Raw genomic sequence first — 65,622 nt, forward strand, 5'->3', positions numbered from 1 at the left:
GGAGAGAGTCTGGTGCCATTGCCTTCATCTTAGGTATGAGGAAACCAAGCTAGAGAAAGTTGAGATGACTTTTCCAAGGTTATATGAATAGATTGGTGTGGCCAAGATGAGATTCTGTTCATTCTCTCCTTAATTTGATTGCTTAATCCAAATCAATTCAATATATATGTATATATATATTTAAATTAAGCACCTCATGTAGGCAGAGGTCTTAGGAGACTTACAAGGAGGTACTTGTAACACATGGTCTCTGCCCAGTAGGAGACATATAACAAGTCAAAAATAATTATAATACCAGGCAGAATGTGGTAAGTGCTATATGAGTAGTGCCAATAAAAACTCAGTAGAAAGAATTTTTGGAAGAGATAATTTTCTGTAAGAAGGGTAAATATTCTCCAAAATGTTATTTAAGTTATTTTTTAACAACTCTCCCACCAACACCAACCTGTAACCATTTTAAAAAATAAAGGAAGTAAATGATAGCCCAGGCCCTTTCTGAAATGTCAGAAATTTAAAAACAGTACAATCTAATGGGAAGTTTTATGATATATAGAAAGATACTTTTCTTGGTCCATTGAAGCTTACAGCCTTGATTATTATACTTAGATTGACTTCTCTCCTTGGGGTTAACAAGCACCATTCAGTAACTTTGACCATCCATTTCTTGCCTTACAGTTTGGACCAAAGTATCACCTTCTGCCGAAACCTCTGAAGAACCCCTGGCATGGTCAGGCGAATTTTTCTATTCTGCTTATGCAGAACGTGAAGAAGATAGATCCCTGATGGTTAGTAATGACATGGTAAAATTAAAGCCCTTGAGACAGTTTTACTGATGAAATAGGGGGCATTTAAGAACTAACTTCTCCGTATCCTTGAGGTCATCAGATACATTTCACGGCCAAAGAATTTGAAACAAGTCTCATTAGGAACATTCTGTAAGGACTTCTCTTTTTAAGTAGAACTTGTTTGCATTATCCATGAAGCCCATACTGAAGCTGATGTGATAATGAATCATTCCAAGTCTATGAGTTGACAAGTTTTATCCTGTGCTGAGTTTTCCCCACCGTTTTCTCATGTAGGCATGTGAGATAGAATCTGAGAGCAAAGAAGCTGCAACTATACTTTAAAAAAATCAGTTTAGATTCCAGATTGGAAAACGTAGGGAATAAACATTACACATTAAAAGCTAATAACATCTAAAAAAAAAAAAATGCATTGCCGTTGAGTCGATTCCGACTCATAGCGATCGTATAGGACAGAGTAGAACTGCCCTATAGGGTTTCGAAGGAGCGCCTGGTGGATTCAAACTGCCAGCCTTTCTGTTAGCAGCCGTAGCTCTTAACCACTAAGCCACCAGGGTTTACAAATAAAGTCTACAGGAATATATTTTAGTGAGCTCTCAAAAAGATTGTACTAATGATACCACATCTCAGCATATTCGAGCAAGGAGGTTCCCTGTAAAACTTAAAGGACGTTGCTTTAGGATAAAAGGAAGTGTTTTTTGAAAGAAATGGTTAGAACTCCAGTGAGTTATCAAAGGGGAGTTAGGACTGATTAGGATAAATCCCCCATGAAGCCATCAGCTTAGAGCGTGGGAATGGTCCTTTCCAGTGGTCCCCTCCAGAGGAGCTGATTCAATTTGGCGCTTCTAACGTTGGCAGAAGGGAGTAATGGCATGGATAATCACAAAGCTGGATAGCATGGACTCTGGAATGCTTTCTTTAAAAAGTAATAAAATATGCTTTCTTCTAGTAATACAGTGATAATAGTGCACATTTCTATGGTGGTTTACGGTTTACCAAATGATTTCACATTTAATCTTCACAGTATTAGTGTGAGAAAGGGCAGGCTTTATAACCTCCAATTTACAGAGGAGGAAACTGAGGCTCAGAGCTGGTAAAATATTTGCCCAGAGTTAACTGTCTAGGCCAGCAGTTCTCAAACTTTTTAATCCCAGGAATCCTTCACATTCTTAAAATTATTGAGAACCCCCAAATCTAACGAATGTCATTGAACAACTTGTGTAGAAATTGTTAAATGGGAACCTAATTTGCTGTGTAAACTTTCACTAAAAACACAGTAAAATATTATTAAACAATTTATTGAGAACCCCAAAGAGCTTTTGTTCATATGGTTTACATCTATTGATATTTACCGTATTATATATTAAAGCAGAGAAATATAAAATTATTCTATACTTTATTTTAAAATGACATTAGTAAACTCATTGTACATGTACAAAAATAATTTTTATTAAAAAGCTGCCTTTTTCAAAACAAAAAGCATTAATGAGAAGAGTGGCATTTTACTTTTCTTTCGCAACTCTTTTTAACATCTGGCTTAGTAGATGACAGCTGGATTCTTATATCTGCTTTTGCATTTAATCTGTTGTGATATCATGTCATGTAGCCTCTAGAAAATTCCACTGTACACTTGTCAGAAGATATGCGTGAAAAAGGCAAATGACGTCTTGATCTTGAAGACTTTTGAAAGAATCTCAGGGATGCTTAAGGCTCTGCCTCCCACACTTTGAGAGCCACTGGTTTAGACTAATTAAGGAAAAAAAAAAAAAAAGACAAACTTGCATCTCCTGAATTACTATTATCTGAAGATGGGAGGACTGAGGGTAGTTGTTCAGACGTGAGCCAAAATCTGGGGAAGCCAGTTTGGGATTAAACATTTGCTGTTAATGTCCTACTAAAGGATTGTCAAGAACTCACTAAGTTTTTTTTTTTTAATTGTTGTACTTTAAGTGAAAGTTTACAATTCAAGTTAGTCTCTCATCCAAAAATTCACACACACATTGTTATGTGACCCTAATTGCTCTCCCTATACTATGACAGCACACTCCTCCCTTTCCACCCCTGATACCCCATGTCCAGTCAACCAGCTCCTAACCCTCTCTGCCTTCCCATCTCACCTCCGGACAGAAGCTGCCCGTTTAGTCTCTTGTATCTACCTGAGCTAAGAGACACACTCCTCACGAGTATCACTTTATGTCCAATCCCTGTCTGAAGAGTTGGCCTTGGAAATTGTTTTAGTTCTGGGCTGATAGAGAATCCAGGGGCCATGCTTTCCGGGGTACCTCCAGTCTCGGTCAGACCATTAAGTCTGGTCTTCTTACTAGAATTTGAGTTCTGCACCCCATCTTTCTGCTAGTCCATCCGGGACTCTCTGTTGTGTTTCCTGTCAGGGGGGTCATTGGTGGTAGCCGGGCACCCTCTAGTTCTGGTCTCAGGCTGATGCAGTCTCTGGTTTATGAGAACTCTCTAAGTTTTAAGTAAGATTTTTCCAGCTATAGTTTCAGAAAGTGAAGTAAATATGCAAAATTGGTTAATGCTTTAATCCCAGGTGATGGGAGTATTTAAAAAAAAAAATTAGTTATCCTCTCTTCTCCCAATAATTCCCTGAGTTGTGCTACTTAGGAGAACCTACGAAAGAACCATACAATGCATTCCAAACCAAAAAAAGTTGGAAAGATCTGCCTTTTTGGCCTCACTTTATCAAGTGAAGAACTGAGAAACGAAGGGTGCTCCTTCCCTTTGTAGAGGCCTGTGTCAGAGACAGCTCTCCTATCTTGATGAAGCTACTGTGTTAAATGACAAGTCGCTCTTTACTGCCTACTTCTCAGCGTCTTTGAAAACAAGTACTGCTCAAAAGATGGGCACTCGAAATGATGCGGATGTTTTCATGCTCGTTCCTTTGGACATGCAAAGAATTGACAGTACATGGTTATTTCTTTTTCAGTATTTTTGGATTTTAATCATGGTACTCTTTTAACAATTGTTTATTCAATATGTAAGATATTCTGCTGGAAAAATTCTCATTTCAGAATACTTTTGGATTTGAAAATGATTAACTATGTCCTCTCCATCTACTTTGTAACCAAATGCAATGTGTGCCTTGGATTATTTTGCTTATTATTGGTGTAAGTTAAAGTTATAGCTGCCAAACTATTAAGCACAAGTAAAGCACAATATTATGATTTAATATGCGATTATTGGACCTAGAGCTTTTGTGCCCATTATTTTAACCTGTGCAAAATTATGCAAAGCACAGAAATCCTTTTGGAGGTATTAGTAAATCTTTGCTCAGGGCCATTGTCTTCTGTCTGTGCCAAGAATAATTGTTCATGAGAATAGTTTAAAAATAACAGTATTTTCAAAGTTAATATTTCTGTGCTTATTTTTCTGGATTTGTGCTTATAAGTCATGTAACTTAATTAGTTGTGCTCTATTGTTTTCTGGATACTTCATGCTGTAATTCTGTTTTCAAATAAAAGTTAATTCTGTAGGTGGAATGAATACATGTTCTGCTTTTTTTTTTTCCCATCACACACTGCTCCATGTTGTTTGTTCTTGCAAAACTGCTGCAGCAACCACATTTACCGTTAAAGAGCAAATTCTTTATGTCACAAAGCATGAAACTCTGCAAGTTGTTTCACAACCAAGTTTGTAATGTAATTTCTCAAAGCAACTTTACAGTCTCCAGGAAAATATAAAGCCCTAGCCGACTGCAGGAAGAGAGGCTCAGAAGACTTCCTGGTTAGAAATGGAGATATCATTCAGCTTCTCCATGAGAATGCTAAGGGTCAATGGTAGGTGCATTCCCAATGCCTATGACGTTCTCTAGAAACCCTGCTGGCATAGTGATTAAGAGCTCAGGCTGCTAACCAAAAGGTTGGCAGTTTGAGTCCACCAGCTGCTCCTTGGAAACTCTATGGGGCAGTTCTACTCTGTCCTATAGGGTCGCTAAGAGTCAGAATTGATTCAGTGGTTTTGGTTTTTTTTTTTTTTGGTATGATGACTTCTGCGTGGGACACATGGATAGCGAATGAAGCTTTCTGCTTTACCTTTGTTTCTCAAGAAGCAGAAATATCACATTTCTTTTCAGTGATGGCTCTCATTTTCGATGCCTGAGCCATGCCTATATAGCTCACTTAAAGGCATGTTCACCTCCAGCGAGTCAAAGATGCTTTCAAAGAATGAAATGCTATGAGTCTTCATATTCTTTTGTGGTTTACCTTTGGCTCAGATGTTTTAGCTGATACATCTGGGCTTCATAATGGCTACAGATCACATTTCATTTGGTCATTTAAGTTATTCATTAATTCATCAAATATTGAATGAATGCCTACTATGTGCCAGGCACCATGTTTTGCTACTTTACAGCATAGCCACACTTCTATTTTATCAGTTCAAATATTGACGTTTTAGTCTTGTCCTTCTATCCTTATGCATTTGACTTTATATAGCACCTATTACAAAGATGGAGCCCTGGTGGCACAGTGGTTAAGAGCTTGGCTGCTAACCAAAAGGTCAGCAGTTTGAATCCACCAACCGCTCCTTGGAAACACTATGGGCAGTTCTACTCTGTCCTATAGGATCGCTATGAGTCGGAATTGACTCGATGGCAATGGGTCTGAGTTTGGTTTTATATTACAAAGATGGTTCTGCCAAACATACTGTTTAAGTATGAAAGAACCCAAAGGAGGAAGGAAATACTGTTTGGAAGAGGACTAAATGAAGCCTTTCTCTAGAAATTTAAATTAAAATACTTCTGTCTTCTTTGAGTCAATAACTTGAACAGAAATGCTACATGGACTGTGTACTCTAACCCTAAATATGGAGGAGTGTACATACTAGGGTAAAAATTAATGATGGATCATTAAAGTAATAACCATTTTTACTAGTGACCTAAGTCCTTTGTAGGTCAAAGAATTCAAGCACAGTGTCACGAAGGTCTTTGAACACATGTAAACGCTTTGTCAAAATTTGAGCTGCAATCTGTTTGCTTTTGATTACCTTAGTATTACCATTGTTGTCTACTAATTCATGTATTAGTTAGGTTGGTGAAAAATCTAAACAGAAAAAAAGAAATACTGATTCCAGGAAACAGTTTACAGATTTTAATTGGTGACTATAGGTTTCGGAGTGTGGAAGTTACAGGTGTAATATGAACAAACTGCATATTATTTGTTTAAAGGCTAAGAAATTGAAAGCTTTACCAAATACTAAATCAACGTGGGTTAAGAACCTCTCTTCTGCACTTAGAAATAACCTGCAAATGTATTATGTTAACTATGATTTTTTTCTTTAATGGTAGTAAATTGATGAATAATGATTTTTAAAACGTGAAACTTTTCACGGAAAAGTTCATAGACTTGAAAGTGTTTCAGATACCATGGTGTCTTATAAGAGATCCTTCAGAATTAAATACTGAATGTAAAAACAGCGTGGGGGCAGTGTCTGACCTCTTCTAACTTAATGAGGGGCACGGAGAATCAAGATCAACAGCCCAAAGCTGATTCCTATGCGGCGGAGGTTAGATATGCCTCCTCTCTCTGCCATCTTTACCAACTCTGACACTACCAACCATCCCTCTCATAGGACTCTGTGCTTCTCTGCTGGGTTTGATAATCCATTGCAATGGCCACACAAAACTCACAGACCATACTCATAATTAATGGGGTTTATTAGGTAAGTAACAGGTTACAATTCAGGCTCAGAAACACTCAAGGATACCGTTCTTCCACCAGAAAAGCCTCTTCCCAGCTGTGCTCGCAGGCACGCCTCTCCCTGGCCCTAGGCCTCTGCCCAAAGGCACTCAGCTTTCTCTCTTCGTGGGCCAGGAAGCCCGCCGTGCCATCTCCTGCCGCAAGGGCTCTTCTTGCCACCACTTCTCACTGTCTTCAGGGTTACAGCTCGCTTTCTCTCTCAGTCTCCTGCTTCCAGGAGCTTCTTAGCACAGGGATCCTGGGTCTAAAGGATGTGCTGGCTTCTGGCTGTTCTTCCTTGGTGGTGGTGGGATTCTTTCTCTCTTTCCCACCTCTGCCCAGCGGGATGGCGAAACTGACCAATCCCTTTGGTGGGCCACAATTACCATATCTGCACAGTCCTGCCCAATCACTTGGGTGGAAGTTATAAGACTATGGGTACAAAGGCCACACAAAAGTGATCCATGGCACCTCACTGAAGTTGTACCTTTAAGGTACCAGCATTCCTGTTCAAGAATGCTTTAACGGAGTGTTTTTACTCAGTCCTAGGAGCATGTTATTTCCTTATGGCAGGGTTCTGCTATACACACACACACACACACACAAATGTGTTTGTGCCCAAGACTTCCGTATGAAGGCAGTATGGAGTGACCAGAGTTTACCTAATGTTTGTTTCTATTGACCCAACCCTTACTACATAATATTTCTGTATATATACAAGTGTTCTTGTAGATTTTTCCCCTAAGTGACACTTAGCTCCATGTAAGGGCAACACAGAAGACATACAGACTTGTTTATAAATAAGACTATTATTGTATGCACATAATTCCTCTGACTTCCTAGTTTTGGCCTTGTTTTTGAATTCTAGGTAAAGGTATATTGGGTTCAAATGAGTCTAGTAGATCAGGAATGACTAATTTGGTTCCAAGTTTCATTTATAACCTGAAACCGAATCTAAGCATGAAAGGGATAAATAAAAATATTGAGTCACATGGGAGCCACTTTTTGTTTGTTGGTTTGGGTGCTCTACATTTAGGTCAACTTTCAAAAGTTTTCTGCACGAATTGTGTAAAAAACTATTTGAATTGTTTAGATAATTAAAAATCAGAAGAATATAATATCCCAATAACTTGACTTAATTAACATTTATTAAAAAAAACTATACCCAAACCTGTAGAATAAATATTATTTTTAAAGTATACTTGGAACATTCACAAAGATAGACCATATACTGGGGCATAAAACGTGTTAGTAAATTTCAGAAGATTGGAAGCATATAAAGTCTCAAAGATATCATATTAGAAATCAATAATCTCCAAATATTTAGCTATTAAGCAAGACGATTCTAAACAACATATGGGACAAAAAAGAAAGCACAAGAGATTATAAAATATTTCAAATCTAATGAAAATTAAAACACAGCATATCAAAATATGTGGATATATCTAAAGAGTTCCTTGGAGAGAAAAATTATACCTTTAAATGCCAGTATTAGAAAATAACACATTTTAAATATCAACGTTTAAGCTTCTACCTTTAGAATCTAGGACAATAATACCAAGTTAAACCCTGAAGAAGTTAAAGGAAATAATAAATTAATGGAGCACAAAAGCATACATTAGAAATCCAGCAATCAATAAAGAAAATCAAGAAAATCAAATGTTCTTGAAGAATTATAAAATTGATAAATTCTTTCAAGGTTTATCAAGAAAAAGGAGAAAACAAAAATTACCAAAATCAGGAATGAAATAGGGAGACATCACTACAGATCCTCTAAAACCAAACCAAACCAAACCTGTTGCAGTCAAATCTATTCCCACTCATAGGGATCCCATAGGACAGAGTAGAACTGCCCCATACAGTTTCCAAGGAGTGGCTTCTTGTTGTTGGGTGCTGTTGAGTTGGTTCTGACTTAATAGGAACCCTATGTACTGCAGAACGAAACATTGCCGGATCCTTCACCATGCTCACAATCATTGTTATGCTTGAGCCCATTGTTGCAGCCACTGTGTCAATCCATCTCGTTGAGGGTCTTCCTCTGTTTCGCTGACCCTCCACTTTACCAAGCATGACGTCCTTCTCCAGGGACTGATCCCTACTGACAACATGTCCAAAGTATGTAAGACGTAGTCTCACCATCCTTGCTTCTAAGGAGCATTCTGGTTGTACTCCTTCCAAGAAAGATTTGTTCATTCTTTTGGCAGTCCATGGTGTATTCAATATTCTTCACCAACACCACAATTCAAAGGCGTCAATTCTTATTTTGTGTTCCTTATTCATTATCCAGCTTTCACATGTATATGATGCGATTGAAAATACCATGGCTTGGGGTCAGGCGCACCTTAGTCTTCAAGGTGACATCTTTGCTTTTCAACACTTTAAAGAGGCCTTTTGCAGCAGATTTGCCCAATGCAATGCGTCTTTGGATTTCCTGACTGCTGCTTCCATGGGTGTTGATTGTGGATCCAAGTAAAATGAAATCCTTGACAATTTCAATATTTTCTCCATTTATCGTGATGTTGCTTATTGGTCCAGTTGTGAGGATTTTTGTTTTCTTTATGTTGGGATGTAATCCATACTGAAGGCTATGGTCTTTGATCTTCATCAGTAAGTGCTTCAAGTCCTCTTCACTTTCAACAAGCAAGGTTGTGTCATCTGCATATCGCAGGTTGTTAATGAGTCTTCCTCCAATCCTCATACCCCATTCTTCTTCATATAGTCCAGCTTCTCAGATTATTTGCTCAGCATACAGATTGAATAGGTACGGCAAAAGGATACAACCCTGACACACACCTTTCCTGACTTTAAACCACACAATATCCCCTTGTTCTGTCCGAACAACTGCCCCGTGATCTATGTACAGGTTCCTCATCAGCACAATTGCGTTCTGGAATTCCCAATCTTCGCAATGTTATCCATAATTTGTTATGATCCCACAATCACAAGCCTTTGCATAGTTAATAAAACTCAGGTAAACATCTTTCTGGTATTCTCTGCTTTCAGCCAGGATTCATCTGACATCAGCAATGATATTCCTGGTTCCACCTCCTCTTCTGAATCTGGCCTGAATTTCTGGCGGTTCCCTGTCGATATACTGTTGGAGCCGCTTTTGAATGATCTTCAGCAAAATTTTACTTGCATGTGATATTAATGATATTGTTCAATAATTTCCACTTTTGGTAGGAAACTTTTCTTGGGAATAGGCAGAAATACGGATCTCTTCCAGTTAGTTGGCCAGGTAGCTGTCTTCCAAATTTCTTGGCATAGACGAGTGAGCCCTTCCAACGCTGCATCTGTTTGTTGAAACATCTCAATTGATATTCCGTCAATTCCTGGAGCCTTGTTTTTCGCCAGTGCCTTCAGTGCAGCTTGGACTTCTTTCTTCAGTACCATCGGTTCCTGATCATATGCTACCTCTTGAAATGGTTGAACATTGACCAATTCTTTTTGGTATAATGACTCTGTGTATTCCTTCCATCTTCTTTTGATACTTCCTGCCTTGTTTAATATTTTCCCCATAGAATCCTTCACTATTGCAATTCGAGGCTTGAATTTTTTCTTCAGTTCTTTCAACTTGAGAAATGCTAAGCGTCTTCTTCCCTTTGGGTTTTCTGTCTCCAGCTCTTTGCACATGTCATTATAATACTTTACTTTGTCTTCTCGAGCCGCCCTTTGAAATCTTCTGTTCAGTTCTTTTACTTCATCATTTCTTCCTTCAGCTTTAGCTACTCGATGTTCAAGGGCAAGTTTCAGAGTCTCTTCTGACATCCATGTTAGTCTTTTCTTTCTTTCCTGTCTTTTTGATGACCACTTGCTTTCTTCATGTATGATGACCTTGATGTCATTCCACAACTCTTCTGGTCTTCAGTCATTAGTGTTCAATGTGTCAAATCTGTTCTTCAGATGGTCTCTAAATTCAGGTGGGATATGCTCGAGGTCATACTTTAGCTCTTGTGGACTTGTTCTAATTTTCTTCAGTTTTAACTTGAACTTGCATATGAGCAATTGGTGATCTCTTCTGCAGTTGGCCCCTGGCCTTGTTCTGACTGATGATATTGAGCTTTTCCGTCATCTCTTTCCACAGATATAGTCGATTTGATTCCATCTGGTGAGGTCCATGTATATAGTCGCCATTTACGTTGGTGAGAAAAAGTATTTGCAATGAAGAAGTCGTTGGTCTTGCAAAATTCTATCACGCATCATTTCTGTCACCAACGCCATATTTTCCAACTACCAATCCTTCATCTTTGTTTCCAACTTTCACTTTCCAATCACCAGTAATCCTCAATGCATCGTGATTGCCTGTTTGATCACTTTCAGACTGCAGAAGCTGGTAAAAATCTTAATCTCTTCAAAATCTTCAAACTTAGATGTTTTCCGTGGTGAAATCTAACTAACATTTAAGGAAGATTTCAGAAGATAAAGGAAGAAGAAAACACTTCCTAACTCATTTTAGGAGGCCAGCATAACACTGATTGATACCAAAACTTGATATCAATATTACAAGAAAAAAATGTGGACAATTATATCTCATGAAAATAGAGCCCAAATACCTTAGCAAAATATTGGCAGATAGAATTCAGCAATATATAAAATTAATAACAAATTATGACCTAGTGGGGTTTATATCAGGAATACAGTGTTTAACACTTAAAAATCAATGTAATTTACCACATCAGCATAATAAATGGGAAAATTATATAATTGTTTAATAGATTCAGAAAATCATTTAACAGAAACCCATACTCATTCATGATAAAAATCCTCAGTAAACTAGGAATAAAAGGGAATTACCTCATTCTGATAAAGTACGCTTAAGAGAAACCACAGCTAGTATCATACTAGGAGACCTGGTTGCCCAGTGATTAAGCATTTGGCTGCTAAACAGAAGACTGGCACTTTGAATCTACCAGACACTCCTTGGAAACCCTATGGGGCAGGTCTACTGTATCCTATAGGGTTGCTATGAGTCAGAATCGACTCGATGGCAACAGGTATAATATCATACTTAATGGTGAAATATTGGAAGCTTTCTCCCAAGATTGGAAACAAGCCAAGGATATTCACTCTCACCATTTCTATTCAACAACATAGTGGAAGTTCTAGCTGGTGTCATAATTCAAGAAAAATAAAAGGCGTAAATATTTGAAAGGCAGAGGTAGCACCATCATGATTAGCAGATGACATTGTGTATGTACAAAACCATACAGAATCTTCACACAAAGACTCTACTAGAACTAATAAGTAGTATGTCCTGACAACAAAGAATTGGAAAAAATGAAATTTCAAAAAACAGTGTTTACAATAGCAATAGAAAACATAAGATACACAGGAATATACCTAACAACAGAAGTGCAAGTCCTCAATACTGAAAACTAAAATCATTGCTGGAGACAAAGAATATCTAAATAAAAGGGGAGATACACTATGTTCATGGATTGACAATCTCAATATTGTTAAGAAGGCCATTATCCCCAAATTAACCTAAATTCAATGCAATCAGAATAAAACTCTCACCAGTCATTTTTTGTAAAAAATGACAAGCTTATTCTAAAATTTATATGGACAGACAAAGGATCTACAACCAATAGAAGAATCTTGAAAATTTGGAGGACTTATATACCTGATTTCCAGACCTACTATATGGCTACAGTAATCAATACAGTGTGGTATTGGTGTAAGTATAGACAAACAGAGTTTTCAGAAATAGATCCACATATACATCTACTCCTTACTTATCGACTGTCTTGGTATTCGACATTTCATGTTTATGACAATAGTAAAATATCTACTATCTGACTATTTTGTGCATTAACGAGGAAAATCTGGCAATAACGAATGCCGAGGTTCGAGGCGAGAGTAATGCTGGCTATGGTGGTTAAGGTCATGTGTCAATTTGACTGGGCCATGATTCTCAGTGGTTTGGCAGTTATGATGTAATTTGGCAATTATGTAATGATGTAATTTGGCAGTTATATAAAGATGTAGTCATCTTCCATTTTGTGATTTGATATGGTCATCCTCCATTTTCATATAATGCCAATTTTTGCATAACGACCTGGTCTTTGGAACCTAACCATGTTAATAAGTGAGGATTGGGTGTATATGATCAATTAATTTTCAACCAAGGTGCCAACTCAATTGAATGGGGAAAAGAATGGTGCTTTAAGAAACAACAAGATAAACATAACTAATGCCACTGAATCGTACACATAAAGAATGTTGGAATGGCAAATGGTTTGTTACATATATGTACCACAAAAAAAAAAAAAGAGAAAGAAAGAAAATGATATTGTAACAACTGGGTACCTATATGGGGGTAAAAAAATGAACCTCCGTCTCAACACCTCGCTGTACACACACAAATTAATTTGAGTTGGATCTTGACCTAAACATAAAACTTATAAAAGTAAACACAAGATAATATCTTCATGACTTTGGTTAGTTCACACTTTCTTATATAGGACACAAAAGGGACTACCCATAAAAGAAAAGTAGCAGACAAATACAAAGAAATATTACACACGCTGAACTGAGCATTTTAAACTTTACTGAATAGAATAAAATAATGCCTAAGTAACATTTAGACATTTTCAAAAGCCAGACAGTTTTAAAGAATCACATATTTCCCCAGCTGAACTGATTCCATGTTACACATTGGAGAGTTAAGTTTGAAAATCAATATGGCCAACTTTCTGCCAACTGCTTTATGCTTATTTAAGTACCTCCCCCGTGAGGTATTTTCATAAGCGCCGCTATGCCAATTTTTTTACATGTTGCTGTAAAAAAAAAAAAATTAGCACAGCAGTCTTACGAAAATGCCTTTAGAGGGGTGGGCGCAGTGGGCAAACAAATGTAGAAGGCGCATGTTACTTGTGTAAAAATACAGTACTTGAGAGAGAGAAGAAAGATGAATCGCTCAAAATGTGCCCAAATTGCTGTTTAAATTAATACATGATATAAATCAGTTTTTATGCAGCATTAAAAAAACAAAATGAAACAATAAAGGCATGAAATACCAGTGCAATGTATGTAGTAGAAAATAATAGCCTTTCTTGTCACCAAGATTAAAAAGTGAAAACACCATCTAACTTTCACATGGTCTTGAAATTTGTGTTCAACATTAAGAAGATCCAGAGTAGATTTTCCATAACTTTTATCATCATCATTTTAAATATAAAGCCAGATGTTCTGATACTTAACTCAGGACAAAGGTAGTTATATTAATTTCTAGCGAACTGTGATACAGAACATATAAAACTACATACTTGATTAGTTTTAATTTGAAATACTTCTATTACTGTAATCAGTAAATTTAGGACATATGAGCATCTTTTGAAAAGTGCATGGCAAAATGACAACAACGACAACAATTTAAATCTACGCTTATTTTTCAGGCAACAAAGGGCTTACTATACATTTGTTAACATGCATACACTTTATTTGGAAAAAAGAAGTCACATTATTCCTTTCTAGTCACTTTCGTTTTCTACTGTCAGTGCACTTTTTCTATATATATATATATATATATATATACATATTTGCAATGCCATTGGGAGAGTTGAAGTATACTGTATTGCTATATCAGTGTTTTAGGCATTTACTACTCTCTTGTCGGTGTGCAAGAAGCCCTGGTGGCGCAATAGTTAAGCGCTTGGCTGCTAATCGAAAGGTTGGCGGCTCGAACCCTCCAGCCACTCCATGGAAGAGAAGACCTGGCAATCTGCTTCTGTAAAGATTACAGCCTTGGAAACCCTAAGGGGCAGTTCTACTCTGTCCTACAGGGTCGCTATGAGTCGACGGCAATGGGTTTGGTCTGGTTTGGATTATCAGTGTGGCATGTTACTACATAAGAGGACAAGGTCCTGGTGGTCCCTGCTCTCTAGAAGCTTTTGACTTAGGACATTATTAACATATATGTTACTTTCAAACGCTGTGCACTTATGACTTATGTTGAAATGACAAATACTCTGTGGTAAATTTTTGTTTAATGCTGTAATTTGATGTGGCTTTAATTGAGATCTACCCTCACATTACATTGCATAGAGAAAAGCACTATATTGTGACCTATAATATACATTGTAATACGTGTAAATCAGTGGATAGGAAATCCCAATTGACCATATATGCAACTGTCAATAGCATTTAGACTTTTTCCTTCTTTTTAATAGAGTATCTCATTTGTAATCTGGCAAATAGAATGTACATGTCTCTCTGATATTTATGCACTTTAACATGTTTAGTATTATCGACATGCACACAGCATAATTCGTACAGTATTTATGAAAACTGGTCACAAGGAACGTGAATTCTGTTTATTTTATTTTGCTTCCAGTGAAGCTATGCCTTTCATAAAATAGATGCCTTTAATTAATAAGTATGAAACAGAATAATAACTTTCATAATAAAATAAACAACAAGAAGACATCAACTAGAATTTATGGTGAACCTTGTGAATCCTCACACTTAGTGTGAGAAGTCAGCACAGACAACACTTTTGGCCTTAAACCTTATGTGGGTATTAACATCATCTTTCATTATTTTGTAGACGCTGCTCTGAGTTAACACAAGAAAACTAAAGTTCCCCTTGAATTAAAGGAGAACAAATAGGTGTGACCTAGATTTCATTTCTTAAAGGTGTCAGAGATAGCACAATAGTCAGAATTCTCCTATGCTGTCCATGACATTCCCCCAGGGGAAAATGCAGCATTATTCTCGTTCCAGTTAAAACTTGTTCTTGACATCTACTCAGATTCCACTGAAAAACTTCAAATCAGTCCATTCGAACATTTGGAAGTAAACAGCTTTACCTGTAATTTTTTTTGTTATTTTTCAGTAACGAAAAAATTCAAAGAGAGAAGAGAGATAATCAGAGATTTTGAACTCCTTTGTGAACCGATGCCCATTGCCATCTAGTTGATTCCTACTCGGCATTAATTGATAGTTTGTTTTATTATTTACTTCTGCGTCATCCATGTGCCTATAAGGTACCAAAGGGATATATTCTTTACTGTTTAATTTAGTGGTGCAATAATGCTGAAGGACCCCTTTTGTACTTTGACTAGCAATTTAGGATTGTCAGAATGGTCTTATTATTTTAAGAAGTTCCAAAGCTAAAAGTCCTATGGTTAGTATGAGTTCAAGTTTACATTTTATACGTTGAAACTTAGATACAAGTGCCATAGCTAAATGTTCATATTTGCACTAGAGACTTCCTGTGTTTACTTGCTTTTGAATTTTCTAGAAAAATCGAGTTCATATTGTGTTTCTTCCTTGAGTTTTTCTTTGCTAATAAATACAAAGATGGCTTTATTTTCAATATGTAAACAACGTAATCACTTGTTTTGAAGCACAGGGCTAGTTGCTTGCAAGCAGTGTTGAACTGACGTTTGGAGTATTTTACATTACGGACCACTGTTTATCTGTGATTGGTTTTACAAAGAAGTTACTGAACACAATAACTATATAGTATACAAATATTTATCTTTTAAATAGACTTGTGTATTATACCAAGATCATAGATTATGCAAGTGGTATCTATTTGTATGATACAGTGATTATATTTTATTCAAAGTTACCTGCAAAGTATGTGCATTTTTTTATATATCCCTTAACTAATGCTTCTGTAACAACAACAACAAAATGAAATTAAAATACATTTCTTCTGTGTACCGATCCTGTGGTTAGAAGACAGAATTAAGAGAGAAAATTTTTTAAATAATAATGTCCCTCTGTACAAAATATTTTAATTTCATAGTAATTAAACTAGGCATTTTAATCTTTTAAGACAAACGAGGTTCAGTAGATTCAAATGTACAGTTATAGTCTTTTAATGTTTTAATCATTGTACAATGAATGCTGTTTGTATACGCTTACAAGTGTAACTGCGTGGAATTAATTTTATTAGGCTATAAATGTGTTACAAGAAAACATAGCAGCAATTTCCTTTTAAGTCTTCAAATTTTAATTACATAGTAAATGTACTTATAATGTAAATGTATTTGTGTTAATTCTGTATTAAAAATGTCAAACCTTAAATTCATTCATATTTGTTTTCAGTTAAGTATAGTTATCAATTATACATTGAAAACTTCTCTCCTCTTACTTATTGGTGATACCATAAAGGCAGCATAAGTATTTTGAACTTAAGTTTACCCTTTAGCCTTGCTTCCAGATTCTGTCTCTTGATAGGTAGATGATAGATAGATAGATAGACAGACAGACAGATAGATAGATATAATCAAAGCTAGGGTAAAATGTTTTGCTCAAAAAGTTTCCTTATGCAAAAGAATAATGCTGGACTCATACCTCACACCATATATAAAAATTAACTCAAAATGGATCAATGAGATATACATACAACCATTATACTCTTAGGAAAAAACAGGAGTAAAACTTCAAGACCTTGTTTTTTACATTGGATTCTTAGATATGACACCAAAAGCATGAACAACAACAACGACAAAAAGAGAGAAACTGTACTTCATGAAAATTTAAAACTTTTTTTTGCATCAAAAGATTTTATCAACAAAGTGAAGAAGTAATCTACAAAATGGGAGAAAATATTTGGGGGCCATATATGTGATAAGGATTTAATATTCAGAATATATAAAGAACTCCTACAAGTCAAAAACAAAAAGACAACTCATTTTAAAATGGACAAAGGACTTAAATAGATATTTCTTCAAAGAAGATACACAAATGGCCAATAAGCACACTAAAAGTTGTTCGATGTTATTAATCATTACAAAAGAGTAAATCAAAACCACAATGAAATACCACTTTACACCCACTAGGATGGCTATTATCAGAAAAATGGAAAATAACAAGTGTTGGTGACGATGTGGATAAATTGGTACCCTCATTTATTGTTGGAGGGAATGTAAAATGGTGCAGCTGCTGTAGAAAATAGTTTGGTGGTTTCTAAACATAGAACTACCATGTTGTTGTTGCCCTCGAGTTGATTCTGACTCATGGCAACCCCATGTGTTACAGAGCAGAACTGCTCCACAGGGTTTCAAAGCTATAAACTTTCGGAAGCAGATTTCCAGGCCTGTCTTCTGAGGCTCCTCTGGGTGGGTTCAAATTGCCATTCTTTCAGTTAGTAGTGGAACACTTAACCGTTTGCGCCAGCCAGGGACTCCTAGAACTGCCATGTGACCCAGCAATTCCACTCTTAGGTATACACCCAAAAAACTTGAAAGCAAGGATGCAAACAGATACTTGTACACCAGTGTTCATTGCAGCATTATTCACAACAGCCAAAAGGTGGAAACAACCCAAGTGTCCAACAACGGGTGATGTATATACATACAACAAAATATATATACATACAATGGAATATTATTCAGCCACAAAGAGAAACGAAGTTCTGATGCATGCTACAAAATGGATGAACCTTGAAAACATTATGCTGAGTGAAATAAGACAGACACAAAAGGACAAATATTGTCTGATCCCACTTAGATGAAATATTGAGAATAGGCAAACGCATAGGGACAAGGACAAGGATGAATAAGGGGTTGTTGCTTGAGGGGTACTGAGTTTCTGTTTGGAGTGATGAGAGACTTTTGGAGATGGATAGTGATGATGGTTGTACAACACGGTAAGTGTAATGAATGTCACTGAACTATTAAAAATGGTTAAAATGGCAACATTTTGGTTATATAGATTTTACCACAATATGTATTTTCTAAAGTTTCTTTATTCAGATCGCTAAGATGGCAACAAATGATGTTTCAGAGGTTAGAAAGCCATGTTTATGAGTGAATATTTCCACACACTGAAAACACGTGCTTCCACATAATGGAAAGTACTAGGACAAGGAAACCTGGAAAGCATCTAGACACCTCCAGTTGTTTCTGAACCACCACTGGCTTTGGCAAAGAGCTGCTTAGCTGGGTTTGCCAGACCTATTGGTCTCCTCTAGATCATCAGGGAACTAGAACTGGCATTTTAATATGGAGGGGACACAAACCTATCAAATTGATTTGATTGAATCTTCCATTTTTAAAAACCTGAGATTGTTTTGGATGTGTTAATAAGCATCCTATCACTGGATCAACTATTTCTTTCGCCTTTAAATTTCTTTTGAGTTCTTTTGAGGAAGCGCCATCAGGAAACTAGTTAATCAATAAATTAATCCATCTCCAAAGAACTCCCTGGAAAATAAAATGTGTATTCACGTATTTATTCTTATGTTGGCTGGGAAGTAAATATTATTGTTGACATTTGCAAAAATACATACGAATCTCACAATATAGAATACACCATTGTCATAAAAGCTACCCAGACATCTGTACTACAATTTTCTTCTTCAGAAGAGAGAAAAATTTCAGATACAGTTTTGAAAGCGTAAACAAGTATAAGAAGTACTCCTCTTGAAGAGAAATTAAGTCAGTGGTTTTGTTTGTGTTTAGTCAGAAATCAATCCAATTTCACCCAACAGACTTTCTCTGAGAAAAATGCTTATTAGTAGTAGATACTAGAACACAGGAAACTTCTTCCCACAGGAGCAATAGACTTTAGAGTGCTTAACGAGTCAAGTCTCAAGCAATTAAATGTCAAAACAAGTCATTTATATTACATTTCAGTACACTTCTCTACGCTGATTTGGAATGGTCGATTTGCGAGAACAGCAAAACGTTTAGGGAACAACCAGTGTTAAAAAACAAAACCTAAACCATTTATATTGTTCGAAAGGAAATAAATAAAAGTCCCGACAAGATTTTTTTCTCTCTAATGTAACTCCTTTTTTAACTTTAAATGCATTTTCTTTCTTTATTCAAATTTATGGCATATTCAAGCCTTAAGTTTTCTCCTGCACTGGTTGAGGGCCAACCTGCAATTCTTGTTGCATGTAGTTTCTGCAAGTAATAACATGCACGTTAAATTCTGAGGAGGTATTTTCAGCATATGTTCACCAAATAGGACTAATAATGTATATTGAAAACAGCCAACGAAGCTGGACTTTGTGAAGATATATTCCTTAAGTTAAATGGAACTTCCCTTAAATCCAAACCTAAACGAAATGCTAACCATTTCAAAGATACGTTTCATCTACGTATTTGTGAGATAGGCTGTATAAGTTGATTATTACCAAAAAATAAATCAACAACAAAAACCAGGCTGGAGAGAACACAGTAAAATCATAAGGTCTCTGGCTGGTTCAAGCAGTTTGCACTAGACCTAAAGGTTGACGGTGGGAACCCACACCACAGCACCATGGAAGAAAGGCCTGGAGATCTGCTTCGGTAAGGATTACAGCCAAGAAAAAAAAAAAAATCACAATGGAGCAGAAGACAGAGATTTGAAGTATGAGAAAAACTCAACGTGCCAAGAATTATCTTAGTTCACTGTATAGCAGTTTGATAGTGGATGCACTGTTTTACATAGCAAGCTATGAGAAATCAGATAGATATAAATAAAAACCTTAAGTAACTCTGCAATCCTAATAAAAATGCTTTAAAAGGAAAGAAATCATAATAGACATTTTGGAATCTAATACTAAAGACTGAATGATCCGTCCTGATCCCAGTGAGGACACATTTACAAGTTTCATAGTACATGAATTCAGTGCAACACAAGCGTTTTACACACAACATCAGTAACTTTAAAATCTACCCATATTTCTAAAAATACCAACATTGGGCAGGTCACAAACACTCTCTGACACAGCTGTTGGAAGTGTAGATTGGTGCAAGCCCTTTGGTAAGCAATTTGCTAATGCCAAGGAACGAGGAAATAACTACTCTATGGCTTAGCATTGGATCCACAATCAACATCCATGGAAGCAGCAGTCAAGAAATCAAAAGACACATTGCATTGGGCAAATCTGCTGCAAAAGACCTCTTAAAAGTGTTCAAAATCAAAGATGTCACTTTGAGGACTAAGGTGCGCCTGACCCAAGCTATGGTGGTTTCAATCGCCTCATATGAATGCAAAAGCTGGACAACGAATAAAGAAGACAGAAGAGGAATTGATGCCTTTGAATTGTGGTGTTGGGGAAGAATATTGAATATACCATGGACTGCCAGAAGAATGAACAAATCTGTCCTGGAAGAAGTACAACCAGAATGCTCCTTACAAGGAAGGATGTCGAGACTACGTCTCACATACTTTGGATATATTACCAGGAGAGATCAGTTCCTGGAGAAAGACATCATGCTTGGTGAAGTAGAGGGTCGGTGGAGGAGAGGAAGACCCTTAAGGAAATGGATTGACACAGTGGCTGCAACAATGGGCTCAAGCATAACAACGATTGTGAGGATGGCGCAGGACCGGGCAGTGTTTCGTTCTGTGGTGCATAGGGTCACTATGAGTCAGAACCAACTTGATGGTGTTACCATCGAGGGCACGGAGGCCCTCCGGACTCAGTGGGTCCTTGTCTTTCTCTTGTAAGAATACTTAGAGGAGATAATTTTTGGGTTCAGCTGTTAACGGGTTTCTTTTACTTGTGACAAGTAAAAGGAGTCAGTCAGGGGCTGACTCGTAAGGAGAAGCAAGGCTAGGGCTTATATGGGTTCGGTGGGGACAATAGAGCAATGAATATTCAGTGAGTTTCTTCGAAGGGGCGGGTACTCCTTGGAATGGTAGTGCATACTAATTAGGTTGCCGCGCATCTAGAATCCAACATGGAAACTGCTGATATTCAAGAGGGGTCCCCTTGGCAGTTCTCAACATCACTTATTATGGGATATGGGATATGGTGCAGGTGGGCTCATCTTCTGTATTACCTCGCCCCCTTCAGTGGACCAAAACAGCGGCCACACTTTGTTCTTCTGCGCATGCCGAGCCTGTAAGAAGGGGAAAGGGACTAGAAAAACACTAAGGAGGAAGTAGCAATTCATGGGTTGTTCTAACCTTATTTTATGTTGACGGGATATGGTTCCTGTTTACCCAACTTCTAGGTGGTAGTCTTTAAGAGCTCTTTTATTCCGCCAGCACAGTTAACCATATCTGTCTCAACGGCACCTAACAACAACAACATGGCTTAGCAATTCTATCAAGTATATACCCCAGAGAAACACTCACCCTGTGCTAAAGGAGGCAAGTGCCAGAATGTTTACAGTAGCATTGTTTGCAAGAGCGAAAAATCTGGAGACAACATTAATGACTACGAACAGAAGAATCGTGACTAGATTGTGGAATACCATACAATAAAATACTCTATAGAAATTAAAATGAACGACACGTGGCAACATCAATGAATGTCACAAAAAACAATTGCAGAATAGATGCAATACAGCAGCATTTATATAGTTTTAAAAGCTGAAAACCAAAATATGTACTTTTAATGAATAATTTAGAGTAAAAGTATAGGGATATGCGATGTGAAAATAGTGACAACTCCTTTTTTTTTAAAAAAAAAATTTTTATCGTGTTTTTTGTGAAAGTTCACATAAAAAGTTCACATTTAACAATTACTACATATATTGTTCAGAGACATTTGTTACATTTTTCACAATGTTTTAACATTCTCATTAATTCTCTTCTGGATGTTTCACTTCCAGTAATCTGGTTTACCTGTCCCCTTACCCCTTAATTTTTGTTCTGGAGTAACTGTTGACCGTTTGGTCTCACATAGATGATTTTTTAAAGGTGTGCGGTACTCACTGGTAATATTCTTTATTTTATGAGCCAATCTGTTATTTAGCTAAAAGGTGCTCTCAGGGTAGTTTCAGTTCAAGGTTAATGGAGTATCTCAGGGCAATAGTCTCGGGGAGCCCTCGAATCTCAACTAGTCCACTAAGTTTGGACTTTTTTAAGAATTTGAGCTCTGTTCCACGTTTTTCTCCCATTCTATCGGGGTCCGTCTATTGTAGCTCTGATCAGAACAGTCAGTAGTGGTAGCTGGGTACCTTCTAGTTCTTCTGGTGTCAGGATAGATGAGGCTGTGGTTTGTGTAGACTGTTAGTCCTGTAGACTAGTTTCTTCTCTGAATCTTTGGTTTCCTTCTTTTTCTTTTGCTCTGGACGAGTAGAGACCAATCGTTGTATCTAAGATGGCCACTCACAAGCTTTTAAGACACCAGATACTACTCACCAGACTAGGATGTAGAACATAAACTTTGTGAATTTATATTATGCCAACTGACAGAGTTGTCCCATGAGACTATGGTCCTAAGGCTTCAAACCCAAAAAACCAATCTCCCAAGGTGTTTATGTCTAAGAAGTATCTGTAACTGTGCCCCCATGTGCTTTGTTATGTATACGAAAACATACGTGCACACACGCACACATGTATATGCATATACATAGAGCTGCATACATACATGCACACATACATACACACATATACATACCTATGCACATATATGCAGACACAGGTACATATGTCACCACACATAAATTTTTTGGTTGTTGTTGCTGTTGTTGCAACCCCTTAAGCCTTTGGAAGGAAATGAATGTAGGAGGCTTGGGCTTGTCTTTTTGTATTTCTTTGTTTCCCTTTCTATGGCATAATCCTTTACGTGTTCTGGACGAGTATCTCATTCTTACCTGAGATGACTATGAGTTTCACATGGTGTTGTGGTTAGTAATAGTAGTGGTTAGCTTTTTTCTTTCCTTTGCATTCATAAATTGGTTCATTCATTCAAAAAGCATACATTGAGTTTCTCAGTGACTTGCTGAATTCAGGAGTCCGTGGGTAGCGCAAACTGCTAACCAAAAGGATGGCAGTTTGAGTCCACCCAGAAGCACCTCGGAAGAAAGTCCTGATGATCTACTTCTGAAAAATAGCCTTCGAAAACCCCATAGAGCACAGTTCTACTCTGACACACATGGGATCGCCATGAGTTGGAATCCACTCCACAGCAACTGGTTTTGTTTTGTTTGCTGCATTCTTAATTGGGCTCCTTATTTTTAGAACTGAGTTTTAATATCATGAAAATGCATGCTTATTTTTGTAATGTAATCCAAGAGGAAAACAGACTTTTATCTATAGATCTTCACTAAAGCATATAAAGTATAAATCATGGGACCTCTTTATCTTTATGGGGTTAGCGCTTAAGCCACATCATGGCTATCGATCTAAAGAAGCTATATATTACAACATTTCTAAAAAGTTTCAGAGTGACAGCATCAGGGAGATTTACTATGGTCGGTAAGTTTTTTGTTTTTTTTTTTATAAATTCAGATCTCATATATAACATTGCCTTGAACAGAAGCCTTTGGAATCAGAAATATTCCCTTATTTCTATTTCCAGCCTTCTCTCAACCAAGCGGGGGTAGCTCTCCTACCAGAGTAAAATAATCTGGCTAGAAGATTGAAATATTTCTATGGTATTCTGTGAGGGTGTGGAGTAAATGTCTTGGCCCTGTTCCAGAAGGGCCTGTTCATCTAGATAAGAAAGGTCCAGCCTGTTGTTCTTCCCTTCTGATGTTGTTGGATGCCGTCAAGTTGATTCCAACTCATAGCAACCCCATGTGACAAAGAAAAACTGCCCTCATAGCGTTTTCTAGGCTGTAATTCTTACAGAAGCAGATTGCCAGGTGTTTCTCCCACAGGGCTGCTTGTGGGTTTGAACTGTTAACCTTTCAGTTAACAGCTGAGCACTTAAACATTGCACCACCAGGGCTCTTTTCCCTTCTGATACTTTTACCTATACTGGAGGTTGCAATTAGCTCTGGAGATCTCACGGCAGTCTATAGCCCCAATAGCAGGATGAAAAGGGCTGCTTTGAAGGTACTATTGGAGAAAATGAGCAGTGATCTGTGTACCTGGCTTGGTTACAAAAATAGGGGTCTCACAGTTCTTTGCCTGTTGTGACTCCTCGACAGCCTCCACCATTAGCAGAACATGTTGATTTCTGTGGCTTTAACCCTCAGACTTCTAGATGTCATTAGTCTCTGATTCCAAAAAAGCCCTGATTCCTGATGGCTGTATTCAGACAAGCCTGGTGGCAGCTGTGCTGTTTCCCCACCATCCACAGCTGCACTGCATTGTTAGAATCCCAGCTGCGGTGGGCCTTTGAAGCTTTCCTTCAGCCTGCCAACCACAGCTGCTGGAGTAGCCTGTCGACCTCTGTGTGCTCTGGGTGTCTTCCCCAGCAGAGTTGAAATGCTGCTGGAAGGATTGTGGGCCAGATGACGTGCTCGAGAAATCAAACATCACATCTGGAAGGCCCAGTGCTCACAGCTGGGCTAGAAGCCAGACTGCCCCAGCTTCGTTCCACACGTATTTACGGAGTGCCTGCTATGAGTAAGGGCTGCAGTTTCAGTTTTTAATTTGACTGCCACACTGCCTTCCAGGCTACCTGGTACGCTCCTTGATTGGGTCACCTGTTCATCAATTAGAGCATCACCAGTCAGAATTCCCCATCACCCGTCTGTCAGTCTGTCATACTGTGGTGGCTTGCGTGTTGCTGTTAGGCTGGAAGATCTGCCACCAGTATTTCAAATACCAACAGGGTCACCCATGGCGGACAGGGTTCAGCAGTGCTTCCAGACTAAGACAGACTAGGAAGAAAGGCCTGGCCATCTACTTCCAAAAATTAGCCAAGGAAAACCCTGTGGATCACAATGGATTCAAATATACCAATAATCATGAAGATGGTGCAAGACTTGGCAACATTTCGTTGTGTTGTACATAGGGTTGCCATGAGTCGGAGCCAACTTCATGGCAACTAACAACAAAAAGTCAGAACTCCGGGCAGTTTTTAGTGCCGGATCTGTTGAAAGGGTGGGTTGCCACTGATGCAGAGTGCCCCGGCTACTTAAAAATACAGACAGTTGAGTTCATGTTTAATGTAGTCCAGTTGAAAGCACTATGGAAGGCAGTGTGGGAGACCTGAGTTCTAGTCCCGACTCTGCCATCGGCCTCAATTTCTTCCTCAGTTACATGGGCAGAGTGGAGTGGATGATATGTAGGGGCCCTTACAGCTTTCTTTGATTGAACTAGAAACTTTCAGAAGTTTAGGAATTATGATTAAGCAATTTTGTGGACTGGTCTGTCATGGGTCAGGAGAGTAGGAGAGAACACCCTTTCTTTTTTTTCTTGGCACAGAAAATTAGACAGTACTCTGTTCCTGTCACCATAAAGCAACTAATGTTCAAAAGAACAACAAAAAAAAAGTCCTATTTAAACAGCAAGTTAAAATGACTGCACTACATTAACACACTTTTCATCACTCAGCAGGAGTTCTATTTTCATCCGTCACTTCCAATATTACAGCAGCATGTTTCAGCCCGTTTAGGCTAAGTAGCTACAGCGATTTTGAAAACACTAATGATTCTTGCATGGAGACTGCAAATGCCCTCGGCAGAATCCAGCGAGGGCCTGGCTCGGAAGCCGCTGGCATTTAGGCAGCCTTGAAGGCCCCACATGTTTGATGGTGGCAACACAGCACTTGTCACTTATGATGAATTCGGTCATTCTACAGCTCTCAGGCAAAGGGATTATCTGTGGCTTGGGGATTCGCTGGCCCTGGAGCTCCACCCTCTGCCACAGGGAAGGCCAGTCCCAAAAGGTGTAAGGCTGCTTCCCCTTGGCTGCCTTTGTAAGAGGTGGTCTCCACGGCAACAAGGCCAGAGCATCTCCCTTTTACCATCTGCACAACACAGGGGCTCCAGACCTTCAGTCATTCAAATGTGAAGTAACTGTGTTTACACACCTGCATTAACATCCTCCTTCAACCTAAGGTAGACGATCATAGTGTCAACTCTTTCTTTCCCCCCTGTAGCCAACAATAAATAGCAGAACTGATTTCTTTAGTTGTCCATGAAATCTAAATCCTGGGTGTTGTTTTTATTTATGTAGGTCTCCTTTTAAGATACTCAGTATAAGACTAGTTGCTATTCCGGGATAAACATGGATTCAGATTCAGCAAATATTTATTGAGCAACTACTGTGTAGTAGTACAGTAGACCAGTTGCTGCCAGTTCCAACTCATGGAGATTCCATGTGTGTCAGAGTAGAACTGTGTTCCTTAGAGTTTTCAATAGCTGATTTTTTGGAAGTAGATTGCCAGGCCTTTCTTCCAAAGCGCCTCTGGGTGGACTCGAACCTTTCAGTTAGCGGCCCAGTGTGTTAACCATTTGCACCACCCAGGGACTAGATCAATTTCAAAATACATTTATTGACTATTTATGTTTTAAAAGACTGAAGTAAGAAAGATATTAGTAAAGAAATCAGCAACAGTGAGGCCTGGTTGGGAGCAAGGTGGAGGCTGGGGAAAGCAGTAGCTTAGTGGGGTCAAAGTGACCCAAAATATGATTTTGTCAGTAGTCCCATGTGTAATCAAATATGCAGTGACTGATTCACATTAAGCAAATTCACAAAAGGCTGAGGTATGAACTAGAACACCAGTTTATTAATTCACAAAGGGAAGTATTACTGTTTAACAAATTGAAGTGCATATATGGGTTGGTCAGCAGATTCACTCCTTCCAGAAAATTCAGTACAGAAGGCCTAGTTGTAATCAAAAAGTTGTTTGGTGAGCATGAGACCAGAAAAGGGGAGTTAGCTGGCTGATCATAATGACTCATGCCATTGAGCCTGGTGGACCCTTCTTCACGGTAGGGATATACTTGTCAAGGAGAAAAGATGACCATGTTCTCTGGGCAACTTCCTCATTGGCCCCGGACAATGCTCCAAGCCAGGAGATCCACTGATCAATTCTTCCGTGAAGACGCTACAAGTTCTAGGCTACAAACTATTCACTTTCTGTTAACATTAATTTTTTCAGACAGGGACAACACAGCTGCGTATATTTCTTAGTTATGATCACATGCCAGTCTTGCCTCCATGGAACCATCCCTAGTCAGACCTCCATACCCACACAATTACAAGGTCTTAAGGAACTTTTCCAGGTGGTTCATTGCTTCCATTATATATGTATTTTAATAATGTAACTCTCTAAAAGGAACTTTTCCCTCAAGTTTTCAAGGCACCTTACTTCATCCCTATGTTCTAAAAAGCAAATCTGAGACTAAATTGAAAACAAGTCAGAGCTTGATAGACTTGTGTAACTGTGTACGGCAGTACCAGGTTGTGATGTGCCCCTTCCCTCATTTAATGCCTGTGGAGAGAATGAGGGAGAGAGAAACTGATTTGGGATTGGAAGTTGGAAAAGATAAAGGATTTAGAAATGAGGTACAGGTAAAGAAGTAGTGTTTCTGATGGGTTTTAACCTGTCAGCTGCTCCTGTGTTTGGGGCATGGGGTCCTCCTATAATACCTACCACATTTCTTCCTTTATGAGTGTGGTGTTGGCCTTGTGATTGACTAGACAAGAATCCTGGACCCAGACCTAAGAAATATTGATGTCGTGGTGGGAGAGGCAAGAAACATCTGGAACATGGAATGCTGCTAAGGAGGGAGACTCAGGCGAGATGCCATAGTGGGGAACCATAGTGCCTGATGGGCAGGACGGAGAACTTAATCTCACAATCTTGTCAAGGGCTAAACCCATAGGTATGGTCATGATTTCCTACCACTGTCTACTTCACTAGTGATCACATTTGCTAATCTACTTACTCTAGTGAAATATGTATTCTAGACAGAATACTCCCCTGTAAGGAAAAAAGGCAGTATTTTTAGAATGTATATATTTAAATCTAACAAGAGATGGGGAAATGATTAGTTGGTAAGAGACCCTGTCCATTTTCACTTCCAAATGAGAAGCTAGCCTTGGAAATAAGTGTTTGTTTAAGTGAGCTTTGTTTTTTCTTTAATCCAGTTGACATACCTGGATACTTTGGTATATATTCCATATTTGCCTTTCACTGCACACTCTTCACCCCAGCTAATAATTCCAGTTAAGAAACTGGTCCCTTCCACTTCAGTAACATGGGGTCCCCCGCTATCTCCTTGGCATGAATCTTTACCTCCCTCCTGGTAGCCAGCACAAAACATGTTATTATAGATGGTGAACTTTGTGGACCGAAGGCACGTGGCTCGGTCAACAAGTGGAACTCTGAGGTACTGAAGAATTGAAGCTGATCTCCCTCTGTTGAAGACTTTCCCCCAGCCACTCACGTAGCCAGATCCAAATCTGAGGAAGATGTTTGTGTATTCCCTATCAGCCACACAAATCGGTGTTACGTAGCTGTTCAGCGTTAAGGGTTTGTCCAGTTCCAGAAGGGCAATATCATGGTTGTACTTGTTAATGGTTGCATTGTAGCTGTGGTGAGGAATAGCTCGAATTACATTTCGCCTTTGCTCGGTGTGTTCTGTCTCCTCGGTGTTATGTTCACCTATTGAAAATAGATTTGTTTTTCAATCACTGTCTTTTCCATAAAGCAGCCAATTTTCCAAGCATCTGCTTGGTATCACTGACTTAACTGACTTCCCAATGTCTGAATCTTATATTGTGATTATTTTGGTAACATGAAATGAGGGGCAATACGTACTTTTCAGACCAAAAAATCATTCAGGACCAAATAGAGGGCATCCTTTCATACAGGTGGTTCCATTTGTCCACATTGTTACACGTCTTACATTGGTCACAGGTGATAATGAATCTAATTGTCATGAATTCTCTTAGACTTTCCCAATTTCAAGTATTCAGACCCCTGTTCTGAGCACATATAATACGTTCATTTGATCAGTCCTTCAAATGTTGGCTGAGGACCTGCTACAGGCTGTGCCAGGCACCAGAGATATAAAGATCATTGACATGTCACCTGCTTTAGGGAGGGTTCAGCCTGGTGGGGAAATAGACATATCAATAAATAATTGTACTCCACTGAGATAAGTGCTATTAAAAGTCCACAACAAGAACTATGTGGACTTGAAGGATGGAGCCAAGCCAGGTTTTGAAAACACAGCACCTCTACCACTAGCCCAACTTATTCAGCAATGATCCTATTAGACCTAGTAAAATATGATGTAGCAACCACGTAGGAGATCCAATGATCTGCAGATTAGTGCTATTTTTTTTATTTGATTACCTGCAACAACTGTAATTTTAACACCAGGTTTGATACAGTGGGCTGCAGTTACGACCCATTTTTCATTAATGATGGAGCCTCCACAGAATGCATCAATTTTACCATGCAAAAGGACCTGTGGGAACATAATTAAGAACCTTACTACATAATATATTTGTTCTAGAACAAAGTAAATACGCGTGCTGTTTAAAGGAGTGGGGAAAATGTTGGCGTCTAGGTGCTGGCAGGAATGGAGTGTTTTCTGGAAAGTGTCAGCTTTGCAAATGAATGTGTTTCTGGAGCATAATCAAAAAAGCCATTTCTGTAACTGCCTTGAAGGGAACAAACTGGATGAGAGCCAGGGGGAGGTCCACCTGGGGCAAATGGGAGGAACTGGCTTCCTTTGGTGATTATTGAGTCTTCTGTCCCTGCATGAGGAAATCGTCTTGCTACATGGCCCTTAAAAGAGAAAAGCCAAAAAAACCAAACCAGTTGCCATAGAGTTGATCTTGACTCTGTTGACCCCTTGTGTGTCAGAGCAGAACTGTGCTCCAGAGGATTTTTTCAATGGCTGATTTTTTTGGAGGCACCTCTGGCTAGAGTGGAGTCTCTAAACTTTCGGTTAGTAACTGAGCACGTTAACCATTTGTACCACTCAGGAACTACTTCTTTTTCTAGGAGGTCTCTTCAAGCCCTTTCCAAAGTGGAATATTATAAAATCAGACCTCAGGCCTCCTTGAGGGCTAAACGCATAGCCATCCAGGCAGTGAAGAACGCCAGGACTCATGCACTCCTCCCGTTCTCCCCTCAGTGGCGTCACTAGGGTCGGTGTCACCCAGTGCGGTAACTCATGGTGTCACCCTCCCCATGGACCTCTTCCCATACCAGACCATACAGAATCTTTAGTAATGTTTTTTGTACTAATGTTACTTGTAAATCGTAATTCCCGTAATCACTTTCGTTTCCTTTAATTACTATTTCATTCTCACAACAGTTATTGATACAGGTTCACAAATACTAATTACCACAATATTGTAGCTAAACACCAGAAAATTTGACAAGATCAGCGACTGTAAAAACACCGGCAGCAACGAAAACAACAGCATGCGCTTATAGCGTGTGCAGACGACACTGCGTGATTCAAAGAGTCATTGGAATTGGGTAATAATGACAGCTCTGACCAGAGTGCGTTAGAAGGTTCAAAAAGTAAATTAGCATAGAGTTTTAGCCTTGTAGATATATTGATACATGTAAGCTGGGCTTGCTAAAAATGTTTTTGTTGCTATAACTAACTACAGGGATATTTTTATAGACAGTCATTTTGGTGTCACCTCCCTGACAGTGTTACCCAGCGGAGTCCACAAGCCCCCCACATGCCTAGTGATGTCACTGTCTTCACTTCCCATATGTGAACTTCCTCGGGCTGAGTATGTAAGCCTCCTTTGTCCTAAAAGGTCGATGTAAGTTGTGCTTCATTCTTGGGCCAAACAGACAAAGGCATTTGGGTGCAGCATTGAGTGTGGGCATTATTAGACAAGAGGCCAATCCATTCTTCCCTCTGTGTATTCATTTACATGAACACAGTGGACGATGACTATTTTCACCACCTCAATGTCTAGATCCTCTGGTGAATTTCTCTTCCAGTATAGGCAAGGACCTTGGTCCACCTCTTCGGGAAGAAAGCTGAGAAGTGTGAACACTAGAGGGCACACTCAACATTTGGTAAGCCCTTTACTAGTGTTGACTTTCTCTTTGTGAACTGGTGCCCTGGGCACCAACGCAGCAAGGGAAAAGAGGTTGTCAATCCCTTGAAGTCTGGATCAGAGAAAGTCTTTGGGGCATGTTCTTTTTGTCCTGAATTCAATTTACTGAACACCTACGGTGTCTTAGACTCTGAAGCCCTCGCCTCCTACCTGGAGACTATGGGGCTGACTCATTTCAAGCTTCTAATCCCCTTCCCCATACTCTCGCTCCCCCCTCACTCTACCTGCTGCTTTGTATTTTTGAACAGTCTAAAAACTATAGGCAAACCTGTAGAATAAGATAATAAACACCCATGTATCCACCACCCAGAATCAATAATCTTTCTAAATTGTTTGACATTTCTTGTGTGTGGTGAATATTTAATACTTCAATAAATATTTAATACTTACAACACCTTATAAAGTGGTATAATATGTCCATTTTATGCATGAGTGAGCTGAGATTTAGAGAGGCACAATAACTCCCCTAAGGTTAGTTAGCGGTGAAGCTAGGATGCAAAACCCGGTAGGCCTGATTCCAGAATCCATGCTCCTAACCACCTAGTATTTTTCCAGGTGTGGTCTGTACACCAATGGCAGTGGAATCATCCGGGATACTTGTAAAATGCAGATTCTGGGACCCTCCCAGACTTCGTTAGTCAGAATATTTGGTAGGTGGCTCTGGGGAAATGATGATCTCCAGAATATTCTTACACATAATAAAGTTTGAGAAGTGTTATATACCCACTAACTCAGAATTTCCAAGGCTTGGCGATCTTTATGTTTAAAAAGTGCTCATCCTAGACGAGGCTGGCTTCATAATTTGTGCGGTTCAGTGCAAAATGAAAAGGCGGGGGAAAAGTACCGTTGAAAGTATGAAAATACAAAACTGTTCCCTTCGTTCCGCAGTCTCTCGCTCACGCAGTCTCTCTCACTCACCCTCTCATGGAGTTTTTTATTTGCTATTTAATGTCTCACTCCTGGCATGGGGCAGACCCTCACAGGCGCCCAAGGGCTGCACCCCAGGATTCAGCAAGCAGGCACACACACACCATCAGCTGCCAGGTCCCCTCTCCTCCCAGCCACTGGCCTGGGACACTGTGCCCAAGCAGGGGAGGGTCAGTCAATCTTCCTTTCCTTTCGGTCCATTGCAACAACCAACGGGCAAAAGGGGTGACTCCCAAGGGGTTTCAACTTCACTACCAGGACATGCTCTTTATCTTAATGAGGATGGGTGACAGGCCTACCCCCTCTGTCACCCTCTGAATGTGCTGTGGTACACTCCCCAAAGCATCTTGGGATGAGGCATGGCCTGACCCCAGGTGATTTTCATCACGAAGCAAATTTGGGCAACACTGTTTTATACTGGGAGCCCTGGTGGCGTAGTAGTTAAGAGCTCACTCGGCTGCTAACCAAAACATTGGCAGTTCGAATCCACCAGCCACTCCTTGGTTTTTAATAATTAACTAGAGTAGTCGTTGAAATACATTTCACCAAACAACCTTAGAACATAAAGAAAAATAGTCTAAATATTCTGTCCAAACTAGCTGTGTGGGGCAAATTGAGATTACATAGGCCATGCTTTTATTTCTCTGAATTGGTACTTTATCATCTGAGCTAGAAATAATAGAGGGTTATCTATCTGTTCCAGGTGAAGATATGTCTGTAGTCTTAGAAACTTCTTGTAACATTTCTCCTTGCTCCACCAAAATGAATGAGAAACTCCTGGTTTATACAGATGGTAACTTTGCATGCTGTCTGCCACTGGTGTGTGTCCTAATTGAGTGGAAAGGATTGGGTTTGTGTAGCTAGATATACAGGCAGATACCTTTAAGGATAGCTACAGGCCAAAGCTGAAGGAAGGCCAAGACGGGGGAAAATGCTAAGACATTTTAAAAACCGTTTCAGCCAAGAATAGAATAAGGAATAGACAGACTGCTTCTCTAGACATTTTCTGTAGGTTAAAAATGATCACATATTGGCAACTGCACATGATACAACTTAATAAAAAGGCTAAAGAAAGCTTACCCATTTGGCTTTCATTGTACTTCTGTTTTTTTCAACCTAGTAAAATGATTTCAAATTATTAAATGTAGAATAAATATGGCTACCACAGAACTGAGGCTTATGATAAGCCAGAAAATGAAAAGACCAGGTACTTCACATACAGGGTCAGACAGATCCTAATCCAAAGCCCAGTAGGTTGACTAAAGCCTTAGTCAGTTTGCACACGCTCAGAATTGTCAGCTGGCAGGGTCGGGGCACCGAACCAGAAAATTTCCTCAAACTGCTCGCTTTTCAGCTGTTAATAAAAGTGATCTGGTCGTATAGGTGTTGCAATTTCCCTTTTTCTGTACAGGCAGTTCCTGGGTTATGAAGGTCCCACTTATGGACAGCTTGGACTTGCCCTTTAATGTTACGTAAATTTGTCCTCATTTTGAAACGACTGAACCAACCCCTACTCGCAACAAATTCTTCATCACAATCACCTTCACTTGCTGCACGTGCAGCTTTTAAATCATCGAAAAGGCTTCGAGCCTTTTCTTGCACTAACCAAAAAGACCAACCCCGTTGCCTTTGAGTCGATTCCAACTCACAGTGACCCTTTAGGACAGAGTAGAACTGCCCCACACCGTTTCCAAGGAGCGGCCATACTTTTTAACCACTGCGCAGCACTGAAGTAAGGTTAAATAAGAACCATATGCACCCGTTCTGACTTACCTACAAATTTGACTTAAAGACACGCTTAGGAATGGCCCTCGTTCACAACCCAGTGACTGCCTGGAACGTTCACAGCTTTTTATTTCTCCCCTCATGTTGTGGTTGGTAGCCATTGAGTTGATTTTGACTCATGGCGACCCCATGTGTTCACAGGACTTTCAAGGTTGTAACCTTTCAAAAGCAGATCATTAGGCCTGTCTTCTGAGCTGCCTCTGGGTGGGTTCGAGCCATCACACTTTTCAACTAGCGGTTGAGCACTTAAACCATTCGCGTCACCCAGGGACTCCTAAAGATGATATCCTTTCTGTTCCTGTATAGTTCATTTAAATCTCTAGCTTCCTCTCTCCCCTCCTGGTGCCCCCACAACGTTCTGCTTCAATCCCCCTGTTCTCCAGGGACTCTGAGCCCTCCGCAGGGCTCCTGGAAGTAAAACGAGGAAATGCATCCTTTGGTTGGCCTCACATGCCTCCCCCTCCTCCCCTAGGCCTTTTGTCTCAGCAATGAGGGACCGTAGGCCACAGCTAGGGTGGGGCGGCCACACCAGAATTCTAGGGGCTCCTGGGAAGTGACTTCCACTGCCCTAGCTGCCGGAAGGCCAGCAAGCTGAGGGAAAAGCCCTAGAATAAGGTAAGAAGTGATTGCAACCTCTGACAGTTAAGTGGGAGGTGAATTATGCACTGTAAGGTTGCAAGCTGCTGGGGTCCCAGCGGTTACCTAGCCTGCTCTGACCTCCCTCCAGATGAAGGAATCCCTCTCTAACTCTCCACTCTGGAGTTATTCAGCTGCTGCCCAAACATCCCCAGTGACAGAACCATTCTGCAAGTCAGCAAGCCAACAAACATTACTTCAACCAACGTTTCCTCCCAGAGCGGCTCGGCCCACCACGTGACCAAGCCAGTGGTTGGAAAGGGCTTTTTTAACCAGGCCACCATCTGCCTGCTAAACATTCACCCTTAAGTCCACAAAGAAAACGTCCTCTTTTCTTCTCCTCTGTGGCCCTTTAACTCTTGCAAACAACTCACCTAAGCCTTGTCTTTAACAGACTCAACATTTCCAGTGCATTCAAACTGTTCATGACTCCAGATGAAAGTGAAGTCCTTACATTTGTGGATTTCTTCACCCATGTGATCGTTTTATCTGCCCCTGTCTCCCAATCTGAAGGAGTCCCTGAGTGGGGCAAACAGTTTGTCCAGGCTACTAACAGGTTGGAGGTTTGAATATACCCAGAGGCATCTTGGAAGGAAGGTCTGGTGTTCTACTTCCAAAAAGCGAGCCATCAAAAACCCAGAGCACAATTCTACTCTGACATACATGGGGTCACCATGAATCAGAATAGACTTCACAGCAACTGGTTTTTTTTTTTTATACAGTGTATTTTATTGGCTATAAGAACAGATCCAACAAATATCGTTAAAAGAACAGCAAAGGTAAAAGAAAGGAAAAGATAAAGTCTTGGTTGTGATGGCCTGCTACCTTTGAGTCCTAGTCTCCATAATGTCTGTGCCACTCTCCCCTCCACCCCTAGGTATATGTTCAACACCCAGTATATTAGAGAATGGCAGACAATGTGAAGAATCCTGGATACTTACATAACTGTTATTGTCGTAAGTTGCTGTTGAGTCTCAGAAAATTCTAGTGATGTTAAATCTGGGGACACTTATCTGATCCTGGCTTAAATTGTTACCCATTTGATGACTGAATAGTCTTTAAGGCCATTGGTCTCTGATTGCAGTTCAAACCTCGGTAGAGAAAGTATTTTGGAGTGAGAAGAACCATTAAGCTCCCTCTAATCACTGCCAGGAAAACCTGGTGGTGTAGTGGTTAAGAGCTACGGCTGCTGACCAAAAGGTTGGCAGTTTGAATCCACCAGGCGCTCCCTGCAAACCATATGGGGCAGTTCTACCCTGTCTTACACGGTCACTATGAGTCAGAATCGACTTGATGGCAATGGGTTTGGTTTGGTTGGTTTTAATCACTACCAAGTCATAGGTGGTGACCACCAGGGGAGCTTTATGTTAGACAGAACTCTGTTATCAACCTTGTCCAGTGGAACTTTCTGCAGTGATGGAAATATTCTATCTATACCTGTACTGTTCAATACGGTAGCCACTAGCAGCATGTGGCTTTTGTGCACTTGAAATGTGGCTAGTGTGGCCGAGGAATTGAATTTTTAATTTTTTATAATTGCAATTTAAATGTAAGTAGCCACATGTGGCTAGTGGTCACCTTAATGGATGGGACAGCTCCTTGCCTCCAGGGCTGCTCCTTGCTACAGAGAGAACCACTTAGGCTTCACCTGTAAGGCTCAGTGACAACCCACACACCTTACTACAAATCTAGCTCTTGGGCCAGTGGTTGTTAATTCCGTAACGTGCATGGGTGATTTTGATGTGGGTTGACTGCAGACCACACTTGGAGAAAAGTGGAACTAGGTACGCTGAGTCTACTATTCGGTGGCTTGGGCTTTGGCTTCTGTAATGGGTTGGTTTGTTTTATGGACATCGGAATCATGTAGAAGGCTGTTAGAACACAGATCTCTGGGCCCCACCTCCAGAGATTCTGATTCGGTAGGTCTGGGGTGAGGTCCAAGATTTTGCATTCCTAATAAGCTCAGCTGTTAACCTAAAGACTGGTGGTTCAAGACCACCCAGAGGCACCTCGGAAGAAAGTCCTTGTGATCTATTTCCGAAATATCAGCCATTGAAAACTCTATGATGCGCAGTTCTACTCTGACACACATGGGGTCGCCATGAGTTGGGATTGAGACGGCAACTTTTTGTTTGTTTGTTTAATAACTTCCCAGGTGATGCTGATGCTACCACACTTTTAGAGCCACAACTTTGAACCAATCCCCTATCCCATACCCGGGTTTCAGCAATTCAGTTCTTGCCTTAATCCTTCATAGTTGAGTCCTTTTCTTTACTCTCACCAGTCCTCCCAGCCGCTGAAGCGGAAGTAGTATCCTGACCCCAAGTACCTGTGACCTCACTTCCAGACCTCTCTATTTCTGACCGATGGATTGTCTGGAACCCTGCCGTGCTATTTCCTTGATGCCAAACTCTTCCTGACCTTGCATGATACTTGTCCCTGAACTTCTCACCAGCTGCTGAAATTTGCCTAAACACTTCTCTCACTCCCGTAGGTCTGTCTAGCGTTCGATCCTCAGCCTCCCACCTGGGCCTGTCCTTTGCCAACTGAGCTCCGGTTTTGACACACCATCAGTATAAAGTACCTGCCAGGGGAATTGACCTGGTTTGGCGTTTTCTCCACCAACAACCCGAGTGAAGTCCGTATGTGATAAGGTGCTTTGAGTGACATTATCCAAAATTGTCTCAGCTTCTGTAGAATTTTCATAGTCTATATTAGAAAAAATAGTCTCAGCACGGGTAAGTTTCTGAGAAGCATGCAAGACGGAAACTTTTCCACATGGAAATGGCACTAGAAGAACAGAAAAAAAAAAATTATTATTCTGATATTTCTCACTGGCAAACAGAACATGTATTACAAACATTGAGAATGAGGTCCATCTTTGTCATTTCTGAGAAGCAGGCCCATCAATATTAACAGAATTGAATCAGTAAATATAGTCTCAAACTAAAAGGTTGATTGCATTATTTTCATGGCAAGTTTTCAAACCCTTCATGAAAAGAAATTTTGGCTCAGGAATCCATATCTTTACGGAAACAGGATAGGTGTTCCAGCTTCAAATTTGTTGGGACTTTTATAAAGTCTCATGACTTTCTGTTGAGTTATTTTACTAAAAAAGTCTTAGTCTCAGGTGCGCTCCCTGGCTGGGAGTCTGATGATTGGTGCCAGGTAACACATGGGGTCACCATGAGTCACAGTCAACTCCAAGGCAACTGGTAACTTTAACTTTAGAATTAGGTAAATGGGATGGATGCCTGCTGCTTATTGTTAACAGGCTTTCTTTTGTAGACTAGAATGCCTTCTAGATCCCAAAGTGGACCTTTTAGGAGTCTGTTGGGGATAGAGCATTGTGATTCAGCTACTTGGCTGTAAAATAGTAACCAAATAGGTTACTAATATGATCATCAGAGCTACGTCGACTCAGGACCTGGTCACCTTTTTGCCTTTGGTTGGTTTATTTCCTGAAGAAAAGGAAAAGTCTATTGATACATTGGGGTCTACCAGAATGGAAATTTGTAGTCAAGCGATGTCACCTCATATTTCATTTTCATTTCTCACTTTCTCTTTAGACACATTCCTTATAACAGGCATTTCTATAGCAACCAGCTGCAGCAAAGTATCACAAAGACAGCATGGGGTTGGGAAAACAGGAAATTAGTTCAAAATACTTATGTATAAATATAAATCATCAACAATAGCTAGAGAAAAGGGACCATTACTATTGAAAGGCAGATAAGCTTATTTTGGGTTTGGCCTCCTTAATCTGCTAAAGCATGAAGCTATATTCAAAGAGAACACTTAATATTTGGAAGGTAGTTCACAATATTTTTTTTCTCTTAGAACATAGAAGAGTTTGTAAGGGTTTCGCCATGGTACCATTATGTCTACGCTGGCAGTTTGGTTTTAAAGGATAAAATCTTGATTTTTCCTCTTCGCAAGGTAGGCTAGCTTTCAGGCAGTGTATGTCAAGAAGCAGGTCAGAAGGACAGGCAGGCAGCCCTGAATTAGAGACTCTTCATTTTAATTGCAGCACACATACTCCTGCCTTCTAGTCCTTTCTTTAATTTCCTCTGCCTGGTGCATGGCTGAGATTAGGTATCGAACCCAGTTCAGAGGAATGGTGCATGATTTGATGTGCCAGTTTAATAAGATATCAGGCTTTGGAAATGCAAAAGAAATTACATCTGGTTTACTTCAAACAGGCCCCTCTTTTATCAAATATTAATCCTGCAGCATGTACTTTCTTATTTTTTTTGTTTTTTAATCAAAGTTTCTACCACTTTCATTTTCAGAGAAGAGGATATGAGTGTGCAGTGGAGATGTTCTGAATACACCAGTAAGCTGCCAATGTGGTGCCATGGTTGACTTGACTGGGAAACGTTGCTTTGTCTGTTGCTGTGTAGCTTGATGGTGTTGATCAGCCTGACAGAAATTAATGTATAGAGACTAAAGTTTATTAGCGGTTCCCTGGGGAGGGGGCGGGGGCGGGGTGGGCAGGAGGGTTAATGGTGATAGAAAAATCACATTGATTAAGGGTAGGTTTGCACAGCCGATTATTGTAATTGCTGTCAATAAGTTGTACACTTGTAAAAAGTTGAATTGGCAAAAGAACAAAACAAAATGAAAAAACAGTTAGATCGTTGTTGGAACCATTCTGACACCAAGCGTGTAAACTCAGCCTGAAACTCAAGGATATGAAGTAACTTTCTCGGGGTAAACCAGCCAGACCCTGACAGAATCATGCTTAAAATTTACCATCCTTGAACAAGAAGCCTATCACTCAATCAATCACTTATGCTACTTTTATGGTATGATATCACTACTTTAATTTGACTTGATGAATTACGAATAAGTATACAGAAGTCCATGGGAGAAAGATGTGGCAGTGTGCTTCTGTAAAGATTTCAGCCTTGGAAACCCTATGGGGCAGCTCTACTCTGCGCTATAGGGTCGCTTTGAGTTGGAATCGACTCCACGGCAATGGGTTTTGTTGGGTTTGGTATACAGAAGTCATGAAAATCAACGCTTCGTGATATCAAAGTCAGAGAAAAACAAAAACAAAACTGACCAGGCTTAAAAGAATTCAGGCTGTAGACAATTCCAGGATTTATCTTTAAAATGAAGCTGCAGTTTGGGGAATTACTTTGTCCAATTCAAGCTACTGAGCTTTTCTATGATTTCAAAGGGAAGTAGATACAAGTCAGGATTAAAATTATGTAGGCTAGTTGAAATGTTGAAGGTTTAAATATAGATTTGGAGAATGTGTCTGTAAAGGTTTAAAACACTTAGATTTTGACCTGCTGGTTCACAGGACGTCTGGTCTTCTGCGAGTCGGTATCCTGCAGTACAAGAACAAACCACCTTGCCATCAGCACCTGTTTTACAAAACTGCTTACATCTGCCGTTCTTCATGCTGCATGTTACATCTGAAAGAAAGCAAAGTCAACAGTCATGGCATCACTTAACATGCATTTCCAAAAAGTACATGGATTTACTGACTCATGTATGGGTCATACATAAGCTGGGGCTTGCATGGCGAGAAACTTGGGAGCCTTGAGCTGAGAGTAGAAAAAGGTAAAATAAAATTCTCCATAAGACATAAACATGATGGCCACAATATATTTGGTTTGGAGTTAAACTGAATGTTTGACCACTGTACTTTCACTAAACCATGGACTGCAAAAAAAAAGAACTTTCCATTGAACTATAACATATGTTCAGAAAAGTACATGAAACTTAAGTGGTGTGAATTTTTGCAAAGTGAATTCGCTGGTGTTATGTATTGAATTGTGTCCCCCCAAAAGATGTTAAGTCCTAACCCTGTACCTGTGACTATGACCCTGTTTGTAGAGATTTACAGCCTTGGAAACCCTATGGGGTCGCTATGAGTTGGAATCGACTCAAAGGCAGTAGGTTTTTTTGCATTATAGGCTAATGTAATAATTAGTTCATGTTACTTCTGACAATTCCAGGAATAGATGAAGACAAAGCAACTGTTTCCAGGTGGACAAAGGAACCAGCTTGACTTTTAACCTTTGCTACTAATAATGCACTAAGTACATGATCCACAAAATGGCACTTGGTCCTTTATTTATTTATTGTCTTAGGACCTTTCTCCTCACTAATGATGATAACATCCCTGGCTCCTTTTATGTTACTGGCTATCATTTTGTTGCCACAAAGCAATACTAAAGTGTTCAGCCAAATCAAATACCACCTGTAGAAAGTGTTCAGTCAATATGAGATTGAGATAAATTAACAGAGGTAGGTGGTAGCTGCAGCCTGGTTTTGACCAGGGCATGTACAATGGGAATTAGTAAACTCAGCGTGGTTTTCCCAACTCTGATCCTGTGTCCTTGGCTGAGTAACCAGATCTCTCTATCATTTTCCACATTTGCCATTTCCCTAATGGCCCAGTACTTTGCTATTGATCTCCAGCTTGGTTTGTGGATGTGGTGGGAAATACTGCTGCCCAATCAGTAATCTTTTGCACTCAGGTAAAGAGCTTAAGATTCCCAAAACAGAATAACAGCACAAGGATTTCCAGGGTAGAGTTTCGTAGACTGGGGCCTATGGAACAATCAGTATGGTACTCATGCGTCAGTCATATATTAGCACTTACATGTCAGGTGCTGAGTTGGGCGTGGGTTCTCCCCTGGTCCTGAAGCTGATCTCGGAGCCCAGACTGTCTGTTAAAGAACCTCTTAAAGCATCCCTTCTTCTCCCTCCATATTAACACCAACAGCTATTTCTAAGTCCCCTCATGGCTAGTGAAAAAGCTATTATATTGTTCTGTTTTATTTTGCTCTGCCTGCATCTCCCCTGATATATTCACTGATGTGAAAACGGAAGCTTGGCCACAAGATGCTCTATTTAACAAGTTTACCACAAAATATGCTGTTATTTGACTAAACTCAACATATACATCCTTTTCTCCTCTCCACAGACATACACAGTAAATAAGACAGTACTGACGTGACATGCTAACAAAATGGGAAAAAGAAAAAAAGAGTGTTTATGTGCTTGTTGTGATTTTTATTTTCTTCCCACCCTACCTTACTGTGGGAGAATACCCTCTCGTACTCTTTAGAAGGACAGGAAAGACCAAGTTCTTACAGACCTTGATCTGTTTGAAAGGGATTCTGTTGTGATGTGCAGCTGTGGCCAGTTGTCTTTCTTGTAGCCAAAGGGACCCAGTAGCCACTTAATTGTTATTCTTCTAACTGGAAAGCATGCCCTGAATGTTTGTGCCTCTCTCCCCTGGAGAGGAGCCCCGTGAAGAAAGGGAAAGGAAAACCAAAAGGTTTCAACAATGGAAGTCTCCCTTCCCTTTCCCAGGCAGGGTGAGGCCAGAGACTTGGAGCTCAGATACTCCATCAACTGTGCTCTCTAATCGCTTTTGAGATTAGACTGTAGTTCAATTTGAATCAACAAGCATAAATGGGAGTTTGTATATGCTTTTGCTGTTGCTTTCCTCTAGTGTCTGAGATAAAGAGCTTTGTATTTTTTAAGATATAGAAATTATATTTAAAACCTCCACTGTACATGCTCATAATAAAAATTCAAACAGACCAAAAAACAGAAAACGAAAACGTAAAATTTTTCTTACCCTGACCACCCCACAGAGGTAACCACAAGGAAAAGTTTCTTGTGTATCGTCTTTTTCACAAATAATGTGGGCACACATATAACGCTTGCAGTGCACTTAGGAAAATAAGTCTCCAGAAGGTTGTGTGTTGGCAAAAATGTATAACATGCATACTATTTGCATAAAAATACAATCTCTTTTTAAAAGAGATTTCTATGCATTTATAAAAATACATGTGGCTATCCTTTTCTCTGAACACATCCAGTCTTGAATATATTTCCATTTCAGTACATAGAAATCTACCCCATTCTTTTTAATAGCTGCATAATATTCCTTTGGATGGCTGTGCTATAGTTCATTTAACCAGCCCTTTTTTAATTTTATTGTGCTTTAGGTGAAAGTTTACAGTGTAAATTAGTTTCTCATTCAAAAATTTATACCCAGATTGTTTTGTTTCCCACAATGTGTCAGCACTCTCCCCCTTTCCACCCTGGGTTCCCTGTGCCCATTTGTCCAGTCTTCCTGTCCCTTCCTGCCTTCTCGTCTTTGCTTTTGGGCAAGAGTTGCCCATTTGGTCTCGTAGACTTGACTGAATTAAGAAGCGTGTTCCTCATGTATGTTATTGTTTGTTTTATAGGCCTGTCTAATCTTTGGCTGAAAGGTGGAATTTGGCAGTGGCTTTAGTTCTGAGTTAGTAGGGTGTCCAGGGGCCATACTCTCAGGGGTTCATCCAGTCTCTGTTAGACCAGTAAGTCTGGTCTTTTTTTGTGAATTTGAATTTTGTTCTACATTTTTCACCACTCTGTCCGGAATCCTCTGCTGTGATCCCTGTCAGAGTGGTTGGGGGTGGTAGCTGGGCACTACCTAGTTCTTCTGGGCTCAGGCTTAACCAGCCCTTTTTTGATGAACAAGCAAGTCGTACTTCACTTTAACCAAAACCAGTTGCCATGGAGTCAATTTCAACTCCTGGCAACCCCATGTGTTACAGAGTATAACTGCGCACCATAGAACCTTCCGCTTTAGCTATTTATAAAATGCCTCAGTAGACATCCTTCATAGGTCTTTGGGAACTTATGAAGTACATTTGTAGAATTATTTCTTGGAAGTAGATTTGTTGGGTTAAAATATGTGTATTTTAAACTTTCATAAATTCTGTCTGCTTTCCATTCAAAAAAGTTGTTCCAGCTTACACTCTCACTGGTTGGTACTTCTGATAGTTTAGACAAATTTCTTCCAAGAGTTGTCTACACATAAAGAACTTTTGAGGAGCATTCCTACCTTGTTTCTGAATTAACTCAGTGGAAAGGATTTTTCTCAGCCTTGATCAGGATGGCTGGGGAGATCCATGCACCCTAGAGGCCGGGTATGATGGCTGTGGCCACATAGGCTGCCGTACAACTGCAAAGGCCTGAGCAAACTAGAATGTGGGGACCCGAGAGTAACCGACGGAGTGCCAGCTGTGGATGGCGTCTTTCTGCTATGTGAACCACCACCTTCCATTTGCAGCAAAACCTGCTCTAGACATTTTGGGCTTATATTTATATTCCTCAGGGTGATTTGTCTCCTCTCTCAAAGTGTTTTTATTTTTAAACTAGATAAAGGCATTTAGGAATGTTTAAGGCTAAGCACTGTTTTCAATTATACTTTCTCCACGTGCTCCTCAGCCTTAGCTAAGACTAATTGGGTTATTCATTCCGTCAGCTCCAATAGTTATATTATTTAAGTTGATAATGAGTAATGACTCCAAAGATTTCTGTTTCTATAATAATATAATAGCAGGATCAACTTTATCTAGGCGAATCTGAATCTGAAATTATAACCTTTCAGCTGACAGGAGCACTTCAGAGCTGTTGAACCAATTACGGCACCCACAGGAAAGGTAACCCAAGCACTGGTTTGTCCCCACTGGCTGGTGACATGGAGCTTTGCACTGGGAAACCTGAGGGAACAGGTGTCCAAGGCACGTGTACCACCTCCTCCACCCACAATCTCTCACTTCTTTCTTTTTAAGTGCTTTTGCCCTGTCACGGCTTCCTTATCTTCTTTTTTATCGTTTAGGTCTCAAAGGAGGTGATCAATGGATTTCTCTTTAGTGCTGAAAGGATTTCTGAACAAGTTGACAGGTGACTTTAATTCTTTCTCAATAGGGCCAGTGCAACTGCTACATTTCATTTTGTTTTATGCCTTTTGCATCCATGTATCAGGTGGGTTGCTATGACGCCGTGATAGATTCCTGCTAATTTTGTACTCTTTGCCCTTAGTCATGTAGCCTGTGGTGTGAAATCCTTTCCCTAGGATTGTATCTCTATTCTTCTGGTGATTCCAAGTAGAAAGAATCTTTCATTAGCGCTGTGTGCTTTTCACAATCATAATGCCAGTTATATTGTGTCAGGAGATAATAAACAAGTAGATAAAGGACTTTGGGGTTGACTGCTTCAGTTACCAAAAACTCAGAAAAAAATATTTCAGGCTATGAGAAGAAAAGATGCATGATGATCCTAGATTTGCTATGGAACTCTTTTGATGTAATCAGTACAGTCAAATTCAGGAATAAGCTCTGATTTCTGTCAACAAATTTAACCTGTGAAGTGCTTTGTATTTGAGGTGGTGGTTTTTAGTTGCCATCAAGTAGCCTCCAACTCATGGCTACCTCATGTACAACCTTCCAGCACCGTATCAGACAATATTCGGTTTTGATCCATACAGTATCCATTGGCTGATTTTTGGAAGTAGATTGCCAGGCCTTTCTTCCTAGTATGTTTGAGTCTGGCAGCTCTGCTGAAACCTGTCTACCATGGGGGACCCTGCTGGTATTTGAAATACTGGTGATGTTGTTTCTACCATCATAGCAACATGCAAGCCATTACAGTACAACAAACTGACAGATGGGTGATGGTATATTTGAGAAGTTCCTATTACATGGGGGAATTGACCTTGTCATACCCTAGATCTATACTTAATTAGCTTCCACTACCTATGTTAATGGCAAATTAGTCATGAGTTGAAACAACGTTATTGGTTCGGTTTTCTCTGAGTTTTGAGATAGTGAGTATGGTAGAAGCATTGGGGTTTGAAGTCATACAAATTGAGGTTCAAGTCCTAGCTTTGCCATTGACTACCTCTGTGTCCTTGAGCTGTTTGAGCTGCCATTTTCTCATCTGTATAGAATGGGAATCATAACGGTACTGACCCCATATGCTTTATCGAGGATTAAATGAGGTGGTGTACTTAGTAAAGTGACTGGAACATCATTACCACTTAATATTAGCTACTGAATGTTATTTCTCCCAATATAATTTCTTGAGCTCATGCCTTGAAAACTATGACTACAGATGGAGTGAATGTTCATAAGCTTTGAAAGTATATACATTTTAAGAGAAAATTATGATATATGAATATTGCCTTTTCTAGTTTCATCTGGTTTTGGAGGAAACCTTGGAATGATGAGTATTAAAAAAGTTACTTACCTAATTCACAGTTCTTTCCTTCAAATCCAGATTTACACCAACATTCATAGGAATTAATGTCATCCTTGCACATGCCGCCATTTAAACATGGATTGGACTCACACTGGTCTCCATCTTTGAGACAGGTGAAGAAGTTGAATTAGCAGATAAATGGCTTAGAATGCCTAGCCCTCCCTGCACAGACCCATGGGGAGAGAGCCTGATTATAGGGTCAGAGCAGAACTACTAACCTGGAAGCCATTCCTACAGGCATGTGATGTCCCTGTCTTCCTGAATTTTCTAAAAGTCACCTAAGCAAAGGTTCTTTGGTTAACATTACCCTGGGAAATTGCCCTGAGGAAGGCTTGTATAGTTTATGTGACCCAAGGGAAGATTCGAGCCCTGGTGGCTCAGTGGTTAAGAGCTCAGCTGCTGATCTAAAGGTTGGCAGTTCGAATCCACCAGTTGCTCCTTGGAAACCCTATGGGGCATTTCTACTCTGTTTTATAGGGTCCAACTATGAGTCAGAATCGACTCCATGGCAATGGGTTTATTTGTTTGTTTTTGTAAGGGAAGAGGAAGAAGAATGTCTGGGTATAGAAATGTACTATATCAGCATAAGGTGAGAAGGATTTTCAATCCTTCTATATAGAATGATGGAGGAATTGATTCTAAATCATATCAAATCATTTCAAAAACTATTATCTATATGCCAAACAAGACCTGTTTTATCACAGGTCCTGCAGAGTAAGCTGATCTAGATAACATGTGGTGCTTCCCCTCAAGAAACTTGGTTCAAGATAATAGGAAAGATGCCAGAAGCATTTATTACCATACTGCTTAAAGATAGTCTGCTGTATAGGAGCTAGGTCCTAACTGGTCTAGGTAAAGTGAGGAAAAACTTTCAATATAGCATAACCAAAAAAAAAAAAAAAAAAAAAGATGCCGTAAATGTGCTTTATTTACGTATAGATTGTCCATGTTTCCATTCAACCTTTCCTGAAGTTTCTACATTTACAGAGTTCTTGAAAGCCTTTGAAGACACAGGTGGTGAGGAAACAGGAGGAAGGAATAGGCGAGAGGGGAAGGATCAGGATGAGAAGGGAATCTTAAGTCTGGTTTCTTAGCACTCTGCCTCAATCCATACTTCTAAGGAAGCTTCTGGAGAAAAGGATGAATAGTACCAGAAGGGAACTGGTACACACTTAGAGATAAGAAAAATAGCCCTGAATAGAAAAATGGGAGCTAGATCAGTAAGACTCAGTATATGAAAAATAAAAGAATAAGGAAAATGACAACTAGAATAAAAGAACGAGAGACAAGGAAAACCAAAGAGAAATTTCTACTCGTTAGTCATCCTTTAGAGCAAAACTGTCCAATATCTAGTGTGTATCATTCCTGCTCACTCGCCCTCCTCCCGGTCAGAAGCAAATGTCTAGGTTCCATTGACTAAGGGACTAATATCCCTTTCTCAGAAATAGCTCTTCTCCGGATATTCTGCTTGCTGTAAAAATTAGAACTTGTCCCCTCTGCCCCTTGATCCAATGTGCTTTTGCACAAATACTTCAATTTGTTCCAATTCTATGAAAACAAAATACATTATCTCTGGTTTATTATTATTGATGTTCAGAACAGATCTGAGAAATGAGCTGCATTTGCACTTTATATTATAGACCAACGAATCTGAATTATTTAGGATGTTTCACTGAGAGGCTCTGGGCTTGCAGCCAGCTACACAGCAACTCATTTGCTGAGACATATCTTTACAATGAGTGTCATTTTATCGTGCATTTAGTTTCTCCTGTGTGTGCTCGTTTGTGTGTACTTTCGGCCGAGGCAAAGCCATAGACAGTAGGGGTCAAAGACAACAAGCCACAAGACCTTGCCAAGGGAGAGATTCCTGTTTAAGGCTACTAGGTTGCTGTTTAATGAATAACTGCGTTTAAATTTGAAGATCATAAGCGATAATAATGAAAGCAAGGGGTTGGAGATTAGAGAACTTGGGTTTGGTTCTAGGCTTCATGACTCCCAAACTGGGTGACCTTTGGCAAGTCCTTTACGTTCCTTAAGCCTCAGTTTCCTCCTCTATAAAATTAAGTTAATAATGCTTTGCTCACAGGGTTGCTGTGAGGGTTAAACGTGACAGGCACCTTGTAAACTGTGAAGTGCTGGATAGATGCTAGTTAGTGGGGTTGGGTGATGACTCTTCTTCAACCAGGCTCTTTCTGTGGCAAGTTGATAGACAGTAGGGCAGCAGTTAGCCTGGGTCCCTGTTGTACAGGAAAGCCCATGCAATAAGAAATGGCATAGGCTACTTTTGGGGTGGTTAGGAATCTCAGCAGCAAGTGAAAAGAGGCTCGGGGTTCCTTTCTTTTTCGTTTTCGTTCTTGTTTTTTTATTTTTTTCATAGAAAAAGCAGCAATGACTGAACCATTACCTTGATGTTTCCCAAGTATCTATCTATACCAGAGATACAGCACACAGCACAGCCTGTGTGACCTAGGAGGCAGGAGCCCAAATTCAAAATATGGTGCTTAAAAGGAGACCAGCCCTTCAGGGGGGCAAGAAAGGATCATGGGAGTTTAAATACAGCCAGGAATATTCTTCTTGGAAAAGTAGGAATTGATTTGTTTTTAAAAAGAAACCACAAGATTTGAAGTTTTAAGTTCAATAGGAATAGAGAGTAAAAAGACTTGTTTGGGCTAACTGGGGGAATACCTCAGTAGAGAATTGTCACGGTAAAGTTCATTAGCAAGAGCAAGGTGAAGCAATCTAGTGGACTGAGCCTCTTCTTCTCTCATGATTTAAAAACAAAAGTGCAAGAATGATGAGTTGTAAGGATATGACAATATCCAATAGTGTTTCCAAAACAGGAACTGTGTAAAATAGAACTGGATCTCAAAAAGACGGAACTCAATGAATTTGGTTCTGATTGTTTCTGTCCATGCAGATGGTCTTATACTCCCTCAAAATTCTGCTGTTGGATTTTAAATTAGTTTTAAAATTTATCCAGTAACCAGTTGCCTTCAAGTTGACTCCGACTCATGGCGACCCCATGGATGTCAGAGTAGAACTGTGCTCCATAGAATTTTCAGTGTCTGTGATCTTTTGGAAGTAGATCACCAGGCCTTTCTTCCCAGGTTCCTCTGGGTGGACTCGAACCTCCAATCTTTTGGTTAGCAGCTGAACACATTAACTATTTGCACCACCCAGGGACTTTGTTTAAAAATTAGTTGTCATTAAAGTTTTGAATTTTCCTCCTTTTGATCAATCCATTCAATCCATAATTACTGATTGCCTCTGTATCAGATATTGTTGTAAGTGCTAGGAACACATCAGTAAATAAAACAATTTACTATCCTGCCCACATGAAGCTTGAGTTCTAGTGGGTCAAGACAATAAAAATATTATAAATAAGAAAATTATTTGTTATGTTAGATGGTGAAAAGTACTATGGAAAAAAAGAGAGCAGGATAGAGGTGTCTAGAGTAGTGGGGCTACTGGAGGGGCAGGTTCAGGTATGAAATAAGATGACCAAGGTGGCCTTACTGAGATGGTGACATTTGGGAGGAAACCTGAAGGAGAAGAGGAGCGAGGGATACCTGGGAGAGTAGCATTCCAGGTTGAAGGAATAGCCAGAAAAAGGACTCTGAAGGGGGAGCATTACCAGAGTGTTCACGGAGCAGCAGGGAGCCAGGGTGGCTGGAGTCCAGTGTGTGAGGAGGAGAGCAGAAGGAGAGGTCAGAGGGTGACGAGAAGAGAGAGGAAGGGCTATCATGGAGGCCACCGTAAGGAGGACTTTTAAGCAACAAACAAGTAAACCAATCAGCATTTTCTGATTCTCTACTGAAGATTGCAAATGCTCCTTCAGTCTCAAGATGCAATCATTTCAGTTGCTTCCTTCCAGCTTTCTGAGACTGAACAATGTTCTTTTGAAGCCCTAGGGAAGAATATACTTATCCACCAGCTGATGTCACCCACACGGGCATAAACCTGTAGGACATCAGCATTCAATCTTGGGTAGAGTTGGACTGATAGTTCTGAGTCTTTTTTGACAAGGTTTAATATATTATCTATTCACAGAGAGAAAAAATACACAATTCCCAAATGTTTCATATATCAACAAGAAGATGAAATAAATTGCTTACCAACATACTGCTTCCAAAATTCAGTCTACAAAGAAAAAAAAAAGAGGCAAATTAATGGTAGTACTTAAAGAATTTGAGGGTCTATTCCTTCTCTTTTATAACATTTATAATACACATATACCTACTGATATTTTAAAATTCCAAAAGGAATCTTCTTTTTCTTTTTCTTTTTTTTTTTTTTAAAGGTTTTCTATTCTTTGCTCTGCATCTGAGGAATGTTATATGGAAATACTCACAGTTTTTTCTGTGTTTTCAAAAACTTCTCGTGCTTCTTCAAAACTACACTTTTCTTCTTTACATTCTCTCTCAAGGTTCCCTCGAACAAACTCTTCCAATTTACCTGAGTTATACCTCTTTGGCCGGTTCAGAATTTTGGTGGCATTTTCACGATCAAGAAAAACTGAAATTAAAAAGAACAATTCTTTAGCTTTGGAAAAAAGAAAACATCATGAAAATTAAATGCATCTCTTATGAAAGGCTTCGTTTTTAATCCAAGAAATCCCAAAGCTAATTTCTCTGTGGGACACAGAGCCAAAATCTATGATGTTCCCATGGTACTGTATACACATGGAGATTTAGGAATTAAAATTCTATTTTACTTTTAGTCAGGAGATCTCCAGTAAGAGAAGGTCAGATTTTCAATTGTATTTGAATTTACTTTGGATGAAAAAGTTCTCAAATAAGCAGTTAACTTCACACTTTGTCATCACTTGAAAAAAGCTAATTGCAGATTCTTACAAGGTGCTCCATCACCCTGGGCTGTTTGCAGGGTACAGTTGCCCAGATGAGTTGGCAACACGTTTGTCCTGGAAGAACAGAAGCCTAACTGAGGTCTAGCTGCCAATCTGACCGCAGTGTCTCTCATCAGATGTTCAAGAAAAACCACTGGGTTTGTTTGTTCCCTTCAGACTCACACCTTCAGGAATTCCAGTGACTTAAGCATTCCCCTGGGATTCAGGATGTAATTTATTTTAGTTATGATTGCCAAGCCTCTAGGGATACTCCTGAACTCTGGAGAATTGAGGTCTCTACCTGTTTTGGATTGAATTGTGTCCCTCTAAAATGTGTGTCAACTTGGCTAGGCCATGATTCCCAGTATTGTATGGTTGTCCTCCATCTTGTGATCTGAAATAATTATCCTATGTGTTGTAAATCCTAACCTCTATGATGTTAATGAGACAGGATTAGAGGAAGTTAACGTTAATGAGGCAGGACACAATCTACAGGATTAGGTTGGGTCTTCAGTCGATCTCTTTTGAGATATAAAAGAAAGAAGCAAGCAGAGAGGAGAGGGACCTACTATCATCAAGAAAGGAACACCAGGAACACAGCACATCCTTTGTACCTGGGGTTCCTGCACCGAGAAACTCCTAGACCAGAGGAAGACTGATGACAAGGACCTTCCCCAGACAGAGAGAGAAAGCTTTCCTCTGGAGCTCACACCCTGAATTTGGACTTCTAGCCACCTAGACTGTAAGAGACTACATTTCTCTTTGTTAAAGCCATCCACTTGTGGTATTTCTGTTATAGCAGCACTGGATGACTAAGACACTACCCTTCATATTCTCTCCCTCTCCCTCTCTCTCTATATATATGGTCATATATATGACTTGCAAAGTCATATGTGTATGTGTAATTAATATCAGGAATTAAAGAAGTCACCCAGGGTTGTTTCTTTTTTCAAAAGACTAGCAATATAACAACTCGGAAAAGGAGAGTGAGAATGATTGCACAACTTGAAGAATGTAATCAATGTCACTGAATTGTATGTGTAGAAATTGTTGAATTGGTATATGTCCTGCTATGTATATTCTCAACAACAACAACAAAATAAAATAAATTAAAAAAAAACAGACTAACAGGAAAGAAGACTAGCAATATATGTGACACCATCTGTCATGGATTGAACTGTGTCCCCCCAAAAGATCTGTCAACTTGGCTAGGTCATGATTCCCAGTATTGTATGATTACGTACCATTTTGGAATCTGAGGTGATTTCCGTATGTGTTGTAAATCCTATCACTATAATGTAATGAGATGGATTAGTGGCAGTTATATTGATGAGATCTACAAGGTTAGATAGTGTCTTAAGCCAATCTCTTTTGAGATATAAAAGAGAGAAGCGAGCAGAGAGACTGAGGGACCTCATACCACCAAGAAAGCAGTGCCGGGAGCAGAATGCGTCCTTTGGACCCGGGATTCCAGCACTGAGATGCTCCCAGACCAAAGGAAGACTGATGCATCACAAGGACCTTTCTCCAGAGCCAACAGAGAGAGAAAGCCATCCCCTGGAGCTGATGCCCTAAATTTGGACTTGTAACCTACTAGACTGTGAGAGAATAAATTTCTCGTTGTTAAAGCCATCCACTTGGGGTATTTCTGTTATAGCAGCACTAGATGACAAAGGCACCATCTAAAAGGACCTTGTGCTTAAAAGATGAACTTCCCAGGACCTTTTGGGACTGCCTTCTCGTTAACTCCCAAAACAAAAAAAGGCAAATGTTTTCAGTGGAGCCTTCTAGGCCCTGGACAACCTCACTTTTCTCTTCCTCTGCAAACCCCCTTTGGGCTTTACTTTTTCTCTGAAGTTAGCTTAAACTTTTTCCCTTCAGCTCTTCACTTGCCAACTTCCTCAATTCCCTTAACCCCTTTCTTCAGTGCTGTGGCTTCCTGCAATCCCAAAGCCAAGATCAAGGCAGCCATCTGCCTTCTCTCTTCTCTTCTGAGACAGCTGAGCACTGTGGGAGAAAATCACCAAGCTGCAGATGGGTACCATCACATATCACTGCCTCCCAGCCTCCACCAGGCCCTCCTCTCTGCTCAGCAACCCATTTACTTGGCTCTGGACTCCTCTACAATGGTATCTATGTCTGCATCCATTTACAGAGTGGTAGAGTGCAAAAAGGTCCCTCAGTGGCACAAATGGTTTGTGCTTGACTACTAACCTAAAGGTTGGTGGTTGAAACCCACCCAGCAGCACCATGGAAGAAAGTGCTGGTGATCTGCTTCCATAAAGATTACAATCAAGAAAACACTATGGAGCAGCTCCACTCTGTAACACATAGGGTCACCAATAGTCGGAACTGACGCGACAGCAACAGGTTTAGAGTGAAAAATACATAGGTTTGAATCACATCTCTGCCACTGATTGGCTGTGTGACCTTGGGCAAGTCACATACTCTCTGAGCCTTAATCTTGTCAAATGTACAGTGGGTATAATGATAGTGTAATAAGAATATTCTACCTCAAGGGTTGTTGGCAGGATTAGTGAGATAATATGTGTAGGCTGGTGAACGTTGATTATCTCTTTTTCTCCCTATTCCTCTCATGCCTGCCTGCCTTCCTTCACAATTATTCAATCCCCTTTAGCTCTTTAATGCACTGTTGTCTACCTCTTTCCCTTCCTTAAAAAAACCAGTTGCTATTGAGTCAACTCCGACTCATGACGACCCCATGTGATCCATAGAATTTTCAATGGCTGATATTTCAGAAGTAGATCGTCAAGCTTTTCTTCCAAGGCATCTTTAGGTGGACTCGAACCTCCAACCTTTCCGTTAGTAGGTGAGTGCGTTAACCACCCAGAGACTCCAGGCACTATGTCAGGTGCCACGAATCCATGCTCACTCCCTGGATGCTCACACTCATGGCTGCAATTACTTTTACACAGCAGTAAGCCCCAAATATCCATTTCCTGGCACGTACATCTTCTGAATTCCAGATCATCTTTCCAGCTCCCTAACTGTACACTGTAATGTGGCTAGTGTTAGCTGATGTTTATTTAATGCTTCTGATATGGTGGACGCTGTGCTCAGTGTTTTGCATCCGTTATCTCATTTCATCTCCATAACAGTCCCACAAGATAGGTACTTTCATCTCGTTTTTGTTAATGAGGAAAGCTAAGGTTCAGAGAGGTTAAGTAATTTGTCCAAAGTAACAGACTAGCAGCAGAGCCAGGATTAAGACTCTGGCAGTCAGTCTGCAGAGCCAATGCTCGTGGCCACTAGCTGTGTCCCAGAATCATAACATTGAATTCAAAATGCCCAAGACATACTCTGTATACTTCCCCTTAACCTGTTCCCCTTCCACGAGGTGGTTAGTAAGTCTAATCATTTCTACCTTCTTAATATCACTTGTAGGGGATAGTAGTGGTTCAGTGGTAGAATTCTCCCCTTCCATGGAGGATATCAAGGTTTGATTCCTGGCCAATGCATCCCATGTGCAGCTACCACTATCTGTCAGTGGAGGCTTGAGTATTGCTGTGTCGCTGAACAGGTTTCAACAGAGCTTCCTAGATAGACTAGGAAGAAAGGCCTGGCAATCTACTTTGAAAATCAGCCAATGAAAACCCTAAGGATCACAACAATCCAATCTGCAACTGATCACAGGGATGGCACTGGATCAGGCAACATTTCATTCTGTCGTGTGTGGTATGGCCATGAGTTGGGGCCAACCCAATGGTGGCTAACAGCAATATCACTTGAATTCTCTCTTCTCTTCTCTGTGTGTACAACCACTGTCCTGATGTAGGTCCTTGTGTCTACTCTGGATGTTGGTAGTGGCCTCGAGACTGGTCTCCCCTAGTCTTGCCCCCTTCACTATCAGTTCATGAGAATATGGCCACACTGACTGTCCTCCAGCGGCACTCCTCAGTTTTTACATTTCTTTCTTTCTTTTTAATATAAGTCTTTTTATCGTACTTTAGATGAGGGTTTACAAAGCTAACTAGTTTCTCATTAAACAATTAGTACACATACTGTTTTGTGACATTGGTTGCCAACCCCACGACACGTCAACACTCTCCCCTTCTCAATTACCCTATTACCCGCTTTCCTATGCCCTTCTGCCTTCTAGCCCTTGTCCCTGGACTGCTGTGCCTCATTAGTCTCCCATTTTGTTTTATGGGGCTGTCCACTCCCCAGCTGAACGGTGAACCTCGGAAGTGACCTCACCACTGAGCTAAAAGGGTGTCTGGGGGCCATACTCTCGGGGTTTCTCCAGTCTCCTTTAGGCCAGTAAATCTGGTCTTTTTTTTTTGTGAGTTAGAATTATGCTCTACATCCTTCTCCAGCTCTGTCCAGAACCCTCTGTTGTGATCCCTGTCAGAGCAGTCGGTGGTGGTAGCCGGGCACCATCTAGTTATGCTGGACTCAGTCCAGTTTTTACATTTCTGATGACTCCACATTGCATTCTATTGTCCAGACTCTTCAGTTTAGGGCTTTCATTATCTGATGACTTGACCCTGCCTAGTCATCCTGCCTCATTTCTCATACTCACCTTTCAGGATTCATGCTGAACTGCTTGGAGTTCCTGAAATACCTCACATTCTTTGTAGATCTGGATCTTTGCACGTGAGTGATCCTCTCTACATAGAATGTCTAGATCAGAAACTTAAGGAGAGTGGACTCCTACTCAGGGTCTCTAGGTAGTACAAATGGTTTGAGCTCGGCTACTAACCGAAAGGTTGCGGTTTGAATCCACCCAGTGGCACCACAGAAGAAAGGCCCGGCAATCTACTTACGTAAGATTACAGCCATTGAAAACTCTATGGAGCACAGCTCTACTCTGACACGCACGGGGTCGCCATGAGTCAGAATTGACTCCACAGCAACTGATTTATTTATTTATTTTTATTTAAACTCCTGCTCATCCTTTCAGACACAGCTTAAAATGTTACCTCTCTGTCATGTCTTCCCCATTTAAGGTGTTTCTTTCTCTGTGCTCCCTTAGTATGTGGTACACACCTTATCACATTATATTGAAATCTCTCACCTTGACCTCATGGTACTTTAGATCAAAGGGAGAGCCTGGTTTATCCCCAATCATGTTCGAATGACTGAAAGACCGCTTCAGTCCATACACTTTACAAAACTCAGTTGGTTTTATGGAACAGTTTTGATTTCACAATTTCAAATGGAGGCAATAATACCTAAAGGCAACAGCCATGAAAATGCAACATTTCAGCATATCACTGCTAGAAACTCCTTTACGAGCCAATGACAGTTGAAAAGCAGCAGAAGAGACGGTAGCATCACTACTGGCCCTCTCCGCTTGTTGTCGTGGTTAGTTGCCGTCGAGTTCATTCCGACTCGTGACCATCCCGTGTGTGCAGACTAGAACTGCTCCATAGGGTTTTCAAGGCTGTGACCTTTCAGAAGCTGATCACCAGGCTTTGCTTCCGAGGTGTCTCTGGGTAAGTTGGAATCGCCAACCTTTCAGTTAGTAATCCCGCGCTTAACTATTTGTGCCACCCAGGACTTCTCAAAACAAAACAAAACAAAACAAAAAAAACCCTTTGCTGTCGAGTCGATTCCGACTCCTAGTGACCCTATAGGACAGAGTGGAACTGCCCCATAGAGTTTCCAAGGAGCGCCTGGTGGATTTGAACTGCTGACCTTTTGGTTAGCAGCTGTAGCGCTTAACCACTGTGCCACCAGGAACTCCTCACGGGCCTGTTATTTGACGTCAGTGGCTCCAGAATCACACTGCCTTTCTGCTCAGTATCATCAGGGGTCATATGTGTAACTTCCTAGGGAGCACACTTCATGTTTCTCTCTAGTCATCATTTCCCAGCCTCTGAGTTCCTAGTCCCTCTTTCTTGCCCTACACTCCATCTGTTTTCCAACACCTGAGATCACCCAACATCTGAGGGTTGCAGCAGCCCTCTTCCAACCTCCTTCATCTCCCTGCTTCTCTTGAAGAGAGGGTTTGAGTCCTTTGTCCTCCCAGATCTCACTGATGAGATATGTCGAATGACCTGGCTTCATTTTCTGCTTTGGGCAACTTCCGGAAGATTTTATCCATCCCTTGACTCTACCCACTCTGCTAGTTGGCTCGAACCTTTGCATTCTCCCATCATTATTTCTGCCTTTCAGTCTGATTCCGTATCTGAGATCATGTCTGTAGTGGGAACCACAGTGCCAGTCTGCTTTCTGGGGACGCTTGAGGTTGGCACCTCTGATCCTGGCATTGTCAGCTCGTAGATTTGATTCTAGTAGGTTGACAAGTAAGCATGATAAATGCTTCCTGTGAGAACATGCTGTTTGTCCACAAAGGATAATGTCTTCCCTGTGTATCTTCCTCAGGGTAGTGCGGAAAGTCACTGAAGTTATGAAAAAACAAAGTGATATACATGGCTTAAGTAAGTTCCTACTCTTTACGTCAATTCTTGTACTCGTTTTGCTCCCCCAGAGAGCTCAGCTGTGCTCTGAGTTTCCCAAATATCAACTCTGAAATGTTTGGAATCAGAGACAAAATGACTTCCTCCTAATCCATGAAAAACGCTGGTGATAAATAACGACTTTCTAATGGAAAGTTAAATGTCCGTTTTAACAGAAACTTTAAATCGAAGATGGACAATTATACAGATTTTTAAAATTGGACATGCGTCATTATATAGTTTTAAATGTTTAAAACACATTATACGTCTTAAAATCAGAGTTTTTTATGAAAACAAAACCACTGTTTGTGGTTTTAATGTTTTACGTTTTTATTTCAAAGTGGAGAATCCAAAAAACCCAAAATAACAGTTAATTTTTTTCCACCATATTCTGCTCTGTCCTTGTTACAACGTTTTCCCTCTTTTAATTTTTTTAACTAAGTAGATGACTTTTCTAAGAGGAATGACATTATCTAATCATAAGCTCAACAGTGTTCATTAAAGGAAAAATAACATTAGGATTGAAAATCTATAGTTAAAAAAAAAAAGAAGACCCAGCCACCAGAGAACCTACTTACTAACCCGTATGATGGCTACTTGAATCTAAAATATAGCTGTCAAATCATGTGATCATCACTTAGTGACAAAGATAGCACCGGACATTGCTATATCTAAAAGACAAACATGCTCAATGTGTTTTAAAGAAGGAAACAAACCTGTACAGTCAGCACTGAGTAGATATCCCAAAAGACAGACGGTAACGAGGCCCAGTGATTCTGCCATGATCATGCTCAGGCACTGCATAACCTTTGCAAGAAGATTGTGCAAGTGGCAAGGTTGACCAATTGTTCCAAAGTACAAGCTGAGCTGTATTTACTTCTGGTAAATAGTATCCGTCTCGCTCAGTGGGTCTGTGGGCTATTGCCATTGGCCTCTTGGGTCAAGTGAAGAGAATGAGCAGTGGCCATCATTCAACTTTGCCTCTGATTCCCTGGACTGTGTGTGCCACTGTGGCTGCTTTGAGGCTGAAGCAGGAGATGACACATGGGGGCAGGCAGCAGCGGTTACAGTCATTGTGGAAGCAAAATTCATCGGTGGGGCCCATTGTATTCTTGTCAAGGATCACTACTGTCATATAGTTTAAAGGGCCAGAAATGGAAAGAGCAAACTCATTTCGTCACTCACCTTAAAACAGCCCTAAGTCTTACATACCCTGAGTCACCTGATGGATCTTCTGTGTTCCTCCTCATAATCAGGAGTTCATAAACTTTATTGTGCCATGTACCCATATGGTGAAACGTATGGACCTCATCTCAGAACATATGAATGTATGTGTATGTATGTATGTGTGTATGTATATATATATACAAATATATACCTATATGTACACATATTTGTTGTTGTTATGTGCCTTCGAGTTAGTTCCAACTCATAGCCAGCAACCCTATGTACAACAGAACGAAACACTGTCCAGTCCTGTGCCATCCTCACAATTGTTGCTAGGTTTGAGCCCATTGATTCATATTCAGGTTTTTTTGTGAAATTAAGTCTTCATTTATCTGAGATAAAAGCCCAGGGCTACAATTGCAGGGCCGTATAGTAGTTAACATGTTTAGTTTTCTAATAAACTGCCAAACTGTTTTCAAGTGTGCCTGTGCCATTTTACATTCTGACCAGCAATGTATGGCATTTGATGCTGCTATTTTTATTTTAGCCATTCTGATAGGTACATGGTGTTATTTCATTGTGGTTTTAATTTGCATTTTCCTAACTGCTGATGATTTTGAACATCTTTTCATGTGTTTATATGCCTTCCGTATATCTTCTTCAGTAAAATGTCTGTTCATGTCTTTTGCCCATGTTCTAATTGGATTGTTTGCTTGTTTTACTGTTGAGTTTTGAGAGTTCTTTGTATATTCTGGATACTAGTCCTTTGTCCAATATACAGTTTGTAAATATTTTCTCCCAGTCTATACTTTGCCTTTTCATTTGCCTCATGTAGAGCAAAAGTTTTAAATTTTGATAAAGTCCAATTTATCAAATTTTTCTTATAAGGATTGTGTTTTTGGTGTCAAGTCTGAGAACTCTCTGCTTAGCCCTAGATCCTGAAGCTTTTCTTCAAGACTTTTTCTAAAATATTTATAGTTTTGCATTTATGTCCATGATCCATTTTGAGTTAATTTTTATATAAGGTGTGAGGTTTAGGTCAAGCTTCATTTTTTTCCCTATGAATTTCTGATCCCTCCAGCACCATTTGTAAAGGCTATCCTTCCTCCATTGAATTTCTTGTTCAGTTTTGTAAAAAAATCAGTTGAACATATTGATTTGGGTCCCTCCATTTATTTATGTCTTTGATTTCTTTCATCAGCATTTTGTAGTTTTCAGCATACAGATCCTATACATGTTTTGGTAAGTGCATACCTAAATGTTTCGTTTTTTGGAGTATATACGGTATTGCATGTTTTAATTTTGTTTTTCGCACATATTCATTGTTAGTAAATAGGAAGGAAATGTAAGCACTCAAAACACCTAAAAATGAATGGAAATGCATTTGAAGATGACTGTTATTTTGCAGATCAAATTCCCTACATCTTTTTAAACTTGTGTTACTATAAGTGCTATGTTGTTTGCCATTGGTTCCTAAGTTGTTTCACGTATATGTGTTCGGTGTCCCTGAGCAGCTTGCGAGTATTTTGAGGGCGTGGGATCTTAGCTTTTATTCCTATTCTTGCTCTCCTAGAGCCTGTAATGGTACTTGGCATATAGCAAGGACACAGCCAATGCAGAGAAAATTGTTTTACTGGCAGAAACCAGGAGAGACTTTAATTGTCAACCAGCCCTGCTATCTATTTGTAGCCAGAAAGATTATCTATAGATATCTTATTCTCAGACCAAAGGTTTCATTTTTGGTAGGTGGAGCCCACCATTTAATTGGCTGATAATTAACAAAAAGACTGCTATTTTGGCATGCATTTTAGAACAAGTCTATCTTTTATTGCTTATTTCTGGTCAACAGGTCACCACTAATCTAGTGGCTTAAAAAAACACTTTTATTTTCTTCATTTCTATGAGTCAGGAGTCCAGGCACAGCTTAACTTGGTCCTCTGATCAGGATCTTACAAGGTTATAGTCAAGGTGTCAGCCAGGCTGTGTGCTTATTTGGAGACTCAGATGGAGAAGAATCCACTTCCAAGTTTGCTCGGGTTGTTGGCAGAATTCATTCTCTTGGGGTTGTAGGACTGAGGGCTATGGCTTTATGTTGGCTCCTAGAGGCCACCCACAGTTCCTTGCCATGTGGGTTTCCCCAGTATGGCCACTTACTTCATAAAATCAGCAAGGAGAGTGTCTTGAGTGAGTCTGCTAGCAAGACAGAGTCTTATATAATGTAATCTAACCACAGGAGTGACATCCCATCACTTTTGCCACATATATTGGTTAGAAGCAATCACAGGTCCCGCCCACACTCAGGGCGAAGGCATTATACAAGAGTGTGGACACCAGAAAGCAGGTGGGTATGATGGGGGCCACCTGAGAGTCTATCAGCCACACTTATGATGTATTTTAAAGGGTATACCAGGAAGCTGGAAACCCTGGTTATGTAGTGGTTAAGAGCTACGGCTGCTAACCAAAAGGTTGGCAGTTCGAATCCACCAGGCGCTCCTTGGAAACCCTATGGGGGCAGTTCTACTCTGTCCTATAGGGTTGCTATGAGTTGGAATTGACTCGACGGCAATGGGTTTGGTTTGGTTTTTGGTTTACCAGGAAGTAGCATTGTTGTAGGTTAGACATTTCATGGCTGTTTAACATTGTTTTTAACGGCCAACAGGAGTATACCCGTTATGCAGGTACACTCACTGCTAAAGCATATGGCTCTGAGACTTAACCGATAGCTTAAAAGAGCTCCACTTCAGTGACTTGTCAGGGAACATTTCCTAGGGCTTGCTGATGCTAAAACCCAAAACTCAGTGGTGGGAACCTTATTTATGGAGAATTGCCTATAAGTTATGTCATCCACTCATTCCTACAGAAATTCTAAAATCTCTTTCTAAATAAAGCCAGACCGCTGAAGAGCTATTTACCTGGATCCCATTGCTCTGGCTCCCTGTAGAAGTACTTTGGCTGGATTGTGCTTTGGCATGAAGCCATCAGCCTACCGTGAATGACCTTATAGGAAACAGCCCAGTGAAATGTGTTGCTGTAGATAATGTAATGTGATGTCTGGTCTCAGTACCAGGAATACTTGTGCTTCTCTTTTTTGGCTTATTTCCTATAGGCACTGTAAATCATGTAACCACTTTTCTTCCTCCACACTGGTCAATCTTGTGGCTCGCCATTAGCAAGTGTTCTGGACCTTCAGTAGGCATTTTGTGTACTAACCTTACTCCTGGCCCTCTTTTAACCTTTCTACCATTATTTTCACCTTGTCCTGATTTCCCACCCTTTCATGTTCTTCTTTACAATTTTTATTTTATCATAAAATAAGTAACTAAAATTATATCCTATCATATAGTAAGCTACTTTAAATACTTTTGGTAAGAAAGGGGGAGTATAAATAACTTGTTTGAATGCTACGAAGTCTCAAAGTTGGAGCCGTGCTCATAGAAGCCAAAGCATTTTTCTTAAATGGAAAGGTGGATGTTGTTGTGCTAAACCATTTGAGTCTGCTAAAGACGATGGTGTGTTCAACAGTGGCTCAGAAAGGTACTTCTTTTGCTGCAGTCACTTGCCTTGGCAGATGGGAATACCAATTCAAATAGCCAGGTGCTGAAAAGAAGAGAAGAAAGGAAGGGTAAAATTTGGGTGATAGTGAGAATTGATCTTAAAAGAAACTGGAGCTAGGACAATACAAAGAGGAAGGGTGAAAAGAGATGGAGGGGAAGAAGGAGGGGAAGACCTTCTAGGAGGAAGGTCTATTCTACGGGAATCAGATTTGCCCTCAAGTTCAGGCTTTTTACAGGGATGTTCTTGGGTTGTTCATCTCCCCCTTTCTCAACCAGTCCCGGGCAGGTTACAATGCTGTGATATAACAGACTGGGGAAGCTGCATGCAGGGGCAGTGAATGGACAGAAGTTTTCTATGAAGCCAGGTTGCACCAAGAAGGGTGTTACCCTAAGCGCCATCAGCAAGAGTCATGCAGGGAGATGAGATACACATTCAACCGGTAGGAAAGCCAAGGCTGGAAGTTTAGAGGAACTAGATTATCTGTCCAGCTGAGGGGGTGATTTAAAGTTGCAGTGGTCAAGGGCCATGGATGAAAGATGTCAGAGTGAGGAAAAAGGTATGGAGTGATGGTGGGAAGGTGAGGAAATAGGTTTGTGAACCTTGGGCATGTGGTCCTATGTGGCAGGGCAACTTGTTTGAAGCTCTGTACAGGGCTGTACTCTGCCTTCTCTTGGCAGGAGGCCAGTTAGAAAGTTTCTGGGAATTGGCAGTTGAGACTTGTTACCATGACATTGAAGTTAGCCACTGGGTGGGTTTCTGATTCGGCGTGCTTGACATCTACATTGGCTATATTTGGCCAAAATGGAGCCTCCAAAATTGGTTTATTCATATGCCAGAATGTACTTTCTTCCAGTAAACATGATTCCAATGAAGACCTATTGAAGCGGTTGTCAAGGGTATAAAATTAAGAAATAAAACCACGTTCAAGTAGAGACAGCACCATTTTCCAGAGTAGTGTTGGAAAAAGCCAAGATAAAAATCTCCTTTCAACTTTCTTTCCGTTCCTCCTACTTCTTCCCAGATGGGTTGATTTGTCATTCTTTTTTTTTCCTTCTCTCCTATAGGGTCCCTATGAGATGGAACCGACTCAATGGCAATGAGTTTGCTTTTTTTTTTTTATATAGCTTCTTATAACTCTTGTCTTGATTTTTAGATTTAAAGAGTGGTAAAGTAATACACAAACTCACATGTTTGCCCTTATTAAATTATAAAGACAGAAGGTGATGGTCTAACATTGAACAGTTGTTATATGCCAGGAACTTTACATATACTATTTCCTTAGATCCTTACAATAGTCCCATGAAATAGCAATTATATATTTGTTACAGAGGGCAAAATTGACACTTCGTGGCTAAGAGAGGCTCTATAGCTTGTCTAAAGGGGCATTGGTGGTTCTGTGGTAGAATTCTCACCTTCCATGCAGGAGACCTGGGTTTGATTCTTGACCCATTCACCTCATGCACAGCCACCACCTGCCTGTCAGTGGAGGTTCATGTGTTGCTATGATGCTGAACAGGTTTCAGTGGAGCTTCCAGACTAAGACAAACTAGGAAGAAAGCCCTGACGATCTACTTCCAAAAGACCAGCCAATGAAAACCATATGGACCACAATGGTATGAGCCTGTTGTGCATGGGATCTCTATAAGTCGGGGGCCAACTCAATGGCAGCAGAAACATGAATTGTCTAAGGCCACACACTTATTAAGTGGGGGAGCCACAATTTAAATCCAGAGCTTTCTGATTACAAAACCCTTGTGGTTAGCTACTATGTTGTCAACTACTTCATAGAGTTGGTGTCAGGCTTCAATAAGACAATGCATGTCTTATTTAATATTTCTCACCATCTCAGTGGAACTCATTTATTGAATATGAACCATATGACAGAACCCCTTCTCAAGTCCTTTTCATACTTATTCTCTTTTCATCATTATAACATCTTAAGGTGGGGATTTTTGCTATCTCCACTGAGCCTCAGAATGATGAGGTAACTTGCTCAAAGTCACAGCTAGGAAATGGCAGAATCAGAACTTGGAGCCAGGTTTCTCTGCCTACTCAAACTGTACTTTTTGTACAGTTCCACACTTCCTTCCTGTAATTTTAAGACCAAATTAATGAGATTATTTTTTTACCTCATCCAAATGCTGTATGGTAAAAATAATATCCTTCATGTACTAGGACACAATTTATGCAGATATATTCAAAGCACTTACTGATGAAGATCAAAGACCACAGCCTTCAGTATGGATTACACGTCAACATAAAGAAAGCAAAAATACTCACAACTGGACCAATAAGCAATATCATGATAGAGAAAAGATTGAAGTTGTCAAGGATTTCAATTTACTTGGATCCATAATCAATGCCCATGGAAGCGGCAGTCAAGAAATCAAACAATATATTGCATTGGGCAAATCTGCTGCAAAAGACCCCTTTATTTATTTATTTATATTGTTGTAGTTTAAATGAAGTTTACATTTCAAGTTAGTTTCCCATACAAAAATTTATACATACATTGTTATGTGACTCTAATTGCTCTTCCCATACTGTGACAACACACTCCTCCTTTCCACCCCCGATTCCCATGTCCATTCAACCAGCTCCTAACCCTCTCTGCCTTCCCATCTCACCTCTGGACAGAAGCTGCCCGTTTAGTGTCTTGTATCTACTTGAGCTAAGAGGCACACTCCTCACAAGTAGCACTTTAATTCCCACAGTCCAGTCCAATCCCTGTCTGAAGAGTTGGTCTCTGGAATGGTTTTAGTTCTGGGCTGATAGAGAATCCAGGGGCCATGCTCTCCGGGGTTCCTCCAGTCTCCTTCAGACCATTAAGTCTGGTCTTCTTACTAGAATTTGAGTTCTGCACCCCATGTTTCTGCTGGTCCATCCGGGACTCTCTGTTGTGTTCCCTGTCAAGGCTGTCATTGGCGGTAGCCGGGCACCATCTAGTTCTTCTGGTCTCAGGCTGATGAAGTCTCTGGTTTACGTGGCCCTTTCTGTCTCTTGGGCTAGTACTTTCCTTGTGTCTTTGGTGTTCTTCGTTCTTTACTCCAGGTGGGTTGGGACCAATTGATGCATCTTAGATGGCCACTTGCAAGCTTTGAAGATCCCAGATGCCACTCACCAGAGTAGGATGCAGAACATTTTCTTAATAAGCTTTGTTATGCCAATTGACATATTGACATCTGTTTTCCTATTTTCAGTGTTCTAGCTTTGATTTACTTTCGTGACTTCCCTAACTGGGTTGATATCGGGTTGCTCTGTCCTGTGTTCTAGTCTTGGGTTGTTATCTGATGTTACTGATTTTCTAACTGGAGGACTCCCTTTAGTATTTCTTGTAATTTTAGTTTGATTTTTACAAATTCCCTTAACTTCTGTTTATCTGGAAATGCCCTAATTTTGCCATCATATTTCAGAGACAGTTTTGCTGGATATATAATTCTTGGCTAGCAGTTTTTTTCCTTCAAGGCTTTATATATGTCATCCCATTGCTTTCTTGCCTGCATGGTTTCTGCTGAGTAGTCTAAGCTTATTCTTATTAACTCTCCTTTGTAGATGGCTTTTCATTTATCCCTAGCCACTTTTAAAATTCTCTCTTTATCTTTGGTTTTGGCAAGTTAGATTATAATATGTCTTGGTGACTTTCTTTTGTGATCTACCTTATGTGGGGTTCAATGAGCATCTTGGATAGATGTCCTCTCATCTTTCACGATATCAGGGAAGTTTTCTGCCAGCTAATCTTCAGCAATTCTCTCTGTATTTTCTGTTGTCCCCCCTGTTCTGGTACTCCAGTCACTCGTAGGTTATTCCTCTTGATAGAATCCCACATAATTCTTAGGGTTTCATTTTTTTAATCCTTTTATCTGATTTTTCCTCAAATGAGTTGGTGTCGAGTGCTTTATCTTCAGTCTCACTAATTCTGACTTCCATTGCCTCAATTCTGCTCCTATGACTTTCTATTGAGTTGTCTAATTCTGAAATTTTATTTTTAATCTTCTGGATTTCTGATTGCTGTCTCTCTATGGATTCTTGCAGCCTGATAAATTTGTCATTAAGCTCTTCTCTAATCTTTTTAATTTCCTCTATTG

General features: G+C 40.1%; 2 protein-coding genes across 3 annotated transcripts in view; one reads left to right on the forward strand and one right to left on the reverse strand.

The window, feature by feature from the left end:
• MCF2 (MCF.2 cell line derived transforming sequence) overlaps positions 1-3,581 on the forward strand; it is a 66,768-nt gene extending 63,187 nt beyond the window's left edge. Inside the window, exons 27-28 of the mRNA XM_012556818.1 lie at positions 676-785; positions 3,549-3,581. Of these exons, the coding sequence (XP_012412272.1) occupies positions 676-785; positions 3,549-3,581 (143 nt within the window). The remainder of the gene's footprint in view (positions 1-675; positions 786-3,548) is intronic.
• A 23,987-nt stretch (positions 3,582-27,568) lies between these two features.
• F9 (coagulation factor IX) lies at positions 27,569-57,641 on the reverse strand. Of its 2 annotated transcripts, XM_004380938.2 has the most exons (8): positions 57,532-57,641; positions 49,896-50,059; positions 49,660-49,684; positions 45,533-45,646; positions 39,775-39,903; positions 37,062-37,267; positions 29,388-29,502; positions 27,569-28,691 (listed from the first exon to the last, which is right to left on the reverse strand). In XM_004380938.2, the coding sequence occupies exons 1-8, from the start codon at positions 57,617-57,619 to the stop codon at positions 28,144-28,146; spliced, it is 1,389 nt and encodes a 462-aa protein (XP_004380995.1). In that variant the 5' UTR covers positions 57,620-57,641; the 3' UTR covers positions 27,569-28,143. The 2 variants fall into 2 exon arrangements, with proteins under 2 accessions (XP_004380995.1, XP_012412281.1); XM_012556827.1 differs by lacking the exon at positions 45,533-45,646 and having other exon boundaries at positions 28,144-28,691; positions 57,532-57,619.
• Positions 57,642-65,622: the final 7,981 nt, after the last annotated feature.

This window comes from Trichechus manatus, unplaced genomic scaffold (assembly GCF_000243295.1).
Source record: "Trichechus manatus latirostris isolate Lorelei unplaced genomic scaffold, TriManLat1.0 scaffold00079, whole genome shotgun sequence".
Taxonomy (NCBI): domain Eukaryota; kingdom Metazoa; phylum Chordata; class Mammalia; order Sirenia; family Trichechidae; genus Trichechus; species Trichechus manatus.

Bases quoted from the DNA above. Each gene is read 5' to 3' on its own strand.
- F9 (XM_004380938.2), bottom strand. From the start codon at position 57,619: ATGCAGTGCCTGAGCATGATCATGGCAGAATCACTGGGCCTCGTTACC. The intron at 50,060-57,531 runs GTTTGTTTCCTT...TTTTAATTTCAG, and splicing joins ACTCAGTGCTGACTGTACAG to TTTTTCTTGATCGTGAAAAT. The intron at 28,692-29,387 runs GTAATCAAATAA...TATTTTCAATAG, and splicing joins TAAAATTACAGTTGTTGCAG to GTGAACATAACACCGAGGAG.